Consider the following 72089-nt stretch of genomic DNA (forward strand, 5'->3'; position numbering starts at 1 on the left):
TCTGGAGAAGACGATCACAGTCACCGGGATGCGATGAAGTACAAAGTGTCTGGAGAAGACGATCACAGTCACCGGGATGCGATGAAGCACAAAGTGTCTGGAGAAGACGATCACAGTCCCCGGGATGTGATGAAGCACAAAGTGTCTGGAGAAGACGATCACAGTCACCGGGATGTGATGAAGCAGGAAGTGTCTGGAGAAGACGATCACAGTCACCGGGATGCGATGAAGCACAAAGTGTCTGGAGAAGACGATCACAGTCACCGGGATGCGATGAAGCAGGAAGTGTCTGGAGAAGACGATCACAGTCACCGGGATGCGATGAAGCAGGAAGTGTCTGGAGAAGACGATCACAGTCACCGGGATGTGATGAAGCACAAAGTGTCTGGAGAAGACGATCACAGTCACCGGGATGCGATGAAGCACAAAGTGTCTGGAGAAGACGATCACAGTCACCGGGATGTGATGAAGCAGGAAGTGTCTGGAGAAGACGATCACAGTCACCGGGATGTGATGAAGCAGGAAGTGTCTGGAGAAGACGATCACAGTCACCGGGATGCGATGAAGCAGGAAGTGTCTGGAGAAGACGATCACAGTCACCGGGATGCGATGAAGCACAAAGTGTCTGGAGAAGACGATCACAGTCACCGGGATGCGATGAAGCAGGAAGTGTCTGGAGAAGACGATCACAGTCACCGGGATGTGATGAAGCACAAAGTGTCTGGAGAAGACAATCACAGTCACCGGGATGTGATGAAGCAGGAAGTGTCTGGAGAAGACGATCACAGTCACCGGGATGCGATGAAGCACAAAGTGTCTGGAGAAGACGATCACAGTCACCGGGATGCGATGAAGCAGGAAGTGTCTGGAGAAGACGATCACAGTCACCGGGATGCGATGAAGCAGGAAGTGTCTGGAGAAGACGATCACAGTCACCGGGATGCGATGAAGCACAAAGTGTCTGGAGAAGACGATCACAGTCACCGGGATGCGATGAAGCAGGAAGTGTCTGGAGAAGACGATCACAGTCACCGGGATGCGATGAAGCAGGAGGTGTCTGGAGAAGACAATCACAGTCATCGGGATGCAATGAAGCACAAAGTGTCTGGAGAAGACGATCACAGTCATCGGGATGCAATGAAGCACAAAGTGTCTGGAGAAGACGATCACAGTCACCGGGATGCGATGAAGCACAAAGTGTCTGGAGAAGACGATCACAGTCACCGGGATGCGATGAAGCACAAAGTGTCTGGAGAAGACGATCACAGTCACCGGGATGTGATGAAGCACAAAGTGTCTGGAGAAGACGATCACAGTCACCGGGATGCGATGAAGCAGGAAGTGTCTGGAGAAGACGATCACAGTCACCGGGATGTGATGAAGCAGGAAGTGTCTGGAGAAGACGATCACAGTCACCGGGATGTGATGAAGCAGGAAGTGTCTGGAGAAGACGATCACAGTCACCGGGATGCGATGAAGTACAAAGTGTCTGGAGAAGACGATCACAGTCACCGGGATGCGATGAAGCTTCCGCAGTTATAACCCATTTTCGGGACCCGCGTCACATCCTAAATATCAGGTCTGGTCACTAAGAGGCGGTGATAAAGGGGTTAAATATGATTTTTTACATTTGTTTTGCATCTTTTCTCTGTGTCCTGACACCTCGGGCCGGCTGCAGGGATCTCAGTGGAAACTTCTTATATTTCAGCCATTATGAGGGGTCACGACCTCCAGAAAGTGACTTTAATTCACCCATCCACTGGTGAACAAAGCACAAACTTATCTTCTTCATCTATAGGAGATATCTACATGGGACATATATGGGGACATCTATAGGAGATATCTATAGGGGTCATCTACGGGGACATCTATAGGAGATATATAGGGGATATCTACAGGGACATCTATAGGGGTCATCTATAGGAGATATCTATATGGGGCATATATGGGGTCATCTATAGGGGACACAGGTCGGACTTTGATCTGAGGGCTTTCAGGGATAAGTGATCTGAGGGCATTTCCACAGGACACATGACCCAGGACACTTATCAGATCGGACCCCGCAGCTCGGGGAGGTTCCTGATGGTTAATGATTGATGACACCAGATAACAACAGCTCTGATCTCCTGGTCCTGGGGAGACCCTGCATGGAGCCAGGACTGAGGTAAGGTCTCGTGTGACCTGTGGGCTGCAGAGACCATATAGAAAACCATCCTGTCTGTATGATCTGAGCTATAAGGGCCCCAGAGTCACTCTATATGGGGTGTATACAGGGACATTCTATATGGGGTGTATAGAGGGGTCTATAAAGGGACATTCTATATGGGGTGTATACAGGGGTCTATACAGGGACCTTCTATTTGGGGTCTATACAGGGACCTTCTATTTGGGCTGTATAGAGGGGTCTGTACAGGGACATTCTATTTGGGGTGCATATAGGGGTCTATACAGGGTCGTTCTATTTGGGGTGTATAGAGATTTCCCAGCAGATGTGACCCCATATTTGGGTGAGATGTAACTGGAGTGTGGAGTAGAGCGTCCCTACGGCTGAATATTTCTACTGATTGTTCATTATGTTTAGGAACTTTTGTGCATTATGGAGGATGAGAGCAACGAACTGAACCTGATCCCCAGCACAGCCGCCCAGGATGGGGTCACACCGGCCCCAAAGAAGAAGAAAGCAGCGTCCTGCTGTGATTCCCTAAAGGTAACCCCATGTGACCCTCAGAGGGATGAGACTTTACCCCTGGAGGTTTGCTGAGGATGAGAGGGGTGGGAAGGGTCAGATCTTCAAAGCCACAAGTGACTATGCTGCCTTAAGGTGCACTTTGATTTTGGAGTTCCCCTGATTTTACATCTTTCCAATTGCTTTCCTTTTGCTACCACTAACTGCCAGTACCATAGGTCTATTGCTGCAGAACCCAGGCTGGTGGTTGGTTGGTGCCCAGGAATCCCCAGAACAAGGTTTTTAAATTCTCTCTGTCTGGATTTCTAGATCTTTCTCTGAGCTCCTGTGTGGAGACAGGACTAAGTCACTGTGCTTTGTGTCTCTGTGTGCTAATACCAGGGCGTCTGCCACCTTGCTGCCCAAGCAGAAGAGACAATCTGGCTCCTACTAGCCAGCCCTACCACCACTGGACTAGGGGTACTTGACAGGGCTCGGGGTCACTGGAGCAGGAGGAGGATATTGCTGAGAGAAGCAGTTCAAGACGACTGGCTTCAGGAGGGAGACATGGAAGGAGTTCAGGATGCGGATAGATGGAGGAAGGCGGAGTTTGTAGACAACTGGGATGATGCGCTTGATTACTTAAAAAGGCCCAAGCTTGTAGCTAGGTATCTGTAGCCGGATGTATCTGGAAGATAACCACACCTTGTCACCTGGAGAGAAGACAAGAGGAGTCCGACGCTTCTTGTCAGCCTGGTGCGGTCTGTGGCTCAGAGAAGAGACTGACGGGTCCGGTCCCAAATAGATTTGAGGTCCTGCACCAGATCCTCTACCTCAGGAACATCAGACAGAGTAGACAGTGGAAGAGGAGGACAAGGGATTTGTCAGTACACCACAAAGAAAGGAGCTGCCCAGCAGACCCAGAGTCCAGGGAGTTATAGGAAAACTCGGCCCATGGTAGCAGATCAGCCCAGTTACCTTGACCTGCTGAGATGAAGTGGCGGAGGTAACAGGCCAAAGTCTGCTTCACCCTTTTTATTTGACCATTTGACTGTGGGTGGTAGGCAGAAGAAAAGTCCAGATTAACTTGCAGCTGGTTACACAAGGAGCGCCAGAACTTGGACACAAACTGGACATGATGTGCAGCGGAAGTCCAAACAGCTGGAAGATAGGATGTGAGAACAAACTGGCAAGCCATGGAGAAGACGGAGGACCTGAAAGGGTAAGAAAATGGGACATCTTGGAAAACCGGTCAATCACCACCCAGAGGACAGTATTGACAGAGGAGAGAGGAGGATCAGTGACAAAGTCCATTGCCACGTGAGACCATGGGAGACTGGGTATTGGCAGCGGAAGTAACAGTCCAGCCAGTTTGCGGGCACAGGAGGAGCAGGATTCCTTGAATCCCGGACATCTTTGACCAGGTCAGGCCACCAGTTGTAGCGGGAGATGGGAGCCACGGAACGTTGTACCCCTGGGTGCCCAGGCAGTCGCAAAGAATGTCCCCAAGACAGAATCCTCTTCCGGAGTGCTGGTCTGACATACGTCTTAACGGTTGATAGCTGCCGTAGATCCACTGGAGCTGCAACAACAAGTTGTCCAGGAGAGATGATATGCCGAGGAACTGGCTCTTCACCAACAACATCCAAAGCATGGCACAGTGCATCAGCCTTGATAGAACAATGACCAACGGGCTTGCCTGGGATTTAGACGCTGGGCTGTCTGGAGGTACAGAAGGTTCTTGTGGTCAGTGTAAGCACAAACGGGATGAAGAGCTCCCTCCAGTAGATACCGCCATTCTTTCAAAGTGAGCATGATGGCTAACCGTTCTCTGTCACCAATAGGGTGATTTCTCTCTGCGTAAAAAAGTCCTTCAAAAGAAGCCGCATGTGAGAGTTCGGCCCGTAGGCCCTTTCTGGATGAGCACTGCTCCAGCTCCTACGGAGGATGCATCCACCTTAAGATGAAAGGGTTTCAATGTGTGATAATGTATTAAGTTTGCAAAACCCAGGAACAACTGTATGTCCGGCAGAACTTCTGGGTGTGGCCACCGCAGTCTGTTTAGCAGGATCTGTCTAGAGGCCTCTGTCGGAGATTATGTAGCCGTAGAATGGAAGGCTGCATTGGTGAAATTGACATTTCTCTAGCTCGGCATAGAGACGGTTAGTCTGGAAGCAGCCAAGAACTTGCCGTAAGTGGGACTGATGGGTCTCGAGGTCTGGGGAGAACATCAAGATGTTGTCTAGGTAGACCACAATGCCAAATACAGTAGATCTCTGAAGATGTCATTCACAAATTCCTGGAAGACAGCAGGAGCATTACACAGTCCAAATGGCATCACAAGATACTCGAAATGTCCATCACACTGTCTTCCACTCATCACCCTTTCGGATCTGGATGAGATTGTAGGCCACCCGAAGATCCAGCTTGGAGAACACCTTGGAACTACGCAGCCAGTCAAAGAATTCAGTAATCAATGGCAGGGGGTAGCATTTTTTAACCGTGACCTTGTTCAGCCTGCGATAGTCTATTCAGAGGTGCGGAGCCGTCCTTCTTTGTTACAAAAATAACCCTGCACCAGCTGGAGAGGAGGACTTGTGTATTAACCCTCTTTGCAGTTTCTCTTTGATGTACTCAGACATGGCAGCCGTCTCAGGGACAGAGAGAGAGTAGACACGGCCTCTAGGAGGAGAGGCACCCAGCAGGAGATCCACTGGGTAATCATAGGGACGATGCGGTGGCAAATTCTCTGCCTGTACCGGTAACATGCTGGCAGACCCCCCAGAGAGTTGAGACACAGAAGAAGTCAGGACAGGTAGAGGTATCACCATTCAGCGTGAGCGACATTCGGATCCCCAGCGCAGGATCTCCCCAGTCTTCCAGTTGAGGGCCAGGGTGAAATTGCAACCATGGAAGACCCAGGAAAAGAGATGAAGTGGACTGTGGCAGAACATAGAAGAACAGTCTTTCCTTGGGAAAAGCTCCAACTGATCGGAGAGAAGCTGACCGATGACCGAGGAAATAACAAGAGGCTTCTCGAGAGGAACCACCGGAATGTTATGCGGGGAGACCAGAGCGGCATCCACAAAGTTCCCCATAGAACCAGAGTCCAAGAAGGCTGAGACTTGCACAGGAATGTGGGTACCGACACTGAGGAGCACATGGACAGTCAAGCATGGTGAAGCTGTATTCACACCTAGAGACACTTCTCTCAAGAGCCCTAGGTGTTGACATTTCCCAGACTTTGGGGATGGACAGGACAAGCCCCAGTGAAGCTTCAGACTGGCAGAGTACAAGGCGGGATTCTCCTGGCAGCATCTGGAACGTTCCTTGGCAGAGAGACGCACTTTGTCCACTTGCATAGGCTCCTCTGCAGACTGAGAGGCCGGAGGCTGGAGCGGCCTTTGGAAGGCAGGAGCCGCTCCTGATGCAACTCCTCAGCACACTCCATGAACCGCACGTCTATCCGAGAGGCCAGGGAGATGAGACCACACAGAGTATCTGGGAGATCACGGGTCGGCCAATGCATCTTTAACTTGGGATGATAGTCCCTTTTTAAATGTTACAGACAGGGCTCGGACACCAGGGCAGCCGCTGGAGCCTGAGCCTTGTGCTGGCCCTTTACATATTCGAGAGGCGCCCTAGGGAGCGGGGACGCACGCATGGCCTAGCCGGTATGGGAGCAGGAGCTTGGAGACGTGAGTGCGGGCCCGGGGAAAGCAGCGCCTTGGAGAGGGGCATGGGTGTGCCCGCAATCCGTGCCATGGATCGTGGTGACAACTGTGACAGTACTCAACTATATTCCTGGATCTACATCCAACTAATCCAACGCCTTGTGTGTGCCTGCAATAAGGACCATTACAGCCAGTTATCTTCTGCCGCCTTCACAATTCTTGCGTTCTTTACTATAGTGCATCCTCCCCCTCTTCTTGCACCAGAGACACCCTGCTGTCTCTGATGGGTGTTGACCAAGCCTATTCACCTGGACCAAGCCACCTGTGATTTGACTCTGGTGCTAGAGCGCACTAAAGGCCCGTCACTCCAGTCCCTGAGAATCCAGCTGCCCCCACACAGCAGTCAGACCCTGATGGGGTAACATTGCACTATCATCCTTTTCCTTTTTATTGACATAATCTTCACCACGATCCTCCTCCTCATCTTTCTCCTGACTTCTTTCTCTTCATCCTCATCTTCATCTTCTTCCTCTCCTTCACAGATCTTCTTCTTCGCTCTCTGCTTCACTTACTTCGCCAAGGCGTTCTCCGCAAGTTACATGAAGAGCTCCATCACGCAGATTGAGCGCCGCTTTGACCTTTCCTCTTCTACGGTTGGGTTTGTGGATGGAAGCTTTGAATATGGTGAATATGACTTCGCCTCATTTTCGTTGTGATTTTTTAAATTTATCATTAACCTTTTTTTCTGTGCACAGGAAACCTTCTGGTCATCGTCTTTGTCAGTTACTTTGGGGCGAAGCTTCACAGACCGCGGATTATCGCCGCCGGCTGCTTTGTGATGGCGTTAGGCAGTTTCCTTTCGGCCATGCCGCACTTCTTCATGGGGCCGTATGTACAGCGCCTTCACACTACGTAATATCCTGACCACGTCCCCAGTGTGGTGCTCACCCCATGATTGTCTATTCACAGTTATAAATATGAAACAGTGAGGTCACATGTAGCTCCGCTCAACAATCTAACAGGCTCTGCCGACAGCATCTCTCCATGTCTGGCCAACAGGACACTGACCGAGGACATCAGACCGGGTAAGAAAATGGAGCGAGGGAAAACTAACATGACCAGCAGATGGTGTAGTGAATAGCGACAGCTACATGAGATTCTTGTGTTTTTAGCAGAGTGCGTAAAGGAGACAAGCTCACACATGTGGGTTTACGTCATGGTCGGGAATATGCTACGAGGAATCGGAGAGACGCCCATTATTCCTCTGGGGGTCTCCTACATCGATGACTTTTCTGACCCAGGGAATACGCCCATCTACATAGGTAACGATGATGTTATAGATCAGTAGATATCAGGAGTGGGCAGAGCCCAGGGTTGGACATTCCTACTTCTCAATCATAGGACCTCCCCCGAGGAGCTGGTGTTATGTAGGAGGTTCCTTATGAGACGGTTATTGGGTTTTTTGCTGCTATTCATCCCCTCATAATTAGGCTTTACCCCTCTGTTCCCTTCTCCCCAGCTTGTCTGCACACTGTGGCGATGTTTGGACCAATAGTCGGCTTTATGCTTGGTTCATATTTCGCAAAACTTTATGTGGATATTGGATTTGTGAATTTGGGTAAGTAAATAAATGTCACAAGGCGAGGATGTCATATACAATCCTCAGGGGAGAGAGAGGCTTCTGGACATCCCACTGCCTTACCCATCATTCTCCAGTCCCATGACCTCGATGTCTCTCTCCTGTAGACACTGTGACTATTACACCACAAGACACCCGTTGGGTGGGCGCCTGGTGGCTCGGTTGCCTGGTTGCTGGAGCCATTGCATTGGTTTCGGGGATCCCATTCTGTTTTCTGCCTAAGAGTATTGAGAGGGAGGAGACTCAGCCGTCCCCCGAGGAACAGAAGCTGGAGACATCACAGGAGAAGCACCACAACAAAGCTTCAGTGAAAGGTGATCCTGTTGGACCAGATTCGTCATCTCTTTGACTGTTTTGATACACTTTGGATTTCTAATAATTTCTAAAAATACAAGGGAAGATGATTCATAAATAATGAGAATATCATATGAAGGGGGCGTGGCTATCCTGATGACTCTCCCCTCCCCCGCAGGCTTCTTCCTCGCCTTGAAGTCTCTGGCCTGTAATCGCCTCTACGTCATATTGATGATAATCAACCTCTTGCAGATGAACGGCTTCCTGGGATTCATGACCTACAAACCTAAATACATGGAGCAGCAGTACGGTCAGTCCATCGCTCAGTCCAACTTCATCACCGGTGAGTGGTCAATGCAGGTCACATGACCCTTAGGATTGAGCTTGCAATCTGTAAAGTAAATGTAGTGAACGTCTACAATCAGTGAATCCCAATCTCCCCCGTGCAAAACCACCATCACTGTTGTGAGATCACAAATCCAGAAAATTTATTCAGAGCCTAAAGTAGACCCAAACCTCTACATCGATGCAGGCCCCTCATTCAGACTCCTTACATTTATTACAAGGCCAAGTCGGACCCCACAACTCATTCCAAGCCCAGGCCTTTAAACATATTTCAAACCCGTATCAAACCCTTTAACTCAATTCAAGACCCTTGTTGAGACACAGAAAGATGTGCCTACCCTGTGCTTTCCACAATTTCGGGACCTACCTACTTGTCCATACTGCATTATTCTGCAGGAGACAACTCTATGACAGTCCCTACTCTGAGTAAGTGCTCAGAACTGGAAAATAAAGAACGGAGAGAAACAAACAGACAAAAGTAGAGTCAGGAAAACAAAGACGGCGGCAAAGTACAGAATTGCGAGGCAAAGAGTAGTCAGTTAACGAAAAAGTTGAAGTGGGCAAATTAAAAGCGAGGACCAGACATCAAAGCAATATATACACACAACCAAAGTCAAGAAGATGCAACAAATGGCCATAAAGTATAATATATACAATTTATTATACAATTACAAATATCATCAAGAAAGTCATTCATAAAAACAAGGCTAAATACAACCCCAGGGCTTCCCCTAGTAACTGACCCCTGGGTCTGCCTCCCCGTGACCTGCCATCATCCTTATATCATGATTAGTCTGCAATCCCTCATGTTATAACAGTATAGTATATCTGGTGTATAGTGACGAGCCAACCCGAAGTACACAATTAGGGTCCGTACCGAATTTGGTGGGATCGGTCCATGTTCAGGAGATATTTTGCCAAGTAAATTTATTGGATATTATAAAGTTTTGTACAAAATAATACAATAAAAGGTGGGATGTGTAATATAATTGCCCCTTAAAGGACACCTGTCATCAAGTCTCTGTCACTACTGCCTGTTAGAGCAGATCACAAGGACCCATCCCAACATTTAACTAGTTAATACATTAATCATTGTAAAATCATCTTTTCTTTATAATGTAAATTAGTCTGGTCACATGAAGACAAGAAGTGATGTCACTGCTGTTACCCCTTCCCGATCCTTCTGCTGCTCAGGTCTGTGTGTAATGTATAGTAAAGCATTGCTGGTATCTGTGCTGCATCTGCTGACATGTTCTCTCCTCCTATACACATGTGATAGACTCAGACATCAGCTACACAAGTACCTGACATGTTCTCTCCTCCTATACACATGTGTGAGACACAGACATCAGCTACACAAGTACCTGACATGTTCTCTCCTCCTATACACATGTGATAGACTCAGACATCAGCTACACAAGTACCTGACATGTTCTCTCCTCCTATACACATGTGTGAGACACAGACATCAGCTACACAAGTACCTGACATGTTCTCTCCTCCTATATACATGTGAGACACAGACATCAGCTACACAAGTACCTGACATGTTCTCTCCTCCTATACACATGTGATAGACACAGACATCAGCTACACAAGTACCTGACAAGTTCTCTCCTCCTATACACATGTGATAGACTCAGACATCAGCTACACAAGTACCTGACATGTTCTCTCCTCCTATACACATGTGTGAGACACAAACATCAGCTACACAAGTACCTGACATGTTCTCTCCTCCTATACACATGTGAGACACAGACATCAGCGACACAAGTACCTGACATGTTCTCTCCTCCTATACACATGTAAAACACAGACATTAGCTACACAAGTACCTGACATGTTCTCTCCTCCTATACACATGTAAAACACAGACATTAGCTACACAAGTACCTGACATGATCGCTCCTCCTATACACATGTGTGAGACACAGACATCAGCTACACAAGTACCTGACATGTTCTCTCCTCCTATACACATGTAAGACACAGACATCAGCTACACAAGTACCTGACATGTTCTCTCCTCCTATACACATGTAAAACACAGACATTAGCTACACAAGTACCTGACATGTTCTCTCCTCCTATACACATGTGAGACACAGACATCAGCTACACAAGTGCCTGACATGTTCTCTCCTCCTATACACATGTGAGAGACACAGACATCAGCTACACAAGTACCTGACATGTTCTCTCCTCCTATACACATGTGATACACAGACATCAGCTACACAAGTACCTGACATAGTCTCTCCTCCTATACACATGTGAGAGACACAGACATCAGCTACACAAGTACCTGACATGTTCTCTCCTCCTCTACACATGTTAGAGACACAGACATCAGCTACACAAGTGCCTGACATATTCTCTCCTCCTATACACATGTGAGACACAGACATCAGCTACACAAGTACCTGACATGTTCTCTCCTCCTATACACATGTGAAAGACACAGACATCAGCTACACAAGTGCCTGACATGTTCTCTCCTCCTATACACATGTGATAGACACAGACATCAGCTACACAAGTACCTGACATGTTCTCTCCTCCTATACACATGTGAGAGACAGACATCAGCTACACAAGTACCTGACATTTTCTCTCCTCCTATACACATGTGAAAGACACAGACATCAGCTACACAAGTACCTGACATGTGCTCTCCTCCTATACACATGGGAGACATAGACATCAGCTACACAAGTACCTGACATGTTCTCTCCTCCTATACACATGTGAGAGACACAGACATCAGCTACACAATTACCTGACATGTTCTCTCCTCCTATTCACATGTGAGAGACACAGACATCAGCTACACAAGTGCCTGACATGTTCTCTCCTCCTATACATATGTGAGACACAGACATCAGCTACACAAGTACCTGACATGTTCTCTCCTCCTATACACATGTGAGACACAGACATCAGCTACACAAGTACCTGACATGTTCTCTCCTCCTATACACATGTTAGAGACACAGACATCATCTACACAAGTACCTGACATGTTCTCTCCTCCTATACACATGTGAAAGACACAGACATCAGCTACACAAGTGCCTGACATGTTCTCTCCTCCTATACATATGTGATAGACACAGACATCAGCTACACAAGTACCTGACATGTTCTCTCCTCCTATACACATGTAAGAGACACAGACATCAGCTACACAAGTACCTGACATGTTCTCTCCTCCTATACACATGTGAGAGATACAGACATCAGCTACACAAGTACCTGACATGTTCTTTCTCCCATACACATGTGATAGACACAGACATCAGCTACACAAGTACCTGACATGTGCTCTCCTCCTATACACATGTGAGACACAGACATCAGCTACACAAGTGCCTGACATGTTTTCTCCTCCTATACACATGTGAGACACAGACATCAGCTGCACAAGTACCTGACATGTTCTCTCCTCCTATACACATGTGATACACAGACATCAGCTATACAAGTACCTGACATGTTCTCTCCTCCTATACACATGTGAGACACAGACATCAGCTGCACAAGTACCTGACATGTTCTCTCCTCCTATACACATGTGAGACACAGACATCAGCTACACAAGTACCTGACATGTTCTCTCCTCCTATACACATGTGAGACACAGACAGCAGCTGCACAAGTACCTGACATGTTCTCTCCTCCTATACACATGTGAGACACAGACATCAGCTGCACAAGTACCTGACATGTTCTCTGCTACTATACACATGTGTGAGACACAGACATCAGCTACACAAGTACCTGACATGTTCTCTCCTCCTATACACATGTGAGACACAGACATCAGCTACACAAGTGCCTGACATGTTTTCTCCTCCTATACACATGTGAGACACAGACATCAGCTGCACAAGTACCTGACATGTTCTCTCCTCCTATACACATGTAAGACACAGACATCAGCTATACAAGTACCTGACATGTTCTCTCCTCCTATACACATGTGAGACACAGACATCAGCTGCACAAGTACCTGACATGTTCTCTCCTCCTATACACATGTGAGACACAGACATCAGCTACACAAGTACCTGACATGTTCTCTCCTCCTATACACATGTGAGACACAGACAGCAGCTGCACAAGTACCTGACATGTTCTCTCCTCCTATACACATGTGAGACACAGACATCAGCTGCACAAGTACCTGACATGTTCTCTGCTACTATACACATGTGTGAGACACAGACATCAGCTACACAAGTACCTGACATGTTCTCTCCTCCTATACACATGTGAGACACAGACATCAGCTACACAAGTACCTGACATGTTCTCTCCTCCTATACACATGTGAGACACAGACATCAGCTACACAAGTACCTGACATGTTCTCTCCTCCTATACACATGTGAGACACATACATCAGCTACACAAGTACCTGACATGTTCTCTTCTCCTATACACATGTGAGAGACACAGACATCAGATACACAAGTACCTGACATGTTCTCTCCTCCTATAAACATGTGTGAGACACAGACATCAGCTCCACAAGTACCTGACATGTTCTCTCCTCCTATACTCATGTGAGAGACATAGACATCATCTACACAAGTACCTGACATGTTCTCTCCTCCTATACACATGTGATAGACATAGACATCAGCTACACAAGTACCTGACATGTTCTCTCCTCCTATACACATATGTGTCACAGACATCAGCGACACAAGTACCTGACATGTTCTCTCCTATACACATGTGAGACACACAGACATCAGCTACACAAGTACCTGACATGTTCTCTCCTCCTATACACATATGTGTCACAGACATCAGCGACACAAGTACCTGACATGTTCTCTCCTCCTATACACATGTGAGACACACAGACATCAGCTACACAAGTACCTGACATGTTCTCTCCTCCTATACACATGTGAGAGACACAGACATCAGCTACACAAGTACCTGACATGTTTTCTCCTCCTATACACATGTGAGAGACACAGACATCAGCTACACAAATACCTGACATGTTCTCTCCTCTTGTACACATGTGAGACACAGACATCAGCTACACAAGTGCCTGACATGTTCTCTCCTCCTATATACATGTGAGACACAGACATCAGCTACACAAGTACCTGACATGTTCTCTCCTCCTATACACATAAGAGACACACAGACATCAGCTACACAAGTACCTGACATGTTCTCTCCTACTATACACATGTGAGAGACACAGACATCAGCTACACAAGTACCTGACATGTTCTCTCCTCCTATACACATGTGAGAGACACAGACATCAGCTACACAAATACCTGACATGTTCTCTCCTCTTGTACACATGTGAGAGACAGACATGAGCTACACAAGTACCTGACATGTTCCCTCCTCCTATACACATGTGAGACACAGACATCAGCTACACAAGTACCTCACATGTTCTCTCCTATATACATGTGGTAGACACAGACATCAGCTACACAAGTACCTCACATGTTCTCTCCTCCTATACACATGTGAGACACAGACATCAGCTACACAAGTGCCTGACATGTTCTCTCCTCCTATATACATGTGAGACACAGACATCAGCTACACAAGTACCTGACATGTACTCTCCTCCTATACACATGTGAGACACAGACATCAGCTACACAAGTACCTGACATGTTCTCTCCTCCTATACACATGTGAGACACAGACATCAGCTACACAAGTACCTGACATGTTCTCTCCTCCTATACACATGTGAGAGACACAGACATCAGCTACACAAGTACCTGACATGTTCTCTCCTCCTATACACATGTGAGACACATACATCAGCTACACAAGTACCTGACATGTTCTCTCCTCCTATACACATGTGAGAGACACAGACATCAGATACACAAGTACCTGACATGTTCTCTCCTCCTATAAACATGTGTGAGACACAGACATCAGCTCCACAAGTACCTGACATGTTCTCTCCTCCTATACACATGTGAGAGACACAGACATCAGCTACACAAGTACCTGACATGTTCTCTCCTCCTATACACATATGTGTCACAGACATCAGCGACACAAGTACCTGACATGTTCTCTCCTCCTATACACATGTGAGACACACAGACATCAGCTACACAAGTACCTGACATGTTCTCTCCTCCTATACACATGTGAGAGACACAGACATCAGCTACACAAGTACCTGACATGTTCTCTCCTCCTATACACATGTGAGAGACACAGACATCAGCTACACAAATACCTGACATGTTCTCTCCTCTTGTACACATGTGAGACACAGACATCAGCTACACAAGTGCCTGACATGTTCTCTCCTCCTATATACATGTGAGACACAGACATCAGCTACACAAGTACCTGACATGTTCTCTCCTCCTATACACATAAGAGACACACAGACATCAGCTACACAAGTACCTGACATGTTCTCTCCTCCTATACACATGTGAGAGACACAGACATCAGCTACACAAGTACCTGACATGTCCTCACCTCCTATACACATGTGAGAGACACAGACATCAGCTACACAAATACCTGACATGTTCTCTCCTCTTGTACACATGTGAGAGACAGACATGAGCTACACAAGTACCTGACATGTTCTCTCCTCCTATACACATGTGAGACACAGACATCAGCTACACAAGTACCTCACATGTTCTCTCCTATACACATGTGGTAGACACAGACATCAGCTACACAAGTACCTCACATGTTCTCTCCTCCTATACACATGTGAGACACAGACATCAGCTACACAAGTGCCTGACATGTTCTCTCCTCCTATATACATGTGAGACCCAGACATCAGCTACACAAGTACCTGACATGTTCTCTCCTCCTATACACATGTGAGACACAGACATCAGCTACACAAGTACCTGACATGTTCTCTCCTCCTATACACATGTGAGACACAGACATCAGCTACACAAGTACCTGACATGTTCTCTCCTCCTATACACATGTGAGAGACACAGACATCAGCTACACAAGTACCTGACATGTTCTCTCCTCCTATACACATGTGATAGACACAGACATCAGCTACACAAGTACCTGACATGTTTTCTCCTCCTATACACATGTGATAGACACAGACATCAGCTACACAAGTACCTGACATGTTCTCTCTTCCTATACACATGTAAGACACAGACATCAGCTACACAAGTATTTGACATGTTCTCTCCTCCTATACACATGTTAGAGACACAGACATCATCTACACAAGTACCTGACATGTTTTCTCCTCCTATACACATGTGAGAGACACAGACATCAGCTACACAAGTACCTGACATGTTCTCTCCTCCTATACACATGTGAGACACAGACATCAGCTACACAAGTACCTATCATGTTCTCTCCTCCTATACACATGTGAGACACAGACATCAGCTACACAAGTATTTGACATGTTCTCTCCTCCTATACACATGTGATAGACACAGACATCAGCTACACAAGTGCCTGACATGTTCTCTCCTCCTATACACATGTGATAGACACAGACATCAGCTACACAAGTACCTGACATGTTCTCTCCTCCTATACACATGTGATAGACACAGACATCAGCTACACAAGTACCTGACATGTTCTCTCCTCCTATACACATGTGAGACACAGACATCAGCTACACAAGTACCTGACATGTTCTCTCCTCCTATACACATGTGATAGACAGACAACAGCTACACAAGTACCTGACATGTTCTCTCCTCCTATACACATGTGATACACAGACATCAGCTACACAAGTACCTTACATGTTCTCTCCTCCTATACACATGTGATAGACACAGACATCAGCTACACATGTACCTGACATGTTCTCTCCTCCTATACACATGTGAGACACAGACATCAGCTACACAAGTGTCTGACATGTTCTCTCCTCCTATACACATTTGAGAGACACAGACATCAGCTACACAAGTACCAGACATGTTCTATCCTCCTATACACATGTGATAGACACAGACATCAGCTACACAAGTACCTGACATGTTCTCAACTCCTATACGCAAGTGAGAGACAGACATCAGCTACACAAGTACCTGACATGTTCTCTCCTCCTATACACATGTGATAGACACAGACATCAGCTACACAAGTACCTGACATGTTCTCTCCTCCTTTATACATGTGAGACACAGACATCAGCTACACAAGTACCTATCATGTTCTCTCCTCCTATACACATGTGAGACACAGACATCAGCTACACAAGTATTTGACATGTTCTCTCCTCCTATACACATGTGATAGACACAGACATCAGCTACACAAGTGCCTGACATGTTCTCTCCTCCTATACACATGTGATACACAGACATCAGCTACACAAGTACCTGACATGTTCTCTCCTCCTATACACATGTGATAGACACAGACATCAGCTACACAAGTACCTGACATGTTCTCTCCTCCTATATACATGTGAGACACAGACATCAGCTACACAAGTACCTGACATGTTCTCTCCTCCTATACACATGTGAGACACAGACATCAGCTACACAAGTACCTGACATGTTCTCTCCTCCTATACACATGTGATAGACACAGACATCAGCTACACAAGTACCTGACATGTTCTCTCCTCCTATACACATGTGATAGACACAGACATCAGCTACACATGTACCTGACATGTTCTCTCCTCCTATACACATGTGAGACACAGACATCAGCTACACAAGTGTCTGACATGTTCTCTCCTCCTATACACATGTGAGAGACACAGACATCAGCTACACAAGTACCAGACATGTTCTATCCTCCTATACACATGTGATAGACACAGACATCAGCTACACAAGTACCTGACATGTTCTCAACTCCTATACGCAAGTGAGAGACAGACATCAGCTACACAAGTACCTGACTTGTTCTCTCCTCCTATACACATGTGAGAGACACAGACATCAGCTACACAAGTACCTGACATGTTCTCTCCTCCTATACACATGTGATAGACACAGACATCAGCTACACAAGTACCTGACATGTTCTCTCCTCCTATATACATGTGAGACACAGACATCAGCTACACAAGTACCTGACATGTTCTCTCCTCCTATACACATGTGAGAGACACAGACATCAGCTACACAAGTACCTAAAGTGTTCTCAACTCCTATACACAAGTGAGAGACAGACATCAGCTACACAAGCACCTGACATGTTCTCTCCTCCTATACACATGTGATAGACACAGACATCAGCTACACAAGTATCTGACATTTTCTCTCCTCCTATACACATGTGTGAGACACAGACATCAGCTACACAAGTACCTGACATGTTCTCTCCCCCTATACACATGTGAGAGGCACATACATCAGCTACACAAGTACCTGACATGTTCTCTCCTCCTATACACATGTGTGAGACACAGACACCAGCTACATAAGTACCTGACATGTTCTCTCCTCCTATACACAGGTCAGAGACACAGACATCAGCTACACAAGTACCTGAAATGTTCTCTCCTCCTATACACATGTGATAGACACAGACATCAGCTACACAAGTACCTGACATGTTCTCTCCTCCTATACACATGTAAAACACAGACATCAGCTACACAAGTGCCTGACATGTTCTCTCCTCCTATACACAATGTGGGAGATTTGGCCCAGTAGAGTCTGAGGTAGCGGGGTGTTGGGATGCAGTTCAAGACAGTGACACCAAGGTACACTCCAAAACAGGTCTCGCCTGCGTTTATTGCAGCAGCAAAATAAAACAGCCTTTACATTCAGGCATTAAACAAACAAAATCCTACCCGTCAGGGTGCTAACTAAACAGAGTTTCTCTAACTCACCACTAGTACATAAAATAAGTCGCTGCTCCAGGCACAGAGGTCAGGGCTGTGTCCTCTCCAGCCTCCTTTCAGAGAGAAAACACTTAAACCTCTGCTCAGCGGCTTTATGCAGACTGATTAGGCTGCTCCCACCACCTGTGTCCAAGGTGTTGGACAACACAACCTCAGCACTCAGGCCTCGCATAGTATGAAAACCTAGGGGAAACATACCGCCCATCCACAGTTAACCCCTTCAGTGTCTCACAACATGTAAAACACAGACATCAGCTACACAAGTGCCTGACATGTTCTCTCCTCCTATACACATGTGAGAGACACAGACATCAGCTACACAAGTACCTGACATGTTCTCTCCTCCTATACACATGTGATAGACACAGACATCAGCTACACAAGTACCTGACATGTTCTCTTCTCCTATACACATGTGAGAGACACAGACATCAGCTACACAAGTGCCTGACATGTTCTCTCCTGATATACACATGTGAGAGACACAGACATCAGCTACACAAGTACCTGACATGTTCTCTCCTCCTATACACATGTGAGAGACACAGACATCAGCTACACAAGTACCTGACATGATCTCTCCTCCTATACACATGTGTGAGACACAGACATCAGCTACACAAGTACCTGACATGTTCTCTCCTCCTATACACATGTGAGACACAGACATCAGCTACACAAGTACCTGACATGTTCTCTCCTCCTATACACATGTAAAACACAGACATTAGCTACACAAGTACCTGACATGTTCTCTCCTCCTATACACATGTGATAGACACAGACATCAGCTACACAAGTACCTGACATGTTCTCTCCTCCTATACACATGTGAGACACAGACATCAGCTACACAAGTACCTGACATGTTCTCTCCTCCTATACACATGTGAGACACAGACATCAGCTACACAAGTACCTGACATGTTCTCTCCTCCTATACACATGTAAAACACAGACATTAGCTACACAAGTACCTGACATGTTCTCTCCTCCTATACACATGTGAGACACAGACATCAGCTACACAAGTACCTGACATGTTCTCTCCTCCTATACACATGTGATAGACACAGACATCAGCTACACAAGTGCCTGACATGATCTCTCCTCCTATACACATGTGTGAGACACAGACATCAGCTACACAAGTACCTGACATGTTCTCTCCTCCTATACACATGTGAGACACAGACATCAGCTACACAAGTACCTGACATGTTCTCTCCTCTTATACACATGTGAGACACAGACATCAGCTACACAAGTACCTGACATGTTCTCTCCTCCTATACACATGTAAAACACAGACATTAGCTACACAAGTACCTGACATGTTCTCTCCTCCTATACAGATGTAAAACACAGACATTAGCTACACAAGTACCTGACATGATCTCTCCTCCTACACACATGTGTGAGACACAGACATCAGCTACACAAGTACCTGACATGTTCTCTCCTCCTATACACATGTGAGACACAGACATCAGCTACACAAGTACCTGACATGTTCTCTCCTCCTATACACATGTAAAACACAGACATTAGCTACACAAGTACCTGACATGTTCTCTCCTCCTATACACATGTGAGACACAGACATCAGCTACACAAGTGCCTGACATGTTCTCTCCTCCTATACACATGTGAGACACAGACATCAGCTACACAAGTGCCTGACATGTTCTCTCCTCCTATACACATGTGAGAGACACAGACATCAGCTACACAAGTACCTGACATGTTCTCTCCTCCTATACACATGTGAGACACAGAAATCAGCTACACAAGTGCCTGACATGTTCTCTCCTCCTATACACATGTGAGACACAGACATCAGCTACACAAGTGCCTGACATGTTCTCTCCTCCTATACACATGTGAGAGACACAGACATCAGCTACACAAGTACCTAAAATGTTCTCAAATCCTATACATAAGTGAGAGACAGACATCAGCTACACAAGTACCTGACATGTTCTCTCCTCCTATACACATGTAAGACACAGACATCAGCTACACAAGTACCTGACATGTTCTCTCCTCCTATACACATGTGATAGACACAGACATCAGCTACACAAGTACCTGACATGTTCTCTCCTCCTATACACATGTGATAGACACAGACATCAGCTACACAAGTACCTGACATGTTTTCCTATACACATGTGAGAGACACAGACATCAGCTACACAAGTACCTGACATGTTCTCTCCTCCTATACACATGTGATAGACACAGACATCAGCTACACAAGTACCTGACATGTTCTCTCCTCCTATACACATGTGATAGACACAGACATCAGCTACACAAGTATCTGACATGTTCTCTCCTCCTATACACATGTGATAGACACAGACATCAGCTACACAAGTACCTGACATGATCTCTCATCCTATACACATGTGTAAGACACAGACATCAGCTACACAAGTACCTGACATGTTCTCTCCTCCTATACACATGTGGGACACAGACATCAGCTACAAAAGTACCTGACATGTTCTCTCCTCCTATACACATGTGAGACACAGACATCAGCTACACAAGTACCTGACATGTTCTCTCCTCCTATACACATGTGAGACATAGACACCAGCTACACAAGTACCTTACATGTTCTCTCCTCCTATACACATGTGAGACACAGACATCAGCTACACAAGTGCCTGACATGTTCTCCCCTCCTATACACATGTGAGAGACACAGACATCAGCTACACAAGTACCTCACATGTTCTCTCCTCCTATACACATGTGAGAGACAAATACATCAGCTACACAAGTACCTGACATGTTCTCTCCTCCTATACACATGTTAGAGACACAGACATCATCTACACAAGTACCTGACATGTCCTCTCCTCCTATACACATGTGATAGACACAGACATCAGCTACACAAGTACCTGACATGTTCTCTCCTCCTATACACATGTGATAGACACAGACATCAGCTACACAAGTACCTTACATGTTCTCTCCTCCTATACACATGTGAGAGACCTAGACATCAGCTACACAAGTACCTGACATGTTCTCTCCTCCTATACACATGTGATAGACATAGACATCAGCTACACAAGTACCTGACATGTCCTCTCCTCCTATACACATGTGATAGACACAGACATCAGCTACACAAGTACCTGACATGTTCTCTCCTGCTATACACATGTGAGAGACACAGACATCAGCTACACAAGTACCTGACATGTTCTCTCCTCCTATACACATGTGATAGACACAGACATCAGCTACACAAGTACCTGACATGTTCTCTCCTCCTATACACATGTGATAGACACAGACATCAGCTGCACAAGTACCTGACATGTTCTCTCCTCTTGTACACATGTGACACACAGACATCAGCTACACAAGTAGGGATAATGCCCCCATCATGTGTGACAGTGGGGTGGGGTGTTTAGTGGGATGAGATGTGCTGCTTATTGCTTGTCATTCTGGCCACAAAGTTGGATTTTGGCTTCCTCTGAGCAGATCAGTCTTCTCCTGTTTAAAGACAATGCTTTTAAGCTGGAATGTTTCTATATCCAGGGGCCACCACCTTCCCGGCGGCAGCTCTGGGGATGTTCCTGGGGGGTTTCCTGATGAAGAGGTACAGGATGGGGCTTCTGACGGCCTCTAAGTTGGTCTTCGTCTTATCATTCTTGGCCTTCATCATGTCTCTGTCTGTTTTCATCACTGGATGTGAGAACGGTGATGTGGCGGGGATCACGGTGTCTTATAACGGGTGAGTCCTGGGGTTATTATATACATGAGGGGGGCAGATAATGAGGGGTCACTGAGTTGTATTCTATCACAGGAGCAAAGTGGAGACCTGGGGAAAGCAGCAGCTCCTCTCCTCCTGTAACGCCGACTGCAGCTGCTCCTCCCAGCAGTGGGATCCCGTGTGCGGAGCCAATAACATCACCTACGTGTCCGCGTGTCTGGCCGGCTGCAAGTCCTCCACCGGATCCGGAAAGCACATAGTGAGTGCGAGGGGGAAAACAGATAAAAAATAATGGGCCGGATGGATCAGAGTTGTGGCGTCTGAATTGTCACAAGTTACAACCAGCAGTGATGCTAAGCTCCGCCCTCTTATTACTCACTTGTGAGTCTCAGGAGGATCGGGCTCTTACATGTGATCCTCCTACAAGCTTCTCCTCCACACCCCAGCATGAGAATGACCCCCACAGCAGAGCCCAGTGACCTTCTCAGCAGATCGCCCAGTGCTGATTTTCTGCTGCCCCTCTGTAATTCTGGCCAGTATCCTCCTCAGTACATTGGGAGACTTCTCTGTAATGTCACAACCTTTTTAACTCTAACTGCTTTCTGTCTTTCTACATGGGGACACTTCTCTGTACTGTCTCCCCCCTCTATCTGCTCTTCTATCCTGCTACATGGGGACACTTCTCTGTACTGTCTCTCCTCCTCTCCCTGCTCTTCTATCCTGATACACGGGACACTTCTCTGTACTGTGTCTCCCCCTCTCTCTGCTTTTCTCTCCTGCTATATGTTTGACACATCTCTATACTGTCTCTGCCCCTCTCCGTGCTCTTATATCCTGCCAGATGGGACGCTTCTCTGTACTGTCTGTGCCCCTCTCCCTGCTCTTCTACCCTGCTAGAAGGGACACTTCTCTGTACTGTTTCTACCCCTCCCCCTGCTCTTCTATCCTGCAACACGGGGACACTTCTCTGTGCTGTCTCTCCCCTCTCCCTGCTCTTCTATCCTGCTACACAGGACACTTCTCTGTACTGTCTCTCCACCTCTCTGCTCTTCTATCCTGCTACACAGGACACTTCTCTGTACTGTCTCTCCACCTCTCTGCTCTTCTATCCTGCTACACAGGACACTTCTCTGTACTGTCGCTCCCCCTCTCCCTGTTCTTCTATCCTGCTACACAGGACACTTCTCTTTACTGTCTCTCCACCTCCCTGCTCTTCTATCCTGCTACACAGGACACTTCTCTGTACTGTCTCTCCCCCTCTCCCTGTTCTTCTATCCTGCTACACAGGACACTTCTCTGTACTGTCTCTCCCCTTTCCCTGCTCTTCTTTCCTGCTACACAGTGACACTTCTCTGCACTGTCTATTCCCTCTCCCTGCTCTTCTATCCTGATACACGGGACACTTCTCTGTACTGTGTCTCCCCCTCTCTCTGCTTTTCTCTCCTGCTATATGTTTGACACATCTCTATACTGTCTCTGCCCTTCTCCGTGCTCTTCTATACTGCTACACAGGACACTTCTCTGTACTGTCTCTGCCCCTCTCCCTGCTCGTCTATCCTGCTACACAGGACACTTCTCTGTACTGTCTCTTCCCCTCTCACTGCTCTACCATCCTGCTTCACTGGGACACTGCTCTGTACTGTCTCTCCCCCTCTGCCTGCTCTTTTATCCTGCTACATGGGACACTTCTCTGTACTGTCTCTCCCCCTCTCCCTGCTCTTCTATCCTGCTACACAGGACACTTCTCTGTACTGTCTCTCCCCCTCCCCCTGCTCTTCTATCCTCCTACACAGGACACTTCTCTGTACTGTCTCTCCCCCTCTCCATGCTCTTAAATCCTGCCAGAAGGGACAATTCTCTGTACTGTCTGTGCCCCTCTCCCTGTTTTTCAACCCTGAGAAAAAGGAAGGAGGGGGAAGAAAGGAGAGAGCGGGGGCACTCAATGTGTAGAATTCCTCAGTAATTGTGGTTTAGTGCATGTGCTAAGTGTGCACTCACCTTATTGTGTTGTGCTTATGGCACAACGCATATGATCGCATGTAGAATGGAACGGGATGCTGCCTTCAGGGCGTAGTTTCGGCGGTGGTGCCGATGAAGACAATGGTAGAGAGTGGTCTCTGTTGCTTGAGACCCGATGGACTGTCCCTTAGATCTTAGAAAAGACCCGGCGCACTATGTTCCAAGAATAGGTTTATTTATCCAATAAAACCATAAAATTTCAATAAAAATTGGTAAAATCAAGACGCGTTTCGGATCCGGAACGGATCCTTCTTCAGTTGTATTACCAGGTACACTTCTCTGTTCTGTCTCTCCCCCTCCCCCTGCTCTTCTGTCCTGATACACAATGACACTTCTCTGTACTGTCTCTCCCCCTCTCCCTGCTCTTTTATCTTGCTACATGGGACACTTCTCTGTACTGTCTCTCCCCCTCTCCCTGCTCTTCTATCCTGCTACACAGGACACTTCTCTGTACTGTCTCTCCCCCTCCCCCTGCTCTTCTATCCTCCTACACAGGACACTTCTCTGTACTGTCTCTCCCCCTCTCCATGCTCTTAAATCCTGCCAGAAGGGACAATTCTCTGTACTGTCTGTGCCCCTCTCCCTGTTTTTCTACCCTGAGAAAAAGGAAGGAGGGGGAAGAAAGGAGAGAGCGGGGGCACTCAATGTGTAGAATTCCTCAGTAATTGTGGTTTAGTGCATGTGCTAAGTGTGCACTCACCTTATTGTGTTGTGCTTATGGCACAACGCATATGATCGCATGTAGAATGGAACGGGATGCTGCCTTCAGGGCGTAGTTTCGGCGGTGGTGCCGATGAAGACAATGGTAGAGAGTGGTCTCTGTTGCTTGAGACCCGATGGACTGTCCCTTAGATCTTAGAAAAGACCCGGCGCACTATGTTCCAAGAATAGGTTTATTTATCCAATAAAACCATAAAATTTCAATAAAAATTGGTAAAATCAAGACGCGTTTCGGATCCGGAACGGATCCTTCTTCAGTTGTATTACCAGGTACACTTCTCTGTTCTGTCTCTCCCCCTCCCCCTGCTCTTCTGTCCTGATACACAATGACACTTCTCTGTACTGTCTCTCCCCCTCTCCCTGCTCTTTTATCTTGCTACATGGGGAAAGTTCTGTGTACTGTTTCTGATATTTTCCCTGCTCTTCTATCCTGCTACACAGGACACTTCTCTGTACTGTCTCTGCCATTTTCCCTGCTATTCTATCCTGCTACACAGGACACTTCTCTGTACTGTCCCTCCTCCTCTCCCTGTTCTTCTCTCCTGCTACACATGACACTTCTCTGTACTGTCTCTCCCCCTCTCCCTGATCTTTTACCCTGCTACACGGGACACTTCTCTGTACTGTCTCTCCCCATCTCCCTGATCTTTTACCCTGCTACACGGGAACACTCCACTGTGCTGTCTCTCCACCTTTCCCTGCCCTTTTATCCTTCTACAATGGGAAACTTTAATGTACTGACTCCCCTACTCACTGCTCTTTTATCCTACTACAAGGGAACCCTTCTCTTTACTGTCTCACCCATTCCCCTGCTCTTGTATCCTGTTACATGGTTACACACCCCCCGCCTGCTCTACTATCCTGCTACACAGGACACTTTTCTCTACTGACTCTTCCACATTCCATGCTTTTTCATCCTGCTGCATGGGGACATTTCTCTACACTTTTTCTCACCCTTTCCTTGCGCTTCAATCCTGCGGCACGTGTTAACATCTCTAACATCTCTATACAGTCTCTCCTCCACTCTGTACAGTCTTCTCCTTTTCTTGCCACTTTTCTATCCTGTTACATCAGGACACTTCTCTGTACTGTCTCTCCACCTCTCCCTGCTGCTTTTTCTCCTCTCTTCCTGCACTTCAATCCTGCTACACAGGACACTTATCTGTACTGTCTCCCTCTCAACCTACTCTTATATCCTATCACATGGGGACACTTCTCTGTATTGTCTGATCCCCCTCTCTCTGCTTTTCTATCCTGATACACGGGACACTTCTCTGTACGGTATCCCCCCTTTCCATGCTCTTCTATCCTGCTACATTGGACACTTTTCTGTAATGTCTCTACCGCTGACTGCTATTCTCTCCTGCAACACTGGTGCACTTCTCTGTACTTTCTCTCCCTTTCTCGCTGCTCTTCTATCCAGTTACATAAGAACAATTCTCTGTAATTTCTCTCCCACTTGCACTGCTGGCACTTTTCTCTCCCCTTTTCAACTTTTTCTATCCTGCTACACGGGGACACAGTACTGTCTATTCTGCTCACCCTGCTCTTGTATTCTGCTACACAGGAAAATTTTCTGTAATGTCTCTACCACTGAGTAATCTTCTATTCAGCAACACCGAGACTCTTTTATGTACTATGTCTCCCCTCTATCTGCTTTTCTGTCGAACTACATGGGGAAACTTCTCTGTACTGTCTCTTAACTTTTCCCTGCACTTCAGTCCTGCTACACGGAAAACTTCCCAAAATATCCACTCCCTGCTCTTCTATCCTTATACATGTGGACACTTCTCTGTACTGTCTCTCCCCTCACCCTGGTCTACTCTCCTGCTACACTGGGACACTTCTCTGTACTGTCTCTGGCTGCTCTTCTATTCTGAAACACAGGGACAGTTCTCTGTACTATCCACCCCTATCCATGCTCTTCTATACTGCAACACTTTACTGTACTGTCTCCCCAACTCTCCATTCTCTTCTATCCTGTTGCACAGGGACACTTCTCTGCATTTTCTCTTCCCATCTCCCCCTGATTCAATCCTGCTAGGGCGCTTTTCTGAACTTTCTCTCACCCTCTCCCTGTGCATTAATGCTGCTGTACATCTCTGTACAGTCTCTCCCCCTCTCCGTGTTTTATTATCCTGCTGCATAGGGCACTTCTCTGTACTTTCTCTACCCTTGCGCTTCAATGCACTGTTTCTTCCCCTCTTCCTTTTTTTCTATACTGTCTCTGTACTGTCTCTCCCCTTTCCCTGCTTTTCAATCCTGCTACTCAGAGACACTTCTTTGTAATTTGTCTTCCACTTGCCCCCCGCGCATCAATCCTGCTACACAGGACACTTCTCTGTACTGTCTCTCCCCCTCTCCCTGCTCTACTATCCTGCTACACTGGACACTTCTCTGTACTGTCTCTCCCTGCTCTTCTATCCTGCTATATAGGACACTTCTCTGTACTGTCGCTAGCCCTCTCCCTGCTCTTCTATCCTGCTATATAGGGCACTTCACTGTACTGTATCTCCTCCTCTCCCTGCTCTTCTATCCTGCTACACAGGACACTTCACTGTACTGTATCTCCACCTCTCCCTGCTCTTCTATCCTGCTACACAGAGACACTTCTCTGTACTGTCTCTTCCCCTTTCCCTTATCTTCTATCCTGCTATATGGGGACACTTCTCTGTACTGTCTCTAGCCCTCTCCCTGCTCTTCTATCCTGCTACACAGGACACTTCTCTGTACTGTCTCCCCCTTTCCCTTCTCTTCTATCCAGCTACACAGGACACTTCTCTGTACTGTCTGTGCCCCTCTCCCTGCTCTTCTATCCTGCTACACAGGACACTTCTCTGTACTGTCTCTCCCCCTCTCCCTGCTCTTCTATCCTGCTACACAGGACACTTCTCTGTACTGTCTCTCCCCCTCCCCCTGCTCTTCTATCCTGCTACACAGGACACTTCTCTGTACTGTCTCTTCCCTTCTCCCTTATCTTCTATCCTGCTACACAGGACACTTCTCTGTACTGTCTCTTCCCTTCTCCCTTATCTTCTATCCTGCTACACAGGACACTTCTCTGTACTGTCTCTTCCCCTTTCCCTTATCTTCTATCCTGCTACATGCTACATCCTGCTACATGCTACATCCTGCTATTCTGTTCAGCTATATGGGACACTTCTCTGTACTATCTCTCTCCATCTCCCTGCTCTTTTTTCATGCTAAACGGGGAAACTTCAATATAGGGTCTATCCCTCTCTCCTTGTGCTTTAATTCTGCTACACAGGATATTTCTCTTTACTGACTCTTCCCCTTTCCTTGCTTTTGTACGCATCTACATGGGGGGCGATTCTCTGTACTTTCTCTCAACCTCTTCCCTGTTCAATCCTTCTACATGGGTAAACTTCTCTGTACTGTCTCTCCCCTCTCCCTGGTCTTCTATCCTGCTACACAGGACACTGCTCTGTACTGTCTCTCCCCCTCCCCTGCTCTACTATCCTGCTACACAGGACACTTCTCTGTACTGTCTCTCCATGCTCTTCTATCCTGCTACACAGGACACTTCTCTGTACTGTCTCTGCCCCTCTCCCTGCTCTTCTATCCTGCTATATAGGACACTTCACTGTACTGCCACTAGCCCTCTCCCTGCTCTTCTATCCTGCTACACAGGACACTTCACTGTACTGTATCTCCACCTCTCCCTGGTCTTCTATCCTGCTACACAGAGACACTTCTCTGTACTGTCTCTTCCCCTTTCCCTTATCTTCTGTCCTGCTATATGGGGACACTTCTCTGTACTGTCTCTAGCCCTCTCCATGCTCTTCTATCCTGCTACACAGGACACTTCTCTGTACTGTCTCTCCCCCTCTCCCTGCTCTTCTATCCTGCTACACAGGACACTTCTCTGTACTGTCTCTCCCCCTCTCCCTGCTCTTCTATCCTGCTACACAGGACACTTCTCTGTACTGTCTCTCCCCCTCCCCCTGCTCTTCTATCCTGCTACACAGGACACTTCTCTGTACTGTCTCTCCCCCTCTCCCTGCTCTTCTATCCTGCTACACAGGACACTTCTCTGTACTGTCTCTCCCCCTCCCCCTGCTCTTCTATCCTGCTACACAGGACACTTCTCTGTACTGTCTCTTCCCTTCTCCCTTATCTTCTATCCTGCTACACAGGACACTTCTCTGTACTGTCTCTCCCCCTTTCCCTGCTCTTCTTTCCTGCTACACAGGACACTTCTCTGTACTGTCTCCCCCTTTCCCTTCTCTTCTATCCTGCTACACAGGACACTTCTCTGTACTGTCTCTCCCCCTCTCCCTGCTCTTCTATCCTGCTACACAGGACACTTCTCTGTACTGTCTCTCCCCCTTTCCCTGCTCTTCTACCCTGCTACACAGGACACTTCTCTGTACTGTCTCTTCCCCTTTCCCTTATCTTCTATCCTGCTACATGCTACATCCTGCTACATGCTACATCCTGCTATTCTGTTCAGCTATATGGGACACTCCTCTGTACTATCTCTCTCCATCTCCCTGCTCTTTTTTTCATGCTAAACGGGGAAACTTCAATGTACTGTCTATCCCTCTCTCCTTGTGCTTTAATTCTGCTACACAGGATATTTCTCTTTACTGACTCTTCCCCTTTCCTTGCTTTTGTACGCATCTACATGGGGGGCGATTCTCTGTACTTTCTCTCAACCTCTTCCCTGTTCAATCCTTCTACATGGGTAAACTTCTCTGTACTGTCTCTCCCCTCTCCCTGGTCTTCTATCCTGCTACACAGGACACTGCTCTGTACTGTCTCTCCCCCTCCCCTGCTCTACTATCCTGCTACACAGGACACTTCTCTGTACTGTCTCTCCCTGCTCTTCTATCCTGCTATATAGGACACTTCACTGTACTGTCGCTAGCCCTCTCCCTGCTCTTCTATCCTGCTACACAGGACACTTCACTGTACTGTATCTCCACCTCTCCCTGCTCTTCTATCCTGCTACACAGAGACACTACTCTGTACTGTCTTTTCCCCTTTCCCTTATCTTCTGTCCTGCTATATGGGGACACTTCTCAGTACTGTCTCTAGCCCTCTCCCTGCTCTTCTATCCTGCTACACAGGACACTTCTCTGTACTGTCTCTCCCGCTCTCCCTGCTCTTCTATCCTGCTACACAGGACACTTCTCTGTACTGTCTCTCCCCCTCTCCCTGCTCTTCTATCCTGCTACACAGGACACTTCTCTGTACTGTCTCTCCCCCTTTCCCTGCTCTTCTATCCTGCTACACAGGACACTTCTCTGTACTGTCTCCCCCTTTCCCTTCTCTTCTATCCTGCTACACAGGACACTTCTCTGTACTGTCTCTCCCCCTTTCCCTGCTCTTCTATCCTGCTACACAGGACACTTCTCTGTACTGTCTCCCCCTTTCCCTTCTCTTCTATCCTGCTACACAGGACACTTCTCTGTACTGTCTCTCCCCTTCTCCCTGCTCTTCTATCCTGCTACACAGGACACTTCTCTGTACTGTCTCTTCCCCTTTCCCTTATCTTCTATCCTGCTACATGCTACATCCTGCTACATGCTACATCCTGCTATTCTGTTCAGCTATATGGGACACTCCTCTGTACTATCTCTCTCTATCTCCCTGCTCTTTTTTTCATGCTAAACGGGGAAACTTCAATGTACTGTCTATCCCTCTGTCCTTGTGCTTTAATTCTGCTACACAGGATATTTCTCTTTACTGACTCTTCCCCTTTCCTTGCTTTTGTACGCATCTACATGGGGGGCGATTCTCTGTACTTTCTCTCAACCTCTTCCCTGTTCAATCCTTCTACATGGGTAAACTTCTCTGTACTGTCTTTTACCCTCTCCCTGCTTTTTTTGCCTGCTAAATGGTACACTTCTTTGTACATTCTCTCCCTTCTCCCTGCGCTTTATTTGTTATGTGGAGACACTTCTTTGTACTGTCTCTCCTTCTTTCCCTGCTTTTCTATACTCCGGCATATTGACACTTCTCTGTACTGTCTCTATACCTCTTCCTGCTCTTTCATCCTTCTACATGAACACACCTCTCATTATTCTTTCGCCCATTTCTCTGCTCTTCTATCTGGTTAGATGATGGGGACTCTTCTCTGTACTGTCTTTCCTTCTCCCTGCTTTTCTATCCTGCAAAACTGGCTCACTTCTCTGTACTTTCTTTCCCTTTTTCACTGTTCTTATATCCAGCTACAAAAGGACACTTCTCTGTACTTTCTCTCCCCCTAGTCCTGCTAAACCGGACACTTTTCTGTACAGTCTCTCCCCATTCCTTGTTCTTCTATACTGCTACAAGGGGAAACTTCTCAGTACTGTCTTTTCCACTCACCCTGCTCTTGTATTCTGCTACACAGAAAAATTTTCTGTAATGTCTCTCCCTTTCTCTACGCTTTTCTATCCAGCTACATGGGAAAACTTCTCTGTACTGTCTCTCTCCCTTTACCTTTGCTTAAATCCTGCTACACGGGTCAGCCACGAGAACTGTCGCTCCCCCACTCCCTGCTCTTCTATCATTCTACATGTGGACACTTCACTGTACTGTTTCTCCACCTCTCTCTGCTCTTCCATCCTGTTACAGAGACACTTCTCTGTAATTTTTTTCCCCTCTTCCCGTACTTCAACCCTGCTACATGGGACACTTCTGTGTACTGTCTTCACCCCTCTTTTATCCTTTTATAAAAGGACAATTCTATGTCTCTCCGCCTCTTTCTGCTTTTTTATTCTGCTGCACAGAAAACATACTTTCTCTTCCATTGTCCCTGCGCTTCAGTCTTCCTGCTCTTTTATCCTTCTACATGGGGATACTTCTCCCTTGCTCCACGCTCTTCTATTTGGCTACATGGGGACACTTATCTATACTGTCACTCTCCCTATCCACACTCTTCTATCCTGCTACACGGGGAGACTTCTCAGTACTGTGAGTCTACCTAACCACATTCTTCCCTCCTGCTACACAGGACACTTCTCTGTACTGTCTCTCTCCCTCTCCCTGTTCTTCTATCCTGATACACGGGAAACTTCTCTGTACTGTCTCCCCCCCTCTCCCTGCTCTTCTATCCTGCTACACGGGACACTTCTCTGTACTGTCTCTCTCCCTCTCCCTGTTCTTCTATCCTGCTACACAGGGACACTTCTCTGTACTGTCTCTCTCTCTCCTTACTCTTCTATCCTGCTACACAGGACAATTCTCTGTACTGTCTCTCCCCTCTCCCTGTTCTTCTATCCTGCTACACAGGGACACTTCTCTGTCCTGTCTCTCCCCCTCTCTCTGCTCTTCTACACAGCTACATGGGGACACTTCTCTGTACTGTCTCTCCCCTCTCCCTGCTCTTCTATCCTGCTACACAGGACACTTCTCTGTACTGTCTTTCACCTTCCCCCTGATCTTCTATCCTGATACACAGGATACTACTCTGTACTGTCTCCCCCTCTCCCCCTGCTCTTCTATCCTGATACACGGGGACACTTCTCTGTACTGTCTCTCCCCCTCTCTCTGCTCTTCTATACAGCTACATGGGGACACTTCTCTGTACTGTCTCTCCCTCTCCCCGCTCTTCTATCCTGATACACGGGGACACTTCTCTGTACTGTCTCTCCCCCTCTCTCTGCTCTTCTATACAGCTACACAGGACACTTCTCTGTACTGTCTCTCCCTCTCCCTGCTCTTCTACACAGCTACATGGGGACACTTCTCTGTACTGTCTCTCCCCTCTCCCTGCTCTTCTATCCTGCTACACAGGACACTTCTCTGTACTGTCTTTCACCTTCCCCCTGATCTTCTATCCTGATACACAGGATACTACTCTGTACTGTCTCCCCCTCTCCCCCTGCTCTTCTATCCTGATACACGGGGACACTTCTCTGTACTGCCTCTCCCCCTCTCTCTGCTCTTCTATACAGCTACATGGGGACACTTCTCTGTACTGTCTCTCCCCCTCTTCCTGATTTTTATCCTACTACATGGAACACAACTCTATTTTCTCTCCCCTCTCCCTGCACTTAAATCAAGCTATAAGTTCACACTTCTCTTCATTGTCTCTCACCCTCTCCGTATACTGCAACATAGGAACACTTCTCTGTACTGTCTCTATTCCTGTTTCTGTGCTTTTATCCTTCTACATGGGGACACTTCTCATTTTTGTTTCTTGTAATAATCAGTGAGTTGTGTAATAATCAGGGTCTTGTACATTATAATCAGTGTTGTCTCTGGGTTATTACAGGTTTATCAGAGCTGCTCCTGCATTGAGTCCATGGGTGTCCCCTCAGTAAATTCCTCCGTGGTCCTCGGCTTGTGTCCTCGCGGTGGCGAATGTGACACAATGTTTATTATATATGTTATCATGCAAGCGCTGATTACATTATCATATTCCAGTGGAGCAACTCCGGCCTATGTCATTCTGCTCTGGTGAGTCCCTGCAGATCTCCGATCTTTTCTTTGTAACTTATGCAGCATATGCAGTACTATCTGTATATAAAGGGAGATACTAGGAGGCAGTACTATCTGTATATAAAGGGAGATACTAGGAGGCAGTACTATCTGTATATAAAGGGAGATACTAGGAGGCAGTACTATCTGTATATAAAGGGAGATACTAGGAGGCAGTACTATCTGTATATACAGGGAGATACTAGGGAGCAGCACTATCTGTATATAAAAGGAGATACTAGGAGGCAGTACTATCTGTATATACAGAGATACTAGGGATCAGTACTATCTGTATATACAGGGAGATACTAGGAGGCAGTACTATCTGTATATACAGGGAAATACTAGAGAGAAGTACTATCTGTATATACAGGGAGATACTAGGAGGCAGTACTATCTGTATGTACAGGGATATACTAGACAGCAGTACTATCTGTATATACAGGGAGATACTAGGAGGCAGTACTATCTGTATATACAGGGAGATACTAGGAGGCAATACTATCTGTATATAAAAGGAGATACTAGGAGGCAGTACTATCTGTATATACAGAGATACTAGGGATCAGTACTATCTGTATATACAGGGAGATACTAGGAGGCAGTACTATCTGTATATACAGGGAAATACTAGAGAGAAGTACTATCTGTATATACAGGGAGATACTAGGGGGCAGTACTATCTGTATGTACAGGGATATACTAGACAGCAGTACTATCTGTATATACAGGGAGATACTAGGAGGCAGTACTATCTGTATATACAGGGAGATACTAGGAGGCAGTACTATCTGTATATAAAGGGAGATACTAGGAGGCAGTACTATCTGTATATACAGAGAGATACTAGGGATCAGTACTATCTGTATATACAGGGAGATACTAGGAGGCAGTACTATCTGTATATACAGGGAAATACTAGAGAGAAGTACTATCTGTATATACAGGGAGATACTAGGAGGCAGTACTATTTGTATATACAGGAAGATACTAGGGAGCAGTACTATCTGTGTATAAAGTAAGATACTAGGGAGCAGTACTTTCTGTATATACAGGAAGATACTAGAGAGCAGTACTATCTGTATATATAGGGAGATACTAGGAGGCAGTACTATCTGTATGTACAGGGATATACTAGACAGCAGTACTATCTGTATATACAGGGAGATACTAGGAGGCAGTACTATCTGTATATACAGCGAGATACTAGGAGGCAGTACTATCTGTATATAAAGGGAGATACTAGGGAGCAGTACTATCTGTATATACCGAGAGATACTAGGAGGCAGTACTATCTGTATATACAGGGAGATACTAGAGAGCAGTACTATCTGTATATACAGGGAGATACTAGGAAGCAGTACTATCTGTATATAAAGGGAGATACTAGGGAGCAGTACTATCTGTATATACAGAGAGATACTAGGAGGCAGTACTATCTGTATATACAGGGAGATACTAGAGAGCAGTACTATCTGTATATACAGGGAGATACTAGGAGGCAGTACTATCTGTATATACAGGAAGATACTAGGGATCAGTACTATCTATGTATAAAGTGAGATACTAGGGAGCAGTACTATCTGTGTATAAAGTGAGATACTAGGGAGCAGTACTATCTGTATATACAGGGAGATACTAGGGAGCAGTACTATCTGTATAGATAGGGAGATACTAGGAGGCAGTACTATCTCTATATAGAGGGAGATACTAGGGAGCAGTACTATCTGTATAGATAGGGAGATACTAGGAGGCAGTACTATCTCTATATAGAGGGAGATACTAGGGAGCAGTACTATCTGTATATACAGGGAGATACTAGGGAGCAGTACTATCTGTATATACAGGGAGATACTAGGGAGCAGTACTATCTGTATATACAGGGAGATACTAGGGAGCAGTACTATCTGTATATACAGGGAGATACTAGGGAGCAGTACTATCTGTATATAAAGGGAGATACTAGGGAGCAGCACTATCTGTTTATACTCCCCTCCACTAGTCACATATCAGCCCCACAGCCCCCTCCACTAGTCATATATCAGCCCCACAGCCCCCTCCACTAGTCATATATCAGCCCCACAGCCCCCTCCACTAGTCACATATCAGCCCCACAGCCCCCTCCACTAGTCATATATCAGCCCCACAGCCCCCTCCACTAGTCATATATCAGCCCCACAGCCCCCTCCACTAGTCATATATCAGCCCCACAGCCCCCTCCACTAGTCACATATCAGCCCCACAGCCCCCTCCACTAGTCATATATCAGGGTAAGTGGGTCCCCGGTGCCATGTCTGGCACACAGGATGACATTGGGTGTTAAGAGACACTATTTTAATTGTCAGGTTCTGCTTTGTAGCAAGTGACTGCGCCCCTAATGCTGCCCCCTCTCTTACTGAAGATGGGGCTCCCTGAGGCAAATAGCTAAACTTGCCTTATGGCCGGTGCACTCCTGATTGCCAGTGCTCCCTTATATCTCTGCAGGTGCCTCCCTTCAGAGCTGAAATCCCTGGGGGTTGGGGTCTACATGTTACTCATCAGGACATTAGGTGAGTAGAGATCTTGGTGGTAACGCGTGTCGCCTTGCAGGAAGCCCTAGTGGCATCTAATCAATGGCGGATCTTCATATAGGCGCTATGGACGGGCGCCTGGGGCCTTTGACTTGTGAGGAGCCCAAACCTGGGCCCTTTATGAAGATCCACCGTAAAAACACCCCTCTATCCTTACCTTTGGCCTCACGTGGCGGTGTCATAGTCACGTGATATCATTGTGTATGCGCTGTGAGGGAAGGAAGAGAAGAAGACGGAGCCACAGGGCCTGGAAGGAGAGGCTGAGGGTAAGTACAGAGGTTTTTTTCCCAGAGGGCTCTGCTGTGGACATTTTATTAATAGAGCTCACCTGCTGTGGTCATCCTGTAAAGGGGGCATCTGCTGTGGACATCCTGTAAAGGGGGGCATCAGTTGTAGACATGGGGAATTATGGGGAAAAGAAAGGAGGAGTTAGAAGTAGTGAGAGAGTTCTGAGGGAGTCAGCGAAGGTGTCAGTGCGGAGGAGCTGGAGAAGAGCGGCAGAAGAGCCGGGGAACAGAGTCGGCACAGCCAGCAGAGTGCAGTGCGGTGAGGCTTTTCCATTCCTGTTTGACTAGGTCCTGTGCCAGCTCCTGCCTGCTTGCCAGCCGTGAGTTCCAGCTCATCGTACCAAGCCGCACTCCTGCTGTCACCCCAGGCTCGGACTGCGTTCTGCTACCCCTGTTTCCCTGGCTTCCACCACGGGCCTTGTCGCACCCGTGGTATGACCTGGTGGTACCCTGCCGCAGCAAGACCATCCCGCTTTGTGGTGGGCTCTGGTGAAGACCAGGTGCCTGGTGTTGGCCAGTACCATCTACATCTCCCGTGGTGGTCCAGAGGGTCCACTGGTCCAAAGACTCCCCCTTTCGGACTCTTCCCACAGAGACTCTAGTTCTATTGTCTGTGTACCGTTACAGCAAGATCCAGCTATGGACTCCACCAGGATCAGGAACACCGCCAAGGATTCTCATCATTTGCTGGCAGTTTTTTCTGAAGCGGTCGCCCCGCAGTCCTGCCTGCTCACTTTCCAGGAGGAACAACTAGGCAGAGTTGCTGCCATGCTTGAACGTCTGCTTGAACCCCAGCAACTTCAAGGTCGGGCTACCACAGCCACCTCGCTTGGCTCTGGCTTTCCAGAAGCCGTTCCAGTCTCCGGCTTCCCAAGAGCCTCTTCAGTCTCCGGTTTCCCAAGAGATGCTTTTGTCTGCGGCTTTTCCAGAAGCCCTTCCAGTCTCCGACTTTCCAGAAGCCGCTCCAGTCTCCAGCTTTCCAAGATCCACTCCAGTCTGTGGCTTTTCCAGAAGCCGTTCCAGTCTTCAACTTTCCAGAAGCCACTCCAGTCTGTGGCTTCCCAGACCTGCTCCAGTCTCCGGCTTTCCAAGAGCCGCTCCAGTCAAGGGACATTCTAGATGTTTTCAGCAAAACCTCTGCCTGTATGGTGTCAATTCCAGGTCTAGGAGACACCAACACCTTGGGGTCCTGGGTGGGACTTCTCTCAGTATGTATGCGGTGTCTCCACATCTGTCGGTCCCTGTTCTCCTCCTTAGGTGTCCTGTCACTATGAAGAATTTGAGGAGACGGAAGAAGAGGCAGAAGAAGAGGGGTCCTGAAGGAAGGTAGTACTGTCATGGCCATAACTGCGATCTGCGGTATGGATCGCAGGCACACCCATGCCCCTCGGTGTGTGCCCAGTAACCCCCAGCCCGGACTTACCTCTCCAACGCTCCTGTTTCCTCTAGTTCTGTGTTCTGTGTACCGTTACAATAAGATTAAGGATATAGAGTTTATAGAGGATATAGAGGATATATATAATTATATATAATATATAAGTCCTAACATGCAGGCACATGTTGGTTTGGATGCTGGGGGGCCCTAGTCTTGTGAACAGCCTGTGGCCCATGGGACACTTAATCCGCCACTGCATCTAATCCGGTGTCCTCTTCTTCTCCTACAGCCGGAATCCCATCTCCAATTTACTTTGGGGCTCTCATCGATAGAACCTGCCTGATGTGGGGGACAAAACCCTGTGGAGGGCGGGGGGCTTGTCGCATGTATGACACCCACTCCTTCAGGTAATGAGGTCCTATAAAGGTCATCAAAATAAGATTTAGCCGGGTCTGTGACACAATGGATCATGTCCCTCCTTCCTCTCCTGCAGGAACACCTTCCAGGGCCTCACCGATGGGCTCTGGGCCCCGTCCTTCATCTTCTTCCTCTGCTTTATATCTATGGTGAAGAAGAAGCATCCAGTGAAGAAAGGGAACGAGACCAAGAGACCGGATCCCCCCGAAGATGGTGGGAAAGGGCCAAATGATGCCCCCGAAATAGAGAAACAAACTTTTATTTAATGACCCCCAACCCAAGGTCATGAGAGGTCCTGGAAGGAGGATCATGATGAATTTAATAGCTTGGCTCTGGTCACATGACTGGTCACACAATGTACAGATCTAATAAAATATATATCCACGGCTGCCTCACGTCTCTATCAGTCCTGCCTGACAATGGTGGGAGTAATAGTAGAAGATATTGGACGCAACAACCGGCTGCCGAAACAACCTCATGGGTTTGTTGTGTTATCAGCCACAAATAACTTCCCAACCAAACCCCTTCTCCTACAAACATATCACAAAAAGTAGGACCCTGGGAGAGACCCCTGTGCTCCTCCCTCCTCTGATATCTGTCCTACAGCCAACTGCCCGATCCTCATTCCTATTCTTCATATATAACATAACTTGTGGTGGTTGGAAGGACCATCCAAGTCCCTGGATCTTGGCCAACTGGGTGGTCACTGGGTGCTCATCATCCTGCTGTCCTGTCATTGCTTCTGATTTTACAGCCACCAAGTCCTTGCTTCCTCGTAGATTTCCCATTCCCCTCTGTACCTTAAGAAGAGGCACCACCAAGCGCCTGCCTCACCAATGCGTAAAGTGTGTGTGGGGCATTTATTATTGGCTTTGGGGCAGTTTTTGGTGGACTCTTACGTTGCTGTTATGCACCATATCAATTAAATGTCAGGGCCACAATGTAGCTTCTTTTTGTCACTCAATGTGAACGCACATATCCCCGACACTCGTCCGACATTTCAAGTCTCCTGGTCGTTCGTTTTCTTGGTGCAAATTTTGGCACGTAATAAAGCCAACAAAAAAGCAACACTACCAACTTCTAAACCCCTCCATGAATGTGGTTTGTCATCACTGAGGCTCACATGTTCCTCTTACGATGCAACAAATACATTAAGGTCACGCCACAACATCACAAAACACGATGAAACAGCAGCCAGAAAACAACACTTAGTGCCAAAATAATAAACGCCCCCGTTTTGTAGAGAGCGATGGTGGTGACCTATACAAAAGTATAACGGAGAGACAAGGGTCACTCCTATAGTGTAGCACCAACAGATTAAAGAAAGCGTAGAATTGAAACTACTAACCTGAAAAGGTCACGTAATCGTGCACAACTCCGAACGCTGTTGTCCGAGTTCTTGAAAAAAACTAAAAGTGGCCAGGAGAGGGCTGTTTAAAAAAAAATAAAGTCCGACTTACCTTCCGGTGCCCTCCGGTATCCAGTGCTGCTGTCACTCCGGTCCGGGCACCATGTAAACAAACATGGCCGCCGGAGCAGCGCTGGACTCAGCTTCCGGCCGGCCGTGGCCTGGCACGCCTACCCATCCCTATTCACAGCATTGTGTATGGGGGCTGGAAGGTTGTCGGGTCCGGCAGGAAGCTGAGTCCAGCGCTGCTCCGGCGGCCATGTTTGTTTACATGGCGCCCGGAACGGAGTGACAGCAGCACTGGATACCGGAGGGCACCGGAAGGTAAGTAGATCTTTATTTTTTTTTAAACAGCCCTCTCCTGGCCACTTTTAGTTTTTTTCAAGAACTCGGACAACCCCTTTAATTGTCCTCCTGCTGCCTCACTCGTGAGAATTTTCCTTCTCCGGATTGAAAACGGCTCCCAATTTTGTATTAATATTCCAAAAGGTTTTCTTGTGAACCCTGAATGGCGCTGGGGGACCATGATGGGAAGTTTAAGAATGGTTTATTTTACGAAATAGATTTACATAAAAACAATAATAAGAAAAAATCGCAGATTACAAAAGGTTTACAGACATTATGAATACACCAGCAGTGTGTACTATGTGCAGGGTCCTGTGCAGTGTGTACTATGTGAAGGGTGTGTACTATGTGCTGGGGTGTACTATGAGCAGGGGGTTGTACTATGTGCAGGGTGTACTATGTGCAGTGTCCTGTGTACTATGTAGTGTCCTGTGTACTATGTGCAGTGTGTACTATGTGCAGTGTCCTGTGTACTATGTGCCGCGGTGTACTATGAGCAGGGGGTGTACTATGTGCAGTGTCCTGTGTACTATGTACAGTGTGTGTACTATGTGCAGGGGGTGTACTATGAGCAGGGGGTGTACTATGTGCAGTGTGTACTATGTACAGTGTCCTGTGTACTATGTGCAGGGTGTGTACTATGTGCAGTGTCCTGTGTACTATGTGCAGGGTGTACCATGTGCAGGGGGTGTACTATGTGCAGGGGGTGTACTATGTGCCGGGGTGTACTATGAGCAGGGGGTGTACTATGTGCAGGGTGTGTACTATGTGCAGTGTCCTGTGTACTATGTGCAGTGGGTGTACTATGTGCAGGGGGTGTACTATGTGCAGGGGGTGTACTATGTGCAGGGGGTGTGTACTATGTGCAGGGGGTGTACTATGTGAAGTGTGTACTATGTGCAGGAGGTGTGTAATATGAGCAGCGGGTGTACTATGTACAGGGAGTGTACTATGAGCAGGGGGTGGACTATGTGCAGGGTATGTACCATGTGCAGGGGTGTGTGATATGTTCACTGTGCACTATGTGCAGGGGGTATACTATGTGCAGTGTCCTGTGTACTATGTAGCGAGGTGTACTATGTGCAGGGTGTACACTATGTGCAGTGTCCTGTGTACTATGTGCAGTGTCCTGTGTACAATGTGCCGTGGTGTACTATGTGCGGGGTGTACACTATGAGCAGGGTCCTGTGTACTATGTGCCAGGCTGTACTATGTGCAGGGTGTGTACTATGTGCAGTGTGTACTATGTGCAGTGTCCTGTGTACTATGTACAGGGGGTGTACTATGTGCAGGTCTTGTGTACTATGTGCAGGGTCCTGTGTACTGTGTGCAGGGAATGTACTATGTGCAGTGTCCTGTGCATTATGTGCCAGGGTGTACTATGTGCAGTGTGTGTAATATCTGCAGGGTGTACTATGTGCAGTGTGTACTATGTGCAGGGTGTGTACTATGTGCAGGGTCCTGTGTACTATGTGCAGTGTGTACTATGTGCAGGGTGTGTACTATGTGCAGGGTGTGTACTATTTGCAGGGTGTGTGCTATGTGCAGGGGGTGTGTACTATGTGCAGGGGGTGTGTACTAGGTGCAGGGGTTGTACTATGTGCAGGTCTTGTGTACTATGTGCAGGGTCCTGTGTACTATATGCAGGGAATGTACTATGTGCAGTGTCCTGTGCATTAGTTGCCAGGGTGTACTATGTGCAGGGTGTGTACTATGTGCAGGGTGTGTACTATGTGCAGGGGGTGTGTACTATGTGCAGGGTGTACACTATGTGCAGTGTCCTGTGTACTATGTGCAGGGTGTGTGTACTATGTGCAGGGTGTGTAATATCTGCAGGGTGTACTATGTGCAGTGTGTGTACTGTGTGCAGGGTGTACTAGGTGCAGGGTCCTGTGTACTATGTGCAGGGGGTGTACTATGTACAGGGGGTGTGTACTATGTACATGGGGTGTGTACTATGTGCAAGGGGTGTGTACTAGGTGCAGGGGGTGTACTATGTGCAGGGCATGTACTATGTGCAGGTCCTAAGTACTATGTGCAGGGTCCTGTGTACTATGTGCAGGGAATGTACTATGTGCAGTGTCCTGTGTACTATGTGCAGGGGGTTTACTATGTGCAGGGGGTTGTCTACTATGTGCCGGGGGTGTACTATGAGCAGGGTCCTGTGTACTATGTGCAGTGTGTACTATGTGCAGTGTCTTGTGTACTATGTGCAGTGTGTACTATGTGCAGGGTGTGTACTATGTGCAGTGTCCTGTGTACTATTTGCAGGATGTGTACTATGTGCAGTGTGTACTATGTGCAGTGTGTACTATGTGCAGTGTGTACTATGTGCAGTGTCCTGTGTACTATGTGCAGGGGTCCTGTGTACTATGTGCAGGGTCCTGTATACTATGTGTAGTGTGTACTATGTGCAGGCTGTGTACTATATGTAGTGTCCTGTGTACTATGTGCAGTGTGTACTATGTGCAGGGTGTGTACTAAGTGCAGGGTGTACTATGTGCAGTGTGTGTACTGTGTGCAGGGTGAACTAGATGCAGGGACCTGTGTACTATGTGCAGGGGGTGCACTATGTACAGGGGGTGTGTACTATGTACAGGGGGTGTGTACTATGTGCAAGGGGTGTGTACTAGGTGCAGGGGGTGTACTATGTGCAGGGCATGTACTATGTGCAGGTCCTAAGTACTATGTGCAGGGTCATGTGTACTATGTGCAGGGAATGTACTATGTGCAGTGTCCTGTGTACTATGTGCAGGGGGTTTACTATGTGCAGGGGGTTGTCTACTATGTGCCGGGGGTGTACTATGAGCAGGGTGTGTGTACTATGTGCAGGGGTGTACTATGTGCAGGGGGGTGTGTACTATGTGCAGGGGGTGTACTATGTGCATGGGGTGTGTACTATGTGCAGGGTGTGTATTATGTGCAGGGTGTGTATTATGTGCAGGGTGTGTACAATGTGCAGTGTCCTCTTTACTATATGCAGGGAGTATAATATGTGCTGTGTCCTGTGTACTATGTGCAGGGTGTGTACTATGTGCAGGGTCCTGTGTACTATGTGCAGTGTCTTGTGTACTATGTGCAGTGTGTACTATGTGCAGGGTGTTTACTATGTGCAGTGTCCTGTGTACTATTTGCAGTGTGTACTATGTGCAGTGTCTTGTGTACTATGTGCAGTGTGTACTATGTGCAGTGTGTACTATGTGCAGTGTGTACTATGTGCAGTGTCCTGTGTACTATGTGCAGGGGTCCTGTGTACTATGTGCAGGGTCCTGTATACTATGTGTAGTGTGTACTATGTGCAGTGTGTACTATGTGCAGGCTGTGTACTATATGTAGTGTCCTGTGTACTATGTGCAGTGTGTACTATGTGCAGGGTGTGTACTAAGTGCAGGGTGTGTACTATTTGCAGGGTTTGTACTATGTGCAGGGGGTGTGTACTATGTGCAGGGGGTGTGTACTAGGTGCAGGGGTTGTACTATGTGCAGGTCTTGTGTACTATGTGCAGGGTCCTGTGTACTATGTGCAGTGTCCTGTGTATTATGTGCCAGGGTCCTGTGTACTATGTGCAGGGAATGCACTATGTGCAGTGTCCTGTGCATTAGTTGCCAGGGTGTACTATGTGCAGGGCGTGTACTATGTGCAGGGTGTGTACTATGTGCAGGGTGTGTACTATGTGCAGGGGGTGTGTACTATGTGCAGGGTGTACACTATGTGCAGTGTCCTGTGTACTATGTGCAGGGTGTGTGTACTATGTGCAGGGTGTGTAATATCTGCAGGGTGTACTAGGGGCAGGGTCCTGTGTACTATGTGCAGGGGGTGTACTATGTACAGGGGGTGTGTACTATGTACAGGGGGTGTGTACTATGTGCAAGGGGTGTGTACTAGGTGCAGGGGGTGTACTATGTGCAGGGCATGTACTATGTGCAGGTCCTAAGTAATATGTGCAGGGTCCTGTGTACTATGTGCAGGGAATGTACTATGTACTATGTGCAGTGTCCTGTGTACTATGTGCAGGGGGTTTACTATGTGCAGGGGGTTGTCTACTATGTGCCGGGGGTGTACTATGAGCAGGGTGTGTGTACTATGTGCAGGGGTGTACTATGTGCAGGGGGGTGTGTACTATGTGCAGGGGGTGTACTATGTGCATGGGGTGTGTACTATGTGCAGGGTGTGTATTATGTGTAGGGTGTGTACAATGTGCAGTGTCCTCTTTACTATGTGCAGGGAGTATAATATGTGCTGTGTCCTGTGTACTATGTGCAGGGTGTGTACTATGTGCAGGGTCCTGTGTACTATGTGCAGTGTGTACTATGTACAGGGTGTGTACTATGTGCAGTGTCCTGTGTACTATGTGCAGCGTGTACTATGTGCAGTGTCTTGTGTACTATGTGCAGTGTGTACTATGTGCAGGGTGTGTACTATGTGCAGTGTCCTGTGTACTATGTGCAGGATGTGTACTATGTGCAGTGTCCTGTGTACTATGTGCAGTGTGTACTATGTGCAGTGTGTACTATGTGCAGTGTCCTGTGTACTATGTGCAGGGGTCCTGTGTACTATGTGCAGGGTCCTGTATACTATGTGTAGTGTGCACTATGTGCAGTGTGTACTATGTGCAGGCTGTGTACTATATGTAGTGTCCTGTGTACTATGTGTAGTGTGTACTATGTGCAGTGTGTATTATGTGTAGTGTGTACTATTTGCAGTGTGTACTAGGTGCAGGGTCCTGTGTACTATGTGCAGGGGGTGTACTATGTACAGGGGGTGTGTACTATGTACAGGGGGTGTGTACTATGTGCAAGGGGTGTGTACTAGGTGCAGGGGGTGTACTATGTGCAGGGCATGTACTATGTGCAGGTCCTAAGTACTATGTGCAGGGTCCTGTGTACTATGTGCAGGGAATGTACTATGTGCAGTGTCCTGTGTACTATGTGGAGGGGGTTGTCTACTATGTGCCGGGGGTGTACTATGAGCAGGGTGTGTGTACTATGTGCAGGGGTGTACTATGTGCAGGGGGGTGTGTACTATGTGCAGGGGGTGTACTATGTGCATGGGGTGTGTACTATGTGCAGGGGGTGTACTATGTGCATGGGGTGTGTACTATGTGCAGGGTGTGTATTATGTGTAGGGTGTGTACAATATGCAGTGTCCTCTTTACTATGTGCAGGGAGTATAATATGTGCTGTGTCCTGTGTACTATGTGCAGGGTGTGTACTATGTGCAGGGTCCTGTGTACTATGTGCAGTGTGTACTATGTACAGGGTGTGTACTATGTGCAGTGTCCTGTGTACTATGTGCAGTGTGTACTATGTGCTGTGTCTTGTGTACTATGTGCAGTGTGTACAATGTGCAGGGTGTGTACTATGTGCAGTGCCCTGTGTACTATGTGCAGGATGTGTACTATGTGCAGTGTCCTGTGTACTATGTGCAGTGTGTACTATGTGCAGTGTGTACTATGTGCAGTGTACTGTGTACTATGTGCAGGGGTCCTGTGTACTATGTGCAGGGTCCTGTATACTATGTGTAGTGTGTACTATGTGCAGTGTGTACTATGTGCAGGCTGTGTACTATATGAAGTGTCCTGTGTACTATGTGTAGTGTGTACTATGTGCAGTGTGTACTATGTGTAGTGTGTACTATGTGCAGTGTGTACTATGTGCAGTGTCCTGTGTACTATGTGCAGTGTGTACTATGTGCAGTGTGTACTATGTGCAGTGTGTACTATGTGTTGTGTGTACTATGTGCAGTGTCCTGTGTACTATATGTAGTGTCCTGGGTACTATGTGTAGTGTGTACTAAGTGCAGGGTCCTGTGTACTATGTGCAGTGTCCTGTGTACTATATGTAGCGTCCTGTGTACTATGTGCAGTGTGTACTATGTGCAGGGTCCTGTGTACTATGTGCAGTGTCCTGTTTACTATTTGCAGGGTCCTGTGTTCTATGTGCAAGGGGTGTACTATGCGCAGGGTGTGTAGGGATGTGTAGTGTGTACTATGTGCAGTGTCCTGTGCACTATGTGCAGTGTCCTGTGTACTATATGTAGTGTCCTGTGTACTATGTGTAGTTTGTACTATGTGCAGTGTGTACTATGTGTAGTGTGTACTATGTGCAGTGTCCTGTGTACTATGTGCAGGGGGTTTACTATGTGCAGGGGGTTGTCTACTATGTGCCGGGGGTGTACTATGAGCAGGGTGTGTGTACTATGTGCAGGGGTGTACTATGTGCAGGGGGGTGTGTACTATGTGCAGGGGGTGTACTATGTGCATGGGGTGTGTACTATGTGCAGGGTGTGTATTATGTGTAGGGTGTGTACAATGTGCAGTGTCCTCTTTACTATGTGCAGGGAGTATAATATGTGCTGTGTCCTGTGTACTATGTGCAGGGTGTGTACTATGTGCAGGGTCCTGTGTACTATGTGCAGTGTGTACTATGTACAGGGTGTGTACTATGTGCAGTGTCCTGTGTACTATGTGCAGCGTGTACTATGTGCAGTGTCTTGTGTACTATGTGCAGTGTGTACTATGTGCAGGGTGTGTACTATGTGCAGTGTCCTGTGTACTATGTGCAGGATGTGTACTATGTGCAGTGTCCTGTGTACTATGTGCAGTGTGTACTATGTGCAGTGTGTACTATGTGCAGTGTCCTGTGTACTATGTGCAGGGGTCCTGTGTACTATGTGCAGGGTCCTGTATACTATGTGTAGTGTGCACTATGTGCAGTGTGTACTATGTGCAGGCTGTGTACTATATGTAGTGTCCTGTGTACTATGTGTAGTGTGTACTATGTGCAGTGTGTATTATGTGTAGTGTGTACTATTTGCAGTGTGTACTAGGTGCAGGGTCCTGTGTACTATGTGCAGGGGGTGTACTATGTACAGGGGGTGTGTACTATGTACAGGGGGTGTGTACTATGTGCAAGGGGTGTGTACTAGGTGCAGGGGGTGTACTATGTGCAGGGCATGTACTATGTGCAGGTCCTAAGTACTATGTGCAGGGTCCTGTGTACTATGTGCAGGGAATGTACTATGTGCAGTGTCCTGTGTACTATGTGGAGGGGGTTGTCTACTATGTGCCGGGGGTGTACTATGAGCAGGGTGTGTGTACTATGTGCAGGGGGTGTACTATGTGCATGGGGTGTGTACTATGTGCAGGGGGTGTACTATGTGCATGGGGTGTGTACTATGTGCAGGGTGTGTATTATGTGTAGGGTGTGTACAATATGCAGTGTCCTCTTTACTATGTGCAGGGAGTATAATATGTGCTTTGTCCTGTGTACTATGTGCAGGGTGTGTACTATGTGCAGGGTCCTGTGTACTATGTGCAGTGTGTACTATGTACAGGGTGTGTACTATGTGCAGTGTCCTGTGTACTATGTGCAGTGTGTACTATGTGCTGTGTCTTGTGTACTATGTGCAGTGTGTACAATGTGCAGGGTGTGTACTATGTGCAGTGCCCTGTGTACTATGTGCAGGATGTGTACTATGTGCAGTGTCCTGTGTACTATGTGCAGTGTGTACTATGTGCAGTGTGTACTATGTGCAGTGTACTGTGTACTATGTGCAGGGGTCCTGTGTACTATGTGCAGGGTCCTGTATACTATGTGTAGTGTGTACTATGTGCAGTGTGTACTATGTGCAGGCTGTGTACTATATGAAGTGTCCTGTGTACTATGTGTAGTGTGTACTATGTGCAGTGTGTACTATGTGTAGTGTGTACTATGTGCAGTGTGTACTATGTGCAGTGTCCTGTGTACTATGTGCAGTGTGTACTATGTGCAGTGTGTACTATGTGCAGTGTGTACTATGTGTTGTGTGTACTATGTGCAGTGTCCTGTGTACTATATGTAGTGTCCTGGGTACTATGTGTAGTGTGTACTAAGTGCAGGGTCCTGTGTACTATGTGCAGTGTCCTGTGTACTATATGTAGCGTCCTGTGTACTATGTGCAGTGTGTACTATGTGCAGGGTCCTGTGTACTATGTGCAGTGTCCTGTTTACTATTTGCAGGGTCCTGTGTTCTATGTGCAAGGGGTGTACTATGCGCAGGGTGTGTAGGGATGTGTAGTGTGTACTATGTGCAGTGTCCTGTGCACTATGTGCAGTGTCCTGTGTACTATATGTAGTGTCCTGTGTACTATGTGTAGTGTGTACTATGTGCAGTGTGTACTATGTGTAGTGTGTACTATGTGCAGTGTCCTGTGTACTATGTGTAGTGTGTACTATGTGCAGTGTCCTGTGTACTATGTGCAGTGTCCTGTGTACTATATGTAGTGTCCTGTGTACTATGTGCAGGGTCCTGTGTACTATGTGAAAGGCGTGTACTATGTGCCGGGGGGTGTACTATGTGCAGTGTGTACTATGTGCAGGGTCCTGTGTACTATGTGTAGGGTCCTGTGTACTATGTGCAGTGTCCTGTGTGCTATGTGCAGGGTCCTGTGTTCTATGTGCAGGGTCCAGTGTACTATGTGCAGGGTCCTGTGTACTATGTGCAGGGTGTCCTGTGTACTATGTGCAGGGGTCCTGTGTGCTATGTGAAGGGTCCTGTGTACTATGTGCAGGGTCCTGTGTACTATGTGCAGTGTCCTGTGTACTATATGTAGTGTCCTGTGTACTATCTGTAGTGTGTACTATGTGCAGGGTCCTGTGTACTATGTACAGTGTACTATGTGCAGTGTGTACTATGTGCAGGGGGGGTGTACTATGTGCAGTGTCCTGTGTACTATGTGCGGGGGGTGTGTACTATGTGCATTGTCCTGTGTACTATGTGCAGTGTGTACTATGTGCAGTGCCCTGTGTACTATGAGCAGTGTCCTGTGTACTATGTGCAGTGTCCTGTGTACTATGTGCCGTGTGTACTATGTGCAGGGTTCTGTGTACTATGTGCAGTGTGTACTATGTGCAGGGGTCCTGTGTACTATGTGCAGGGTTCTGTGTACTATATGTAGTGTCCTGTGTACTATGTGTAGTGTGTACTATGTGCAGTGTACTGTGTACTATGTACAGTGTGTAATTTGTGCAGTGTGTACTATGTGCAGTGTCCTGTGAACTATGTGCAGGGTCCTGTGTACTATGTGCAGTGTCCTGTGTACTATCTGCAGTGTCCTGTGTACTATATGTAGTGTCCTGTGTACTACGTGCAGTGTCCTGTGTACTATGTGCAGGGTTCTGTGAACTATGTGCAGTGTCCTGTGTACTATATGTAGTGTCCTGTGTACTATGTGTAGTGTGTACTATGTGCAGGGTCATGTGTACTATGTACAGTGTGTAATTTGTGCAGTGTGTACTATGTGCAGGGTCCTGTGTACTATGTGCAGGGTCCTGTGTACTATGTGCAGTGTCCTGTGTACTATGTGCAGTGTCCTGTGTACTATGTGCAGGGTCCTGTGTACTATGTGCAGGGTCCTGTGTACTATGTGCAGTGTCCTGTGTACTATGTGCAGGGTCCTATGTACTATGTGCAGTGTGTGCTATGTGCAGGGTCCTATGTACTATGTGCAGTGTGTGCTATGTGCAGTGTATACTATGTGCAGTGTGTACTATGTGCAGTGTCCTGTGTACTATGTGCAGTGTCCTGTGTACTATGTGCAGGGTCCTGTGTACTATGTGCAGTGTCCTGTGTACTATGTGCAGGGTCCTATGTACTATGTGCAGTGTGTGCTATGTGCAGGGTCCTATGTACTATGTGCAGTGTGTGCTATGTGCAGTGTATACTATGTGCAGTGTGTACTATGTGCAGTGTCCTGTGTACTATGTGCAGGGTCCTGTGTACTATGTGCAGAGGGTGCCCTATGTACAGGGTGTACTATGTGCAGTGTCCTGTGTACTATGTACAGGGGGGGTGTACTATGTGCAGTGTCCTGTGTACTATGTGCGGGGGGTGTGTACTATGTGCAGTGTGTACTATGTGCAGTGCCCTGTGTACTATGAGCAGTGTCCTGTGTACTATGTGCAGTGTCCTGTGTACTATGTGCCGTGTGTACTATGTGCAGGGTTCTGTGTACTATGTGCAGTGTGTACTATGTGCAGTGCCCTGTGTACTATGAGCAGTGTGTACTATGTGCAGGGGTCCTGTGTACTATGTGCAGGGTTCTGTGTACTATATGCAGTGTCCTGTGTACTATGTGCAGGGTCCTGTGTACTATGTGCAGGGGGTGCCCTATGTACAGGGTGTACTATGTGCAGTGTCCTGTGTACTATGTACAGTGTGTACTATGTGCAGTGTGTACTATGTGCAGGGGGGGTGTACTATGTGCAGTGTCCTGTGTACTATGTGCGGGGGGGGTGTACTATGTGCAGTGTCCTGTGTACTATGTGCAGGGTGTACTATGTGCAGTGCCCTGTGTACTATGAGCAGTGTCCTGTGTACTATGTGCAGTGTCCTGTGTACTATGTGCCGTGTGTACTATGTGCAGGGTTCTTTGTACTATGTGCAGTGTGTACTATGTGCAGTGCCCTGTGTACTATGAGCAGTGTCCTGTGTACTATGTGCAGTGTCCTGTGTACTATGTGCCGTGTGTACTATGTGTAGTGTCCTGTGTACTATGTGCAGTGTGTACTATGTACAGGGTGTGTACTATGTGCAGTGTCCTGTGTACTATGTGCAGCGTGTACTATGTGCAGTGTCTTGTGTACTATGTGCAGTGTGTACTATGTGCAGGGTGTGTACTATGTGCAGTGTCCTGTGTACTATGTGCAGGATGTGTACTATGTGCAGTGTCCTGTGTACTATGTGCAGTGTGTACTATGTGCAGTGTGTACTATGTGCAGTGTCCTGTGTACTATGTGCAGGGGTCCTGTGTACTATGTGCAGGGTCCTGTATACTATGTGTAGTGTGCACTATGTGCAGTGTGTACTATGTGCAGGCTGTGTACTATATGTAGTGTCCTGTGTACTATGTGTAGTGTGTACTATGTGCAGTGTGTATTATGTGTAGTGTGTACTATTTGCAGTGTGTACTAGGTGCAGGGTCCTGTGTACTATGTGCAGGGGGTGTACTATGTACAGGGGGTGTGTACTATGTACAGGGGGTGTGTACTATGTGCAAGGGGTGTGTACTAGGTGCAGGGGGTGTACTATGTGCAGGGCATGTACTATGTGCAGGTCCTAAGTACTATGTGCAGGGTCCTGTGTACTATGTGCAGGGAATGTACTATGTGCAGTGTCCTGTGTACTATGTGGAGGGGGTTGTCTACTATGTGCCGGGGGTGTACTATGAGCAGGGTGTGTGTACTATGTGCAGGGGTGTACTATGTGCAGGGGGGTGTGTACTATGTGCAGGGGGTGTACTATGTGCATGGGGTGTGTACTATGTGCAGGGGGTGTACTATGTGCATGGGGTGTGTACTATGTGCAGGGTGTGTATTATGTGTAGGGTGTGTACAATGTGCAGTGTCCTCTTTACTATGTGCAGGGAGTATAATATGTGCTGTGTCCTGTGTACTATGTGCAGGGTGTGTACTATGTGCAGGGTCCTGTGTACTATGTGCAGTGTGTACTATGTACAGGGTGTGTACTATGTGCAGTGTCCTGTGTACTATGTGCAGTGTGTACTATGTGCTGTGTCTTGTGTACTATGTGCAGTGTGTACAATGTGCAGGGTGTGTACTATGTGCAGTGCCCTGTGTACTATGTGCAGGATGTGTACTATGTGCAGTGTCCTGTGTACTATGTGCAGTGTGTACTATGTGCAGTGTGTACTATGTGCAGTGTACTGTGTACTATGTGCAGGGGTCCTGTGTACTATGTGCAGGGTCCTGTATACTATGTGTAGTGTGTACTATGTGCAGTGTGTACTATGTGCAGGCTGTGTACTATATGAAGTGTCCTGTGTACTATGTGTAGTGTGTACTATGTGCAGTGTGTACTATGTGTAGTGTGTACTATGTGCAGTGTGTACTATGTGCAGTGTCCTGTGTACTATGTGCAGTGTGTACTATGTGCAGTGTGTACTATGTGCAGTGTGTACTATGTGTTGTGTGTACTATGTGCAGTGTCCTGTGTACTATATGTAGTGTCCTGGGTACTATGTGTAGTGTGTACTAAGTGCAGGGTCCTGTGTACTATGTGCAGTGTCCTGTGTACTATATGTAGCGTCCTGTGTACTATGTGCAGTGTGTACTATGTGCAGGGTCCTGTGTACTATGTGCAGTGTCCTGTTTACTATTTGCAGGGTCCTGTGTTCTATGTGCAAGGGGTGTACTATGCGCAGGGTGTGTAGGGATGTGTAGTGTGTACTATGTGCAGTGTCCTGTGCACTATGTGCAGTGTCCTGTGTACTATATGTAGTGTCCTGTGTACTATGTGTAGTGTGTACTATGTGCAGTGTGTACTATGTGTAGTGTGTACTATGTGCAGTGTCCTGTGTACTATGTGTAGTGTGTACTATGTGCAGTGTCCTGTGTACTATGTGCAGTGTCCTGTGTACTATATGTAGTGTCCTGTGTACTATGTGCAGGGTCCTGTGTACTATGTGAAAGGCGTGTACTATGTGCCGGGGGGTGTACTATGTGCAGTGTGTACTATGTGCAGGGTCCTGTGTACTATGTGTAGGGTCCTGTGTACTATGTGCAGTGTCCTGTGTGCTATGTGCAGGGTCCTGTGTTCTATGTGCAGGGTCCAGTGTACTATGTGCAGGGTCCTGTGTACTATGTGCAGGGTGTCCTGTGTACTATGTGCAGGGGTCCTGTGTGCTATGTGAAGGGTCCTGTGTACTATGTGCAGGGTCCTGTGTACTATGTGCAGTGTCCTGTGTACTATATGTAGTGTCCTGTGTACTATCTGTAGTGTGTACTATGTGCAGGGTCCTGTGTACTATGTACAGTGTACTATGTGCAGTGTGTACTATGTGCAGGGGGGGTGTACTATGTGCAGTGTCCTGTGTACTATGTGCGGGGGGTGTGTACTATGTGCATTGTCCTGTGTACTATGTGCAGTGTGTACTATGTGCAGTGCCCTGTGTACTATGAGCAGTGTCCTGTGTACTATGTGCAGTGTCCTGTGTACTATGTGCCGTGTGTTCTATGTGCAGGGTTCTGTGTACTATGTGCAGTGTGTACTATGTGCAGGGGTCCTGTGTACTATGTGCAGGGTTCTGTGTACTATATGTAGTGTCCTGTGTACTATGTGTAGTGTGTACTATGTGCAGTGTACTGTGTACTATGTACAGTGTGTAATTTGTGCAGTGTGTACTATGTGCAGTGTCCTGTGAACTATGTGCAGGGTCCTGTGTACTATGTGCAGTGTCCTGTGTACTATCTGCAGTGTCCTGTGTACTATATGTAGTGTCCTGTGTACTACGTGCAGTGTCCTGTGTACTATGTGCAGGGTTCTGTGAACTATGTGCAGTGTCCTGTGTACTATATGTAGTGTCCTGTGTACTAAGTGTAGTGTGTACTATGTGCAGGGTCATGTGTACTATGTACAGTGTGTAATTTGTGCAGTGTGTACTATGTGCAGTGTCCTGTGTACTTTGTGCAGGGTCCTGTGTACTATGTGCAGTGTCCTGTGTACTATGTGCAGGGTCCTGTGTACTATGTGCAGTGTCCTGTGTACTATGTGCAGGGTCCTGTGTACTATGTGCAGGGTCCTGTGTACTATGTGCAGGGTCCTGTGTACTATGTGCAGTGTCCTGTGTACTATGTGCAGGGTCCTATGTACTATGTGCAGTGTGTGCTATGTGCAGGGTCCTATGTACTATGTGCAGTGTGTGCTATGTGCAGTGTATACTATGTGCAGTGTGTACTATGTGCAGTGTCCTGTGTACTATGTGCAGTGTCCTGTGTACTATGTGCAGGGTCCTGTGTACTATGTGCAGTGTCCTGTGTACTATGTGCAGGGTCCTATGTACTATGTGCAGTGTGTGCTATGTGCAGGGTCCTATGTACTATGTGCAGTGTGTGCTATGTGCAGTGTATACTATGTGCAGTGTGTACTATGTGCAGTGTCCTGTGTACTATGTGCAGGGTCCTGTGTACTATGTGCAGAGGGTGCCCTATGTACAGGGTGTACTATGTGCAGTGTCCTGTGTACTATGTACAGGGGGGGTGTACTATGTGCAGTGTCCTGTGTACTATGTGCGGGGGGTGTGTACTATGTGCAGTGTCCTGTGTACTATGTGCAGTGTGTACTATGTGCAGTGCCCTGTGTACTATGAGCAGTGTCCTGTGTACTATGTGCAGTGTCCTGTGTACTATGTGCCGTGTGTACTATGTGCAGGGTTCTGTGTACTATGTGCAGTGTGTACTATGTGCAGTGCCCTGTGTACTATGAGCAGTGTGTACTATGTGCAGGGGACCTGTGTACTATGTGCAGGGTTCTGTGTACTATATGCAGTGTCCTGTGTACTATGTGCAGGGTCCTGTGTACTATGTGCAGGGGGTGCCCTATGTACAGGGTGTACTATGTGCAGTGTCCTGTGTACTATGTACAGTGTGTACTATGTGCAGTGTGTACTATGTGCAGGGGGGGTGTACTATGTGCAGTGTCCTGTGTACTATGTGCGGGGGGTGTGTACTATGTGCAGTGTCCTGTGTACTATGTGCAGGGTGTACTATGTGCAGTGCCCTGTGTACTATGAGCAGTGTCCTGTGTACTATGTGCAGTGTCCTGTGTACTATGTGCCGTGTGTACTATGTGCAGGGTTCTGTGTACTATGTGCAGTGTGTACTATGTGCAGTGCCCTGTGTACTATGAGCAGTGTCCTGTGTACTATGTGCAGTGTCCTGTGTACTATGTGCCGTGTGTACTATGTGTAGTGTCCTGTGTACTATGTGCAGTGTGTACTATGTACAGGGTGTGTACTATGTGCAGTGTCCTGTGTACTATGTGCAGCGTGTACTATGTGCAGTGTCTTGTGTACTATGTGCAGTGTGTACTATGTGCAGGGTGTGTACTATGTGCAGTGTCCTGTGTACTATGTGCAGGATGTGTACTATGTGCAGTGTCCTGTGTACTATGTGCAGTGTGTACTATGTGCAGTGTGTACTATGTGCAGTGTCCTGTGTACTATGTGCAGGGGTCCTGTGTACTATGTGCAGGGTCCTGTATACTATGTGTAGTGTGCACTATGTGCAGTGTGTACTATGTGCAGGCTGTGTACTATATGTAGTGTCCTGTGTACTATGTGTAGTGTGTACTATGTGCAGTGTGTATTATGTGTAGTGTGTACTATTTGCAGTGTGTACTAGGTGCAGGGTCCTGTGTACTATGTGCAGGGGGTGTACTATGTACAGGGGGTGTGTACTATGTACAGGGGGTGTGTACTATGTGCAAGGGGTGTGTACTAGGTGCAGGGGGTGTACTATGTGCAGGGCATGTACTATGTGCAGGTCCTAAGTACTATGTGCAGGGTCCTGTGTACTATGTGCAGGGAATGTACTATGTGCAGTGTCCTGTGTACTATGTGGAGGGGGTTGTCTACTATGTGCCGGGGGTGTACTATGAGCAGGGTGTGTGTACTATGTGCAGGGGTGTACTATGTGCAGGGGGGTGTGTACTATGTGCAGGGGGTGTACTATGTGCATGGGGTGTGTACTATGTGCAGGGGGTGTACTATGTGCATGGGGTGTGTACTATGTGCAGGGTGTGTATTATGTGTAGGGTGTGTACAATGTGCAGTGTCCTCTTTACTATGTGCAGGGAGTATAATATGTGCTGTGTCCTGTGTACTATGTGCAGGGTGTGTACTATGTGCAGGGTCCTGTGTACTATGTGCAGTGTGTACTATGTACAGGGTGTGTACTATGTGCAGTGTCCTGTGTACTATGTGCAGTGTGTACTATGTGCTGTGTCTTGTGTACTATGTGCAGTGTGTACAATGTGCAGGGTGTGTACTATGTGCAGTGCCCTGTGTACTATGTGCAGGATGTGTACTATGTGCAGTGTCCTGTGTACTATGTGCAGTGTGTACTATGTGCAGTGTGTACTATGTGCAGTGTACTGTGTACTATGTGCAGGGGTCCTGTGTACTATGTGCAGGGTCCTGTATACTATGTGTAGTGTGTACTATGTGCAGTGTGTACTATGTGCAGGCTGTGTACTATATGAAGTGTCCTGTGTACTATGTGTAGTGTGTACTATGTGCAGTGTGTACTATGTGTAGTGTGTACTATGTGCAGTGTGTACTATGTGCAGTGTCCTGTGTACTATGTGCAGTGTGTACTATGTGCAGTGTGTACTATGTGCAGTGTGTACTATGTGTTGTGTGTACTATGTGCAGTGTCCTGTGTACTATATGTAGTGTCCTGGGTACTATGTGTAGTGTGTACTAAGTGCAGGGTCCTGTGTACTATGTGCAGTGTCCTGTGTACTATATGTAGCGTCCTGTGTACTATGTGCAGTGTGTACTATGTGCAGGGTCCTGTGTACTATGTGCAGTGTCCTGTTTACTATTTGCAGGGTCCTGTGTTCTATGTGCAAGGGGTGTACTATGCGCAGGGTGTGTAGGGATGTGTAGTGTGTACTATGTGCAGTGTCCTGTGCACTATGTGCAGTGTCCTGTGTACTATATGTAGTGTCCTGTGTACTATGTGTAGTGTGTACTATGTGCAGTGTGTACTATGTGTAGTGTGTACTATGTGCAGTGTCCTGTGTACTATGTGTAGTGTGTACTATGTGCAGTGTCCTGTGTACTATGTGCAGTGTCCTGTGTACTATATGTAGTGTCCTGTGTACTATGTGCAGGGTCCTGTGTACTATGTGAAAGGCGTGTACTATGTGCCGGGGGGTGTACTATGTGCAGTGTGTACTATGTGCAGGGTCCTGTGTACTATGTGTAGGGTCCTGTGTACTATGTGCAGTGTCCTGTGTGCTATGTGCAGGGTCCTGTGTTCTATGTGCAGGGTCCAGTGTACTATGTGCAGGGTCCTGTGTACTATGTGCAGGGGTCCTGTGTGCTATGTGAAGGGTCCTGTGTACTATGTGCAGGGTCCTGTGTACTATGTGCAGTGTCCTGTGTACTATATGTAGTGTCCTGTGTACTATCTGTAGTGTGTACTATGTGCAGGGTCCTGTGTACTATGTACAGTGTACTATGTGCAGTGTGTACTATGTGCAGGGGGGGTGTACTATGTGCAGTGTCCTGTGTACTATGTGCGGGGGGTGTGTACTATGTGCATTGTCCTGTGTACTATGTGCAGTGTGTACTATGTGCAGTGCCCTGTGTACTATGAGCAGTGTCCTGTGTACTATGTGCAGTGTCCTGTGTACTATGTGCCGTGTGTACTATGTGCAGGGTTCTGTGTACTATGTGCAGTGTGTACTATGTGCAGGGGTCCTGTGTACTATGTGCAGGGTTCTGTGTACTATATGTAGTGTCCTGTGTACTATGTGTAGTGTGTACTATGTGCAGTGTACTGTGTACTATGTACAGTGTGTAATTTGTGCAGTGTGTACTATGTGCAGTGTCCTGTGAACTATGTGCAGGGTCCTGTGTACTATGTGCAGTGTCCTGTGTACTATCTGCAGTGTCCTGTGTACTATATGTAGTGTCCTGTGTACTACGTGCAGTGTCCTGTGTACTATGTGCAGGGTTCTGTGAACTATGTGCAGTGTCCTGTGTACTATATGTAGTGTCCTGTGTACTATGTGTAGTGTGTACTATGTGCAGGGTCATGTGTACTATGTACAGTGTGTAATTTGTGCAGTGTGTACTATGTGCAGTGTCCTGTGTACTATGTGCAGGGTCCTGTGTACTATGTGCAGTGTCCTGTGTACTATGTGCAGGGTCCTGTGTACTATGTGCAGTGTCCTGTGTACTATGTGCAGGGTCCTGTGTACTATGTGCAGGGTCCTGTGTACTATGTGCAGGGTCCTGTGTACTATGTGCAGTGTCCTGTGTACTATGTGCAGGGTCCTATGTACTATGTGCAGTGTGTGCTATGTGCAGGGTCCTATGTACTATGTGCAGTGTGTGCTATGTGCAGTGTATACTATGTGCAGTGTGTACTATGTGCAGTGTCCTGTGTACTATGTGCAGTGTCCTGTGTACTATGTGCAGGGTCCTGTGTACTATGTGCAGTGTCCTGTGTACTATGTGCAGGGTCCTATGTACTATGTGCAGTGTGTGCTATGTGCAGGGTCCTATGTACTATGTGCAGTGTGTGCTATGTGCAGTGTATACTATGTGCAGTGTGTACTATGTGCAGTGTCCTGTGTACTATGTGCAGGGTCCTGTGTACTATGTGCAGAGGGTGCCCTATGTACAGGGTGTACTATGTGCAGTGTCCTGTGTACTATGTACAGGGGGGGTGTACTATGTGCAGTGTCCTGTGTACTATGTGCGGGGGGTGTGTACTATGTGCAGTGTCCTGTGTACTATGTGCAGTGTGTACTATGTGCAGTGCCCTGTGTACTATGAGCAGTGTCCTGTGTACTATGTGCAGTGTCCTGTGTACTATGTGCCGTGTGTACTATGTGCAGGGTTCTGTGTACTATGTGCAGTGTGTACTATGTGCAGTGCCCTGTGTACTATGAGCAGTGTGTACTATGTGCAGGGGACCTGTGTACTATGTGCAGGGTTCTGTGTACTATGTGCCGTGTGTACTATGTGTAGTGTCCTGTGTACTATGTGCAGTGTGTACTATGTACAGGGTGTGTACTATGTGCAGTGTCCTGTGTACTATGTGCAGCGTGTACTATGTGCAGTGTCTTGTGTACTATGTGCAGTGTGTACTATGTGCAGGGTGTGTACTATGTGCAGTGTCCTGTGTACTATGTGCAGGATGTGTACTATGTGCAGTGTCCTGTGTACTATGTGCAGTGTGTACTATGTGCAGTGTGTACTATGTGCAGTGTCCTGTGTACTATGTGCAGGGGTCCTGTGTACTATGTGCAGGGTCCTGTATACTATGTGTAGTGTGCACTATGTGCAGTGTGTACTATGTGCAGGCTGTGTACTATATGTAGTGTCCTGTGTACTATGTGTAGTGTGTACTATGTGCAGTGTGTATTATGTGTAGTGTGTACTATTTGCAGTGTGTACTAGGTGCAGGGTCCTGTGTACTATGTGCAGGGGGTGTACTATGTACAGGGGGTGTGTACTATGTACAGGGGGTGTGTACTATGTGCAAGGGGTGTGTACTAGGTGCAGGGGGTGTACTATGTGCAGGGCATGTACTATGTGCAGGTCCTAAGTACTATGTGCAGGGTCCTGTGTACTATGTGCAGGGAATGTACTATGTGCAGTGTCCTGTGTACTATGTGGAGGGGGTTGTCTACTATGTGCCGGGGGTGTACTATGAGCAGGGTGTGTGTACTATGTGCAGGGGTGTACTATGTGCAGGGGTGTACTATGTGCAGGGGGGTGTGTACTATGTGCAGGGGGTGTACTATGTGCATGGGGTGTGTACTATGTGCAGGGGGTGTACTATGTGCATGGGGTGTGTACTATGTGCAGGGTGTGTATTATGTGTAGGGTGTGTACAATGTGCAGTGTCCTCTTTACTATGTGCAGGGAGTATAATATGTGCTGTGTCCTGTGTACTATGTGCAGGGTGTGTACTATGTGCAGGGTCCTGTGTACTATGTGCAGTGTGTACTATGTACAGGGTGTGTACTATGTGCAGTGTCCTGTGTACTATGTGCAGTGTGTACTATGTGCTGTGTCTTGTGTACTATGTGCAGTGTGTACAATGTGCAGGGTGTGTACTATGTGCAGTGCCCTGTGTACTATGTGCAGGATGTGTACTATGTGCAGTGTCCTGTGTACTATGTGCAGTGTGTACTATGTGCAGTGTGTACTATGTGCAGTGTACTGTGTACTATGTGCAGGGGTCCTGTGTACTATGTGCAGGGTCCTGTATACTATGTGTAGTGTGTACTATGTGCAGTGTGTACTATGTGCAGGCTGTGTACTATATGAAGTGTCCTGTGTACTATGTGTAGTGTGTACTATGTGCAGTGTGTACTATGTGTAGTGTGTACTATGTGCAGTGTGTACTATGTGCAGTGTCCTGTGTACTATGTGCAGTGTGTACTATGTGCAGTGTGTACTATGTGCAGTGTGTACTATGTGTTGTGTGTACTATGTGCAGTGTCCTGTGTACTATATGTAGTGTCCTGGGTACTATGTGTAGTGTGTACTAAGTGCAGGGTCCTGTGTACTATGTGCAGTGTCCTGTGTACTATATGTAGCGTCCTGTGTACTATGTGCAGTGTGTACTATGTGCAGGGTCCTGTGTACTATGTGCAGTGTCCTGTTTACTATTTGCAGGGTCCTGTGTTCTATGTGCAAGGGGTGTACTATGCGCAGGGTGTGTAGGGATGTGTAGTGTGTACTATGTGCAGTGTCCTGTGCACTATGTGCAGTGTCCTGTGTACTATATGTAGTGTCCTGTGTACTATGTGTAGTGTGTACTATGTGCAGTGTGTACTATGTGTAGTGTGTACTATGTGCAGTGTCCTGTGTACTATGTGTAGTGTGTACTATGTGCAGTGTCCTGTGTACTATGTGCAGTGTCCTGTGTACTATATGTAGTGTCCTGTGTACTATGTGCAGGGTCCTGTGTACTATGTGAAAGGCGTGTACTATGTGCCGGGGGGTGTACTATGTGCAGTGTGTACTATGTGCAGGGTCCTGTGTACTATGTGTAGGGTCCTGTGTACTATGTGCAGTGTCCTGTGTGCTATGTGCAGGGTCCTGTGTTCTATGTGCAGGGTCCAGTGTACTATGTGCAGGGTCCTGTGTACTATGTGCAGGGTGTCCTGTGTACTATGTGCAGGGGTCCTGTGTGCTATGTGAAGGGTCCTGTGTACTATGTGCAGGGTCCTGTGTACTATGTGCAGTGTCCTGTGTACTATATGTAGTGTCCTGTGTACTATCTGTAGTGTGTACTATGTGCAGGGTCCTGTGTACTATGTACAGTGTACTATGTGCAGTGTGTACTATGTGCAGGGGGGGTGTACTATGTGCAGTGTCCTGTGTACTATGTGCGGGGGGTGTGTACTATGTGCATTGTCCTGTGTACTATGTGCAGTGTGTACTATGTGCAGTGCCCTGTGTACTATGAGCAGTGTCCTGTGTACTATGTGCAGTGTCCTGTGTACTATGTGCCGTGTGTACTATGTGCAGGGTTCTGTGTACTATGTGCAGTGTGTACTATGTGCAGGGGTCCTGTGTACTATGTGCAGGGTTCTGTGTACTATATGTAGTGTCCTGTGTACTATGTGTAGTGTGTACTATGTGCAGTGTACTGTGTACTATGTACAGTGTGTAATTTGTGCAGTGTGTACTATGTGCAGTGTCCTGTGAACTATGTGCAGGGTCCTGTGTACTATGTGCAGTGTCCTGTGTACTATCTGCAGTGTCCTGTGTACTATATGTAGTGTCCTGTGTACTATGTGCAGTGTCCTGTGTACTATGTGCATTGTCCTGTGTACTATGTGCAGGGTTCTGTGAACTATGTGCAGTGTCCTGTGTACTATATGTAGTGTCCTGTGTACTATGTGTAGTGTGTACTATGTGCAGGGTCATGTGTACTATGTACAGTGTGTAATTTGTGCAGTGTGTACTATGTGCAGTGTCCTGTGTACTATGTGCAGGGTCCTGTGTACTATGTGCAGTGTCCTGTGTACTATGTGCAGGGTCCTGTGTACTATGTGCAGTGTCCTGTGTACTATGTGCAGGGTCCTGTGTACTATGTGCAGGGTCCTGTGTACTATGTGCAGGGTCCTGTGTACTATGTGCAGTGTCCTGTGTACTATGTGCAGGGTCCTATGTACTATGTGCAGTGTGTGCTATGTGCAGGGTCCTATGTACTATGTGCAGTGTGTGCTATGTGCAGTGTATACTATGTGCAGTGTGTACTATGTGCAGTGTCCTGTGTACTATGTGCAGTGTCCTGTGTACTATGTGCAGGGTCCTGTGTACTATGTGCAGTGTCCTGTGTACTATGTGCAGGGTCCTATGTACTATGTGCAGTGTGTGCTATGTGCAGGGTCCTATGTACTATGTGCAGTGTGTGCTATGTGCAGTGTATACTATGTGCAGTGTGTACTATGTGCAGTGTCCTGTGTACTATGTGCAGGGTCCTGTGTACTATGTGCAGAGGGTGCCCTATGTACAGGGTGTACTATGTGCAGTGTCCTGTGTACTATGTACAGGGGGGGTGTACTATGTGCAGTGTCCTGTGTACTATGTGCGGGGGGTGTGTACTATGTGCAGTGTCCTGTGTACTATGTGCAGTGTGTACTATGTGCAGTGCCCTGTGTACTATGAGCAGTGTCCTGTGTACTATGTGCAGTGTCCTGTGTACTATGTGCCGTGTGTACTATGTGCAGGGTTCTGTGTAATATGTGCAGTGTGTACTATGTGCAGTGCCCTGTGTACTATGAGCAGTGTGTACTATGTGCAGGGGTCCTGTGTACTATGTGCAGGGTTCTGTGTACTATATGCAGTGTCCTGTGTACTATGTGCAGGGTCCTGTGTACTATGTGCAGGGGGTGCCCTATGTACAGGGTGTACTATGTGCAGTGTCCTGTGTACTATGTACAGTGTGTACTATGTGCAGTGTATACTATGTGCAGGGGGGGTGTACTATGTGCAGTGTCCTGTGTACTATGTGCGGGGGGTGTGTACTATGTGCAGTGTCCTGTGTACTATGTGCAGGGTGTACTATGTGCAGTGCCCTGTGTACTATGAGCAGTGTCCTGTGTACTATGTGCAGGGTCCTGTGTACTATGTGCCGTGTGTACTATGTGCAGGGTTCTGTGTACTATGTGCAGTGTGTACTATGTGCAGTGCCCTGTGTACTATGAGCAGTGTCCTGTGTACTATGTGCAGTGTCCTGTGTACTATGTGCCGTGTGTACTATGTGTAGTGTCCTGTGTACTATGTGCAGTGTGTACTATGTGCAGTGCCCTGTGTACTATGAGCAGTGTCCTGTGTACTATGTGCAGTGTGTACTATGTGCAGGGTTCTGTGTACTATGTGCAGGGTCCTGTGTACTATGTGCAGTGTCCTGTGTACTATATGTAGTGTCCTGTGTACTATGTGTAGTGTGTACTATGTGCAGTGTCCTGTGTACTATGTACAGTGTGTAATTTGTGCAGTGTGTACTATGTGCAGTGTCCTGTGTACTATGTGCAGGGTCCTGTGTACTATGTGCAGGGTCCTGTGTACTATGTGCAGTGTCCTGTGTACTATATGTAGTGTCCTGTGTACTACGTGCAGTGTCCTGTGTACTACGTGCAGGGTTCTGTGTACTATGTGCAGTGTCCTGTGTACTATATGTAGTGTCCTGTGTACTATGTGCAGGGTGTCCTGTGTACTATGTGCAGTGTGTACTATGTGCAGTGTGTACTATGTGTAGTGTGTACTATGTGCAGGGTCCTTTGTACTATGTACAGTGTGTAATTTGTGCAGTGTGTACTATGTGCAGTGTCCTGTGTACTATGTGCAGGGTCCTGTATACTATATACATTGTGTAATGTGTGCAGTGTGTACTATGTGCAGTGTCCTGTGTACTATGTGCAGTGTCCTGTGTACTATGTGCAGGGTCCTGTGTACTATGTGCAGTGTCCTGTGTACTATGTGCAGGGTCCTGTGTACTATGTGCAGGGTGTCCTGTGTACTATGTGCAGGGTCCCGTGTACTATGTGCAGGGTGTCCTGTGTACTATGTGCAGTGTCCTGTGTACTATGTGCAGGGTCCTGTATACTATATACATTGTGTAATGTGTGCAGTGTGTACTATGTGCAGGGTCATGTGTACTATGTACAGTGTGTAATTTGTGCAGTGTGTACTATGTGCAGTGTCCTGTGTACTATGTGCAGGGTCCTGTGTACTATGTGCAGTGTCCTGTGTACTATGTGCAGGGTCCTGTGTACTATGTGCAGTGTCCTGTGTACTATGTGCAGTGTCCTGTGTACTATGTGCAGTGTCCTGTGTACTATGTGCAGGGTCCTGTGTACTATGTGCAGTGTCCTGTGTACTATGTGCAGGGTCCTGTGTACTATGTGCAGGGTGTCCTGTGTACTATGTGCAGGGTCCCGTGTACTATGTGCAGGGTGTCCTGTGTACTATGTGCAGTGTCCTGTGTACTATGTGCAGGGTCCTGTATACTATATACATTGTGTAATGTGTGCAGTGTGTACTATGTGCAGGGTCATGTGTACTATGTACAGTGTGTAATTTGTGCAGTGTGTACTATGTGCAGTGTCCTGTGTACTATGTGCAGGGTCCTGTGTACTATGTGCAGTGTCCTGTGTACTATGTGCAGGGTCCTGTGTACTATGTGCAGTGTCCTGTGTACTATGTGCAGTGTCCTGTGTACTATGTGCAGGGTCCTGTGTACTATGTGCAGAGGGTGCCCTATGTAAAGGGTGTACTATGTGCAGTGTCCTGTGTACTATGTACAGTGTGTACTATGTGCAGTGTCCTGTGTACTATGTGCAGTGTCCTGTGTACTATGTGCGGGGGGTGTGTACTATGTGCAGTGTCCTGTGTACTATGTGCAGGGTCCTATGTACTATGTGCAGTGTGTGCTATGTGCAGTGTATACTATGTGCAGTGTGTACTATGTGCAGGGTCCTGTGTACTATGTGCAGTGTGTACTATGTGCAGTGTCCTGTGTACTATGTGCAGTGTCCTGTGTACTATGTGCAGGGTCCTGTGTACTATGTGCAGAGGGTGCCCTATGTACAGGGTGTACTATGTGCAGTGTCCTGTGTACTATGTACAGTGTGTACTATGTGCAGGGGGGGTGTACTATGTGCAGTGTCCTGTGTACTATGTGTGGGGGGTGTGTACTATGTGCAGTGTCCTGTGTACTATGTGCAGTGTGTACTATGTGCAGTGCCCTGTGTACTATGTGCAGTGTCCTGTGTACTATGTGCAGGGTCCTGTGTACTATGTGCAGTGTCCTGTGTACTATGTGCAGGGTGTCCTGTGTACTATGTGCAGTGTCCTGTGTACTATATGCAGGGTCCTGTGTCCTGTGTACTATATGCAGGGTCCTGTGTACTATGTGCAGTGTCCTGTGTACTATGTGCAGGGGTCCTGTGTACTATGTGCAGTGTCCTGTGTACTATGTGCAGGGTCCTGTGTACTATGTGCAGTGTCCTGTGTACTATGTGCAGGGTGTCCTGTGTACTATGTGCAGGGTCCTGTGTACTATGTGCAGTGTGCACTATGTGCAGGTGTCCTGTGTACTATGTGCAGTGTCCTGTGTACTATGTGCAGGGTGTCCTGTGTACTATGTGCAGTGTGTACTATGTGCAGGGTTCTGTGTACTATGTGCAGTGTCCTGTGTACTATATGTAGTGTCCTGTGTACTATGTGTAGTGTGTACTATGTGCAGTGTCCTGTGTACTATGTGCAGGGATCCTGTGTACTATGTGCAGGGTCCTGTGTACTATGTGCCGTGTGTACTATGTGCAGGGTTCTGTGTACTATGTGCAGTGTGTACTATGTGCAGTGCCCTGTGTACTATGAGCAGTGTCCTGTGTACTATGTGCAGTGTCCTGTGTACTATGTGCCGTGTGTACTATGTGTAGTGTCCTGTGTACTATGTGCAGTGTGTACTATGTGCAGTGCCCTGTGTACTATGAGCAGTGTCCTGTGTACTATGTGTAGTGTGTACTATGTGCAGGGTTCTGTGTACTATGTGCAGGGTCCTGTGTACTATGTGCAGTGTCCTGTGTACTATATGTAGTGTCCTGTGTACTATGTGTAGTGTGTACTATGTGCAGTGTCCTGTGTACTATGTACAGTGTGTAATTTGTGCAGTGTGTACTATGTGCAGTGTCCTGTGTACTATGTGCAGGGTCCTGTGTACTATGTGCAGTGTCCTGTGTACTATGTGCAGTGTCCTGTGTACTATATGTAGTGTCCTGTGTACTACGTGCAGTGTCCTGTGTACTACGTGCAGGGTTCTGTGTACTATGTGCAGTGTCCTGTGTACTATATGTAGTGTCCTGTGTACTATGTGTAGTGTGTACTATGTGCAGGGTCCTTTGTACTATGTACAGTGTGTAATTTGTGCAGTGTGTACTATGTGCAGTGTCCTGTGTACTATGTGCAGGGTCCTGTATACTATATACATTGTGTAATGTGTGCAGTGTGTACTATGTGCAGTGTCCTGTGTACTATGTGCAGTGTCCTGTGTACTATGTGCAGGGTCCTGTGTACTATGTGCAGTGTCCTGTGTACTATGTGCAGGGTCCTGTGTACTATGTGCAGGGTGTCCTGTGTACTATGTGCAGGGTCCCGTGTACTATGTGCAGGGTGTCCTGTGTACTATGTGCAGTGTCCTGTGTACTATGTGCAGGGTCCTGTATACTATATACATTGTGTAATGTGTGCAGTGTGTACTATGTGCAGGGTCATGTGTACTATGTGCAGGGTCCTGTGTACTATGTGCAGTGTCCTGTGTACTATGTGCAGGGTCCTGTGTACTATGTGCAGTGTCCTGTGTACTATGTGCAGTGTCCTGTGTACTATGTGCAGGGTCCTGTGTACTATGTGCAGAGGGTGCCCTATGTAAAGGGTGTACTATGTGCAGTGTCCTGTGTACTATGTACAGTGTGTACTATGTGCAGTGTCCTGTGTACTATGTGCAGTGTCCTGTGTACTATGTGCGGGGGGTGTGTACTATGTGCAGTGTCCTGTGTACTATGTGCAGGGTCCTATGTACTATGTGCAGTGTGTGCTATGTGCAGTGTATACTATGTGCAGTGTGTACTATGTGCAGGGTCCTGTGTACTATGTGCAGTGTGTACTATGTGCAGTGTCCTGTGTACTATGTGCAGTGTCCTGTGTACTATGTGCAGGGTCCTGTGTACTATGTGCAGAGGGTGCCCTATGTACAGGGTGTACTATGTGCAGTGTCCTGTGTACTATGTACAGTGTGTACTATGTGCAGGGGGGGTGTACTATGTGCAGTGTCATGTGTACTATGTGTGGGGGGTGTGTACTATGTGCAGTGTCCTGTGTACTATGTGCAGTGTGTACTATGTGCAGTGCCCTGTGTACTATGTGCAGTGTCCTGTGTACTATGTGCAGGGTCCTGTGTACTATGTGCAGTGTCCTGTGTACTATGTGCAGGGTGTCCTGTGTACTATGTGCAGTGTCCTGTGTACTATATGCAGGGTCCTGTGTCCTGTGTACTATATGCAGGGTCCTGTGTACTATGTGCAGTGTCCTGTGTACTATGTGCAGGGGTCCTGTGTACTATGTGCAGTGTCCTGTGTACTATGTGCAGGGTCCTGTGTACTATGTGCAGTGTCCTGTGTACTATGTGCAGGGTGTCCTGTGTACTATGTGCAGGGTCCTGTGTACTATGTGCAGTGTGCACTATGTGCAGGTGTCCTGTGTACTATGTGCAGTGTCCTGTGTACTATGTGCAGGGTGTCCTGTGTACTATGTGCAGTGTGTACTATGTGCAGGGTTCTGTGTACTATGTGCAGTGTCCTGTGTACTATATGTAGTGTCCTGTGTACTATGTGTAGTGTGTACTATGTGCAGTGTCCTGTGTACTATGTGCAGGGATCCTGTGTACTATGTGCAGTGTCCTGTGTACTATATGTAGTGTCCTGTGTACTATGTGTAGTGTGCTATGTGCAGTGTCCTGTGTACTATATGTAGTGTCCTGTGTACTATGTGTAGTGTGTACTTGTTTTAGATCAGGAGAATAATTACTGTATGTGTCAAGGTGAAATTCCAATGCTTTGATGGCTGCCGTGTAGGGAATGGACGTGTAAAGGGAAACAACGTCGCATCCTAACCAATAATTGTGTTCACGCCAAATATACTTGTTAAGGTTTCTGAGAACATCGGAGGAATCCTGGAGATAACCAGGAACTCTCCTGACTAAGGGTTGTAAGAGAGTGTCTAACCATTCTCCCATTCTTTCATTAAAGGATCCCATCCCAGAAATGATGGGTCTCATTGGAGGTGGTGAGACATTCTTATGGGTCTTAGGTAACCCATGTATGATGGGAATCACAGGTTCCTGCACAAGTCAGGAGAGTTCCTGGTTATCTCCAGGATTCCTCCGATGTTCTCAGAAACCTTAACAAGTATATTTGGCGTGAACACAATTATTGGTTAGGATGCGACGTTGTTTCCCTTTACACGTCCATTCCCTACACGGCAGCCATCAAAGCATTGGAATTTCACCTTGACACATACAGTAATTATTCTCCTGATCTAAAACAATATATCATACAAGTTACCCATCATCTCATGACCCATAATTATTTTATGTTTTCCAACAAATTCTACTTACAAACACAAGGAGTCCCCATGGGGGCAAAATATTCACCTTCATTAGCTAATTTAGTCATGTCATGGTGGGAGCTACAGTTTGTGTATACTGAGGAAAACCCCTTTTTGGCCCATATTGAGTGGTATGGCAGGTACATCGATGACCTCCTCCTAATCTGGAGGGGCGATGTATCTGCCATACCCTCATTTTTAGACTATCTGAATTCCAATCATTTCAATTTGCGTTTCACTCATTACTCTCATTCGAGTGAAGTCACTTTCTTAGACCTGAAATTACAGGGGGTGGTCAACACTCCAATCATTACATCTACGTTTAGAAAACCCACAGCGGGTAATACCATTTTGCACCATTCTAGTCACCATCCAAAACACACCAAAAAAGCTATACCTGTAGGTGAAATGGTCAGGAGTAGGAGAAATTGTAGTTCCGACATTGATTTCAACTTAGAAACCACACAAATCTCCAACAGACTAACCAATAGAGGTTACCCTCGATGGACACTTGATAGAGCCAGACGCATTGCCAACAACAAAAACCGAAATTCTTTACTCAATCGTGAACAACACAATAACACTATCACTAAATTTACAAAAACACCGGTACTTTCCCTCCAACACAGCTTACAATTTCAGGACATAAGAAATATAATCCTAAAACATCTTCCTCTTCTATTTGATGACAATAAAATCGAACACATTCTTAGAGATGGTTGTAAATTTGTTGCACGCAGAGGTTGTACATTAGGCAATATTCTCTCTCCATCAATGATTAATGAGCAACACACTCAGAGAACCTGGTTACAGAACCTGGGTTTTTTTCACTGTGGTTCTAAACGCTGCAAATGTTGCACATACATCAAACCCATCAAGTCATTCCACAATACCTCACAGAATAAAACGTACTTCATTAAACACCATTTAACGTGCAATAGCTTTAACGTTGTTTATGTTATTCAATGTACTGAATGTAATATCGTTTATGTTGGTTGTACCACACGCAAATTTAAAACCAGAATCTTGGAGCACCTGAATGATATCTCAGGATCAGACTCACGTAATATTAGTGGAGCGTCAACCCATTTCAAAACCGCTCACCAGAAACGCACCTGTAACTTTACAGCTTTTGCGATAGAAAAAGTCACAGTTCCTAAAAGAGGAGGTGACATTAGGAGACTGTTATTAGATCGTGAAGCTTTTTGGATTATGCAACTGAATTCTATGTCACCTTTTGGCATGAACATTAGAAATGAAATTATGCTTCACTACTAACAATCTCCTTTTCCTCTCCTTATTTTCCATCAAAATAAGTCTGTATTTTGTTTCCTTCCTATTACGCCTGCTTACCTCAGCCAGATGATGATTGATTTTATTACATATGCTTCATATGTTTTTCTTATCAAATATTTCCATGCCTAAATTCCTTAATGTCGCATGCGGGGTACTCATCACCAGCAAATTTCTCCATACATGTTTACATTATGTTTACATTTATGTTTACATGTCAACATTTTGTTTACATTTCAAGTTTACATTTAATTTTGCTTTGTTGATTATCCCTCATGCAACAGTGATTCTCCGTGGATTCCCATACATGTTAACATTATGTTTACATTTAGGTTTACATGTCAACATCATGTTTACACTCATTTTTACATTTAACTTTACTTTGTTATATGCACATACTCATACCAGCTGCTGGTTTTCTCTATTGCATTTCCCCTATTTCACGATAGAGGGCTTATTGGTCACAAAATATGATTTTCCTGGTAAATACCACCATTGTATTTCATATGTGTTTCATATATTTCCTCTATCAAATGCTTTTATGCTTAAACTCCCAAGTGGGGTATTTATTACCAGCAATTTCCTTTATATATGCTGATACTATGTTCATGATTAATCTTACCCTGTTGATCATCCATTATGCGATAGTGACTCTCTGCAGATTTTCACCTCGCAGCGGAGTGTGTTTGATGGTTGCCATGGTGAAGTTGTTCGCCGCTGGTTCTAACCACTAGACCACTCCCCTTGAGGATCTTGATTGGCTGCACAGCCTCATGACGTTGTTACATTCACACCAGCTGCTGGTCTTCCTAATTGCATTTTTTCTATTCCACGGAGGAGGGCTTATTGGTCACATGACATGTTTCTTCTTGTTAAATACCATCATTGTGAATTGTTATTTTATCCATGACTAAGGACGCCGTGAGCGTCTGAAACGCGTTGGATTTTTCCTTGCTGTTCCCATGTCTCTTTTAAAATGGTCTAAATAAAGATTTCGTTTTATGCTGCAATCTACCTGGATCTGAGCTGGATCATTCCTTTGGTTTCGGTACTATGTGCAGGGTCCTGTGTACTATGTGCAGTGTCCTGTGTGCTATGTGCAGGGTGTGTACTATGTGCAGTGTCCTGTGTACTATGTGCAGGGTCCTGTGTACTATGTGCAGTGTCCTGTGTGCTATGTGCAGGGTCCTGTGTACTATGTGCAGTGTGTCCTGTGTACTATGTGCAGTGTCCTGTGTACTATGTGCAGTGTCCTGTGTACTATGTGCAGGGTCCTGTGTACTATGTGCAGTGTCCTGTGTACTATGTGCAGGGTCCTGTGTACTATGTGCAGTGTGTGCTATGTGCAGTGTATACTATGTGCTGTGTGTACTATGTGCAGGGTCCTGTGTACTATGTGCAGTGTGTACTATGTGCAGTGTCCTGTGTGCTATGTGCAGTGTGTACTATGTGCAGTGTCCTGTGTACTATGTGCAGTGTCCTGTGTGCTATGTGCAGGGTCCTGTGTACTATGTGCAGTGTCCTGTGTACTATGTGCAGGGTCCTGTGTACTATGTGCAGTGTCCTGTGTACTATGTGCAGGGTCCTATGTACTATGTGCAGGGTCCTGTGTACTATGTGCAGGGTCCTATGTACTATGTGCAGTGTGTGCTATGTGCAGGGGTCCTGTGTGCTATGTGCAGGGGTCCTGTGTACTATGAGCAGTGTGTACTATGTGCAGTGTCCTGTGTGCTATGTGCAGGGTGTGTACTATGTGCAGGGTCCTGTGTACTATGTGCAGGGTCCTGTGTACTATGTGCAGTGTCCTGTGTGCTATGTGCAGGGTCCTGTGTACTATGTGCAGTGTCCTGTGTGCTATGTGCAGGGTGTGTACTATGTGCAGTGTCCTGTGTACTATGTGCAGGGTCCTGTGTACTATGTGCAGTGTCCTGTGTGCTATGTGCAGGGTCCTGTGTACTATGTGCAGTGTGTCCTGTGTACTATGTGCAGTGTCCTGTGTACTATGTGCAGTGTCCTGTGTACTATGTGCAGGGTCCTGTGTACTATGTGCAGTGTCCTGTGTACTATGTGCAGGGTCCTGTGTACTATGTGCAGTGTGTGCTATGTGCAGTGTATACTATGTGCTGTGTGTACTATGTGCAGGGTCCTGTGTACTATGTGCAGTGTGTACTATGTGCAGTGTCCTGTGTGCTATGTGCAGTGTGTACTATGTGCAGTGTCCTGTGTACTATGTGCAGTGTCCTGTGTACTATGTGCAGTGTCCTGTGTACTATGTGCAGTGTCCTGTGTGCTATGTGCAGGGTCCTGTGTACTATGTGCAGTGTCCTGTGTACTATGTGCAGGGTCCTGTGTACTATGTGCAGTGTCCTGTGTACTATGTGCAGGGTCCTATGTACTATGTGCAGGGTCCTGTGTACTATGTGCAGGGTCCTATGTACTATGTGCAGTGTGTGCTATGTGCAGGGTCCTATGTACTATGTGCAGTGTGTGCTATGTGCAGTGTATACTATGTGCTGTGTGTACTATGTGCAGGGTCCTGTGTACTATGTGCAGTGTGTACTATGTGCAGTGTCCTGTGTACTATGTGCAGTGTCCTGTGTACTATGTGCAGGGTCCTGTGTACTATGTACAGTGTGTACTATGTGCAGGGGGGTGTACTATGTGCAGGGGGGTGTACTATGTGCAGTGTCCTGTGTGCTATGTGCGGGGGTCCTGTGTACTATGTGCAGGGTCCTGTGTACTATGTGCAGGGTCCTGTGTACTATGTGCAGTGTCCTGTGTACTATGTGCAGGGTCC

The 72089-nt window shown here is 47.0% G+C and overlaps 1 protein-coding gene across 3 annotated transcripts; it reads left to right on the forward strand.

The window, feature by feature from the left end:
• The first annotated feature begins 2113 nt into the window (after positions 1 to 2113).
• Positions 2114 to 38430, forward strand: LOC140125889 (solute carrier organic anion transporter family member 1C1-like). Of its 3 annotated transcripts, none has more exons than XM_072144774.1 (15): positions 2114 to 2164; positions 2582 to 2707; positions 6882 to 7023; positions 7095 to 7227; positions 7309 to 7424; positions 7512 to 7661; positions 7859 to 7957; positions 8086 to 8292; positions 8451 to 8615; positions 22044 to 22239; positions 22312 to 22477; positions 33185 to 33369; positions 35875 to 35939; positions 37912 to 38029; positions 38116 to 38430. In XM_072144774.1, exons 2-15 carry the CDS (start codon positions 2597 to 2599, stop codon positions 38303 to 38305), a joined length of 2043 nt encoding a protein of 680 aa, XP_072000875.1. In that variant the 5' UTR covers positions 2114 to 2164; positions 2582 to 2596; the 3' UTR covers positions 38306 to 38430. The 3 variants fall into 3 exon arrangements, with proteins under 3 accessions (XP_072000875.1, XP_072000876.1, XP_072000877.1); XM_072144775.1 differs by having other exon boundaries at positions 7515 to 7661; XM_072144776.1 differs by lacking the exons at positions 2114 to 2164; positions 6882 to 7023 and having other exon boundaries at positions 2580 to 2707.
• Positions 38431 to 72089: the final 33659 nt, after the last annotated feature.

The sequence above is a fragment of the Engystomops pustulosus genome, chromosome 4 (genome assembly GCF_040894005.1).
Source record: "Engystomops pustulosus chromosome 4, aEngPut4.maternal, whole genome shotgun sequence".
In the NCBI taxonomy this organism is placed as follows: Eukaryota; Metazoa; Chordata; class Amphibia; order Anura; family Leptodactylidae; genus Engystomops; species Engystomops pustulosus.

Coding starts and splice junctions, on each gene's coding strand:
- LOC140125889 (XM_072144774.1), top strand. CDS start 2,597: ATGGAGGATGAGAGCAACGAACTGAACCTGATCCCCAGCACAGCCGCC. Junction 7,228..7,308: donor CCGCACTTCTTCATGGGGCC/GTATGTACAGCG, acceptor GTCTATTCACAG/TTATAAATATGAAACAGTGA. Junction 38,030..38,115: donor TATGACACCCACTCCTTCAG/GTAATGAGGTCC, acceptor CCTCTCCTGCAG/GAACACCTTCCAGGGCCTCA.